This window comes from Felis catus, chromosome B4 (genome assembly GCF_018350175.1).
Source record: "Felis catus isolate Fca126 chromosome B4, F.catus_Fca126_mat1.0, whole genome shotgun sequence".
NCBI classification, from domain to species: Eukaryota; Metazoa; Chordata; class Mammalia; order Carnivora; family Felidae; genus Felis; species Felis catus.
In genome coordinates, this window is record NC_058374.1 from 44,673,281 (window position 1) to 44,745,369 (window position 72,089).

General features: G+C 37.2%; 3 protein-coding genes across 5 annotated transcripts; 1 reads left to right on the forward strand and 2 right to left on the reverse strand.

The window, feature by feature from the left end:
* Positions 1–6,573: 6,573 nt before the first annotated feature.
* Positions 6,574–12,941, forward strand: KLRD1 (killer cell lectin like receptor D1). 2 transcript variants are annotated; one of them, XM_006933512.4, is made up of 6 exons: positions 6,574–6,820; positions 8,113–8,205; positions 8,629–8,691; positions 10,213–10,364; positions 11,191–11,294; positions 12,097–12,941. In XM_006933512.4, exons 1-6 carry the CDS (start codon positions 6,814–6,816, stop codon positions 12,236–12,238), a joined length of 561 nt encoding a protein of 186 aa, XP_006933574.1. In that variant the 5' UTR covers positions 6,574–6,813; the 3' UTR covers positions 12,239–12,941. The 2 variants fall into 2 exon arrangements, with proteins under 2 accessions (XP_006933574.1, XP_044917293.1); XM_045061358.1 differs by lacking the exon at positions 6,574–6,820 and adding an exon at positions 6,858–7,588.
* Positions 12,942–25,992: 13,051 nt separating this feature from the next.
* LOC101086984 (NKG2-D type II integral membrane protein) lies at positions 25,993–39,638 on the reverse strand. Of its 2 annotated transcripts, XM_003988411.4 has the most exons (8): positions 39,513–39,638; positions 38,188–38,292; positions 35,884–35,988; positions 34,590–34,682; positions 33,280–33,315; positions 32,755–32,906; positions 32,369–32,472; positions 25,993–27,887 (listed from the first exon to the last, which is right to left on the reverse strand). In XM_003988411.4, the coding sequence occupies exons 2-8, from the start codon at positions 38,225–38,227 to the stop codon at positions 27,770–27,772; spliced, it is 648 nt and encodes a 215-aa protein (XP_003988460.3). In that variant the 5' UTR covers positions 38,228–38,292; positions 39,513–39,638; the 3' UTR covers positions 25,993–27,769. The 2 variants fall into 2 exon arrangements, with proteins under 2 accessions (XP_003988460.3, XP_044917294.1); XM_045061359.1 differs by lacking the exon at positions 34,590–34,682.
* Positions 39,639–61,297: 21,659 nt separating this feature from the next.
* LOC123386856 (NKG2-A/NKG2-B type II integral membrane protein-like) lies at positions 61,298–71,160 on the reverse strand. Its single transcript, XM_045062657.1, has 7 exons — positions 70,808–71,160; positions 70,325–70,420; positions 69,790–69,843; positions 69,139–69,290; positions 63,688–63,757; positions 61,515–61,571; positions 61,298–61,434 (listed from the first exon to the last, which is right to left on the reverse strand). Exons 1-7 carry the CDS (start codon positions 70,992–70,994, stop codon positions 61,298–61,300), a joined length of 753 nt encoding a protein of 250 aa, XP_044918592.1. The 5' UTR covers positions 70,995–71,160.
* Between the last annotated feature and the right edge of the window lie 929 nt (positions 71,161–72,089).

Sequence of the window (72,089 nt, forward strand, 5' to 3'; positions counted from 1 at the left end):
AGAGAGAGAGAGAAAGTGAGCAGGGGAGGGGCGGACAGAGAAGGAGAGAAAGAATCTTAAGCAGACCCCATGCTGGGTGAAGTGGGGGGGGGGGATGGGCGTCTTCATCTCGCAAACTGTGGGACATTCTTGTGTCACATCTTTGGTCAATATGCATAATTTAATTTGTAGCTATCCACTCAATTGCAACTGCAAAATGGTAACTTACTTATCAAAACAACATTGTAGTATCTAAAACCCGTAAGTATTTTTTACAAAAGTTAAAAGGGGAGGTCTGCAGACTGACAGATTTGTCCCCATCTGAGTAATCCCCTGCCTGGTACTCATACGTCTTACTGTTCTTAGGGGATTCTTTTACTTCCCCTGTCTTTTCTTTTATAACCAAGTTTCATCAACAGATACCGACCATAGGGCTTAACGACGCAGATATTTTTGTCTAAAGGTCAAGAAGGAGGCTCCGTGCCTGTAAAAATACTTCAGTTTTAGACTTTAGAAGTAACCAACTTGTCACCTTTGGTGTGTTACTTCAGACAACCTCAAGACGCACCCAACAGGCTCACCACAGAGAAACTATTTCCATCCACATGAGGGTTGACAAGCCACAGCTGCAGCCGACAAGCTCCGTGCAACTTTCACGTGAGGTCTTACACTCAAGTCTCCGGTGATGGGACTTATTAATAAGAGAGATGTACTTTAAAGGTGGGAATTAAGAAATTTGGCAACAAATTGTATATATTTTTTCATTCTGGTTTCACAAATCCCTCCCTGCCCTTAATAATCACAGCATGCTGATGTTTGATCCAAAATATATGTTACCAGATAGGACATTATTCTGAATGTTGCTTCTCCCATGTAGACATCTTACTTTATAAAACAGCTATTAGGCAGTGCCTAATGCAGAGAAAGATCTAAACACCATATCCAAAACTTTCACTACATCCAAAATTTCACTATATCCAAAACAGTGTTCTGTTTCTTTCATTTGAATCTGAGTAAACTCATCCTCAACCAGATGCAGAGTTGGTTGCTGCTTTGGTTTTGTTGCTTGTTTATTTTTTTAAATGTTTATTTATTTATTTCTGAGACCGGGGAGGGGCAGAGGGAGAGGAGAAAGAGAATCCCAAACAGGCTCCACGCGGTCAGCGCAGAGCCATGCAGAACTGGACACAGGGCTCGATCCCGTGAACCAAGAGACCATGACCTGAGCTGAAATCAAGGGTCAGACACTTAACTGACTGAGCCACCCAGGCATCCCTATTTCTTTTACTCCATGGGAAGAAAGGGGAAACATTCTTGTGTAACATCTTTGGTCAATATCTGTAATTGGACTTGTAACTGTCAGTTAAATTGCAACTGTAAAATCATAACTCACCTGTCAAAACAATAATACAGTATCTAAAATCCATAATATAATCGCACAGATACTGGGTAACAAATCGGAGATCAAATGAAAACAATGTATTAAATAATAACTGGAAAATAATCATTTCTACTAATGGCAAATACTTCCTCGCTTAATGGAGCTACAAGACGATCATCTCTATTACTTGGAGAAGGCCAGAGCAAGACCCTATAAAGAATAATCTTGGTCAACTCTTAGGAAATTTCTATTAGTAGAACTGAATGACCAGTAAGAATCTGGCTAGTCAAATTTAAAAACGTCAGAATCTTTAACTCTAGGACAAGAATATTCAAAGGTGGGAGAAATTTAAATGATTTCCTATTTCTAGGTATACTTGTGTGATCTTTACATTGAAGAAAAGACTGGATAAAACAGAATTTCTGATGTATTAATAAATTTCTCCATCAATAAAATAGTAGAAGGCCACAATATTTCACCAGGATTAAATATACTGGTCCTGGTAAATGTGTCCTCATACACTTAATAAGACATTCAATTAAACACTAGAATAGGCATGTGATATGTGCTCAATAAATGTTAAAATTTCCCCCTACTAAATCAACTCATTAAAACGAAAATTGGTTGGGGCGCCTGGGTGGCTCAGTCGGTTGAGCGTCCGACTTCAGCTCAGGTCATGATCTCGCTTTTCATGAGTTCGAGCCCCACGTCAGGGTCTGTGCTGACAGCTCAGAGCCTGGAGCCTTCTTTGGATCCTGTGTCTCCCTCTGTCTCTGTCCTTTCCCCACTCATACTGTCTCTCTCTGCTTCTCAAAAAAAAAAAAAAAAAAAAAAGAGGGGTGCCTGGGTGGCGCAGTCGGTTAAGCCTCCGACTTCAGCCAGGTCACGATCTCGCGGTCCGAGAGTTCGCGCCCCGCATCAGGCTCTGGGCTGATGGCTCGGAGCCTGGAGCCTGTTTCCGATTCTGTGTCTCCCTCTCTCTCTGCCCCTCCCCCGTTCATGCTCTGTCTCTCTCTGTCCCCAAAATAAATAGAAACGTTGAAAAAAAATTTAAAAAAATAAAAAAAAGAATAAATGCTAAAAAAAATCTTTAATAAAAAAATGAAAATTGGTAAACGAAGGAAAAGTTCTAGTCATTTACCTTGCCTTTTCTTTAACAACCAAACTTCACAGTAACAAAATAAATGGTGGTAATTATTTACTAAAATATGAAAACAGAGATTATATGATGGTGGTTGCACACATTTATACACAAGACAAAATTGCATGCAGCTATACCCATACACACACACTGACGCAAATAAATGCATATAAAACTGGTGAAAACTGAAGAGTTTATGGATTGCATGAATGTCAATGCCTTGGCTTTGATATTGTACTCTAATTATGTGAGATATTGTCATGGGGGAAACTGAGTCAAAGGTCCAAGGGAACTGGCTGTACTGTATTAATTTGGCAAGTTTTTGTCAATTGACATTCATTGCAAAATAAAAAGTGAAAAAAAGAGGTTAAGAGAAGATAGTATATTTATTGTTTTGATATTAGCACTAGCTACCTTCATTTCCCTTTCTTTCTTAGGTCTCAGCTACGTTGTCCTCTCACTAAAGTTAAATTCTGTTATGTTCTTGAACAAAACATTCATTACACATCAGGAATAGTAAATTCAGAGATGGTGGATGTGCTGTTTTCGATCAAAGCTCATCGAAGTCATTACTCATCTGGTATAACACAGATTCTTGATGAATCTGGACTTGACTTGCTTACAATTAGTACACGAGAAGTTCGCTCATCTTTTCACTGGGCTTCAGAGTGAACTTTCACGTGTTGATCAGTGGTGGACTCATTCACAAAGACCCATTCCAAGGGGCAAAAGAAGGAAATGAAACAAAAAACCAACAAAACATATTGACAGGGGGCAACAATTTCCCAAATTTCATCTTTCGAAATTTACCTTCTCAAATTTCCTTTAAATGAATCACCACTATTCATTTTGTTTTGAGTAAAGTTGACCCCACTCCGGTATTCAAACTGGACCCCAACTGGTTTAAATCAACCGATGTGTCTTATCCACTAGCTGGGGTAGTTTGCACCTGGCCCAGTCAGTGTCAACAAGATGGAAAGGAGTCCTTGGATGACTCTCTCAAGAACGTGAGGAAAATAAGCTAGACACAAAAGAGTTTATTTTTTTTATTTTATTTTTATTTTTTTTTAATTTTTTAATGTTTATTCATCTTTGAGAGACAGAGCATGAGCAGGGGAGGGGCAGAGAGAGGGAGACACAGAATCCGAAACAGGCTCCAGGCTCCGAGCTGTCACCACAGAACCCGACGCAGGGCTCGAATTCACGGACCGCGAGATCATGACCTGAGCCGAAGTCGGATGCTCAACCGACTGAGCCACCCAGGCGCCCCAAAAGAGTTTAGATTGTAGTGTTCAGTTATGTACATTTCAAAACCAGAAAAAAAAATGATCAGTTAGTTCACCTTAGAGGTCAAAATAGTCTTGGAGGTCAAGCTGGTGGTAATATCTGGAAGGAGAAAGAGAGTAGCAACAAGTCTAAGTGAGGAAAGACCGTGAGGGTGGAGGAAATGTTTTATTTCTTGATGGGGGTTGTAGTTGCAGGTGCAGCCACTGATATTTAATTAGGAATTTTGCTTTTATTTCTTTACAACAGGGATGTTAAATTTTATTTTGAAAAGATGGGAAGAAAATACGTGTGTTGGACTTTTTCTGTCTTATTTGGGTTTCGGTTGGAGGCATGTCTGTTATCTATTTCTCACTTTGCAGTAGCCACAGTGCTGTATTTCCAAGTCCAATTTATCCTACAAGATCATGGTCAAATTTCAATTTTAATAAGAGTGTTTTCTTTCTGAAGTTGTCTCCTTTCTCTGTTCTGTTCCAGAGTGGACTGGGAATACATTTAAAGGGCTACCTCCTTCAGAATGAAGCACAAATCAGAGGGAACTGGGGTCTCCTCTGATTGTCATAATCTTAGTGTATTTCAGTTAGAGAGTGAGACGAATCAGTATTTTCTCAAATGAAGTATCACATTTTCCTTTGGGAGATATTGAAGAATACTTCAAAATAAGCTGAACACTTTCAATTTGATTGTTAGACATTGAGTGAACTTTCAAGTTCTTTTTTATTTTCTTTTTTATTTGAGAGAGAGAGAGAATGTGCGAGGGAGGGAGAGTGGCAGAGGGGGAGAGACAGAGACTCTCTATAAAACTTTTTTTTTTAATGTTTATTTATTTATTTTGAGAGAGAGAGAGAGAGAGAGAACGAGCAGGGGAGGGGCAGAGAGAGAGGGAGAGAGAATCCCAAGCAGGCTCTGTGCTGTCAGTGCAGAGCCCAACTCAGGGCTTGAACTCAAGAATGGTGAGATCATGACGTGAGCCAAAGTCAAGAGTGGGATGCTTAACCGACTGAGTCACCCGGGCATCCCATAGAGAGAGATAATCTTAAGGAGGCTCCCCGCTGACATGCAGCGCTCATCCCACAACTCAGGGATCACTCACTGAGCCTAAATCAGGAGTCACATTCTCAACCAACTGAGCCACCCAGGAGCCCCACTGAACGGACTTTTGGATAAATTATCTGCTTATTTATTGTACCTTAAAATACTCATTATAAAACTGACATAAGGTGTCTTAACAGATTTCATGAATAGCCTAAAATTCAGGTTTCTGGAGACAGGTTATGAAACTCTCAGGAAAATTTACAACGAATAAAAATAGATCTTTATTAAATAATAAAATACACACACCTGTGTTTCTGTGAAAATGGCTTTAATCATGAACAAAAATATGGATCCAATGTTCTTACCATTTAAATAAAGTTATTAGGTTCATGTTTTGGATTTTAGGTGATTGGAGATAAAATAGGCAATCATAACTTTATTACGTGGCTTTAAAATAGAAGAGAATTTCATCCCCATCCATTGTTTTATTCAACAATCAGTTAAACTCTTGTTTGAATCAGAACAATTTTAACTCATTTCTACCATTTGTTTAAAATAATGTAGTTTTTTTGGGGCGCCTGGGTGGCGCAGTCGGTTAAGCGTCCGACTTCAGCCAGGTCACGATCTCGCGGTCCGTGAGTTCGAGCCCCACGTCAGGCTCTGGGCTGATGGCTCGGAGCCTGGAGCCTGTTTCGGATTCTGTGTCTCCCTCTCTCTCTGCCCCTCCCCCGTTCATGCTCTGTCTCTCTCTGTCCCAAAAATAAATAAACGTTGAAAAAAAAATTTTTTTAATAAAATAATGTAGTTTTTTTCACATGTGGAACCACATTAGAGGCATGAATGCAAAAATAGTCCATCCTTTTAAGAAAGAAGTTCTTCTTATGGCTGCATTTGAAACTCGTGCTGACCATACAGACTGTAGGACGTGCCCAAGTGCTTCACCCACAAAGTTCTGTTGAATTCAGATGTCCCAGGGCAGGATGTCTAACGACTTAGGAAGGAAGCGTTGCTTAATACCTTTGTGTGCTGATGTCTCCTAAGATGAGTACAGTTTGGCGTTGATTCATAATCCATAAGAGGATGGGCAAAGAGAGCGAGAGAGTTAGAGGGAGAGGGAGAGAAAGGAGTCATGTGATTACTCATTTATTACAACAGAAAATGATCTGGGAGCAGGAGGTTAAATAGCTGAGTCTGGTGGCATTCATTTACTTTACTCAGCACGCGGTGTGCCCAGAGCTGGATAGGCAGAAATAAATAGGTGACAGTTTGTGTATTTGGGGCCGCAGGGACCGGGATTTACTTTACACGTTTGACTGTGTTTCTAACTAGCGCATTATGGACTCCCTACCGTCTTAGGTCAGACATTCACTTAGCACCTGTTTTCGGGAGGATGGCTCTGTTTTCTCTCATAATCTGTTACATGTCTGGTGGTTCTGCCGCTTTTCTGAAGTCTTTTTTTGAGTTTAACTTGAGGTAACACCAAGGCAATTTGCATTTCATAGCATTTTACTAAAGGTAAAGCCTCAGGGTATGACATTTGAGACAAGAAAACAAAGGAAACAGTATAACAGTTCATCTCGACCCAGATTACCAGTATGCTCAAAGGATGAAAACCCCAGATTTCCCATTTTCCAAATGATTTTTAAAGACGTCTTTGATGTTCATATGTTTTAAAAAAAATCCCTCTCATTTTCTTTTATAATAGTCAAAGCGTTTGCATTACACACGTATGGTGAGAATTTCCTGTGTTGTGTTTCCGGAAACATTTTAGAAGTGACTTTACTGCTTCTTGTTCATACTATGCATTCACCAATAGAAGATTCAAGAACTGCCCGAATATATCATTTTTCTTTTCTTTTTTTCTGTTAAGTTTCTTCGTACATGACTTTTGAATTCTTTAGCTTCCAGCTCGGCTCCGTGAACCAACACAACACCATTCTTCTTGAGTAAGCACAAATTGTGCTTTGCCAGCGTCGACACTGGAACATTCCTTATGGCAGGTATGTGAGGCCCAAGTCATCGCATTTTTAAAAATGAAATTAGCCAGGAAGGGTGTCTCATGGACATGGCTAATAACAGGGCGGTGCTTTTAGGGAAAAAAGTGGATGTTTTTAGGCTTTCCAGGTATCAGCACTTTCCAGTTCTAATTCTTCACCTGTAACTTAGAAATGATTTTTTTTCCCAGCAGGTTTCAAGAGTGGCTTCTGACAGGGATAGCTCTAAACTCTAATGCGAACTGATAAATTATGAGCAACATAACGCTGGTGCAGAAGTAACTAGAAAATGCCACATATTAAGGACAATGCTTACAAGTGTTCCTTTAACACTTGTTAAAGTGTTGAGGTTGTGACACCGCAAATCACCTAGGTTAATAGTTTGGCACATTGGACTGTTTGTTAGTGACAATACTCTTCGAGAGGATGCTAATGTTAATGCCAAGTCTCCCAATTTTAAATTGTTTTAGCCTACAATGCCCAGAAGCAAGTAAGTTTTGGTAGGAGAAAGTGTAATGTTGTTGCAAAAAAATGGTTGTTTATATATCATAATTTAATGTATGGTGAAGTGAATCCAGGTCACTGAAGTATTACCCATGCATTGGTTGGGGAACCCCCTTCCCCAGCCTAGGTCCAGAAGGCTCCTGTGTTCCCTTACCTATAAAATCTCTACAAAGCTGCAAGCAGACAGACATTTCTTCGGCAGAGAACACATTGAGATGAATAGAAGGGCACGTTTCCAAGTCCTTTTGTGGGGGTGATCAAGCATGCTGGGTAAAAGACTCTGGGCCTAGCCAAGCTTTCATTGGCTTTCTGACTTAGATACATACCCGCTTTTATACCTCGAGACAAATAACATTATTAATGGATCTTAAGTTTTCTCACCTACTTAATGGGACTCCTATTATCTTGTGGGTTTTGTCGAGAAAAGCAACACAAGCATCTGTTACGTAAGCCCATAGAACACAACGTGATGCTACTTGATTTCTTCTTACCCCAAATGCCTAAGCTTCTTTGCTGAATTAGGAAATAAATTGTAAATCCACTTTCGTGAGACAGGACTGGTAAAGGAGAAGAGTTAACAGATAATCTCGCTAAAGAATAACTTACACCACGTAAAGCTGTTGCTATTGGCTGGAGTTCTGAATGCGATATTCTCATTCTCCTGTTTCATTGGCAAGATGATTGGGCTACCAAATGAAAGAACTTCTTGGAGTCTCTCTCCCTGTGTTGCTTTTAAGAACTTCACCTCCCGGGTTTGTTTTTTGAGTCATCATTGGACCTCTCCTTTACCACAGCTTCTCAGATCAATCCATGGAATTTGATTTCCGGCATCTTAGGAGTAATCTGCCTTTCCTTGATGGCTACTACGGGGATTTTGCTGAAACACTGTAAGTTTTCTTTTTTTTTTATTAATTTTTTAAATGTTTATTATTTTTGAGAGAGAGAGAGGGAGCGAGCGTGAGTGGGAGGGGCAGAGCGAGAGACGGGGAGACACAGAATCCGAAGCAGGCTCCAGGCATTGAGCTGTCAGCACAGAGCCTGACGCGGGGCTGGAACTCACCAGCCATGAGATCATGACCTGAGCCGACGTCGGATGCTTAACTGACTGAGCCACCCAGGCGCCCTGAAAAATTGTAAGTTTTTCCAGACAAGTTTTTATAAAGACCACAACTGTGATGAAACATTTAACTAAAAGGCTTCATTTTTTAAATTTTATTAATAATTTTATTTATTCATTGTATCAATGTGTAATATGTCATTATTTCATAAACTTGCATCTAAAGAAGTAAATGTCTAATCGTTTCTTACAGTGCTTACTAAACAAAGTATTCAGCCAACAATGTCTCCAGGACTAACCACAGAAATCCAGAAAGGTAGGTTTCATACTTTGGAAAACCTTAGTGTTGGTAGAGGATAGAATAAGCAGTTTCTTGTTTTTCTCACACAGAACATGATGTACACTTAGTAATACGAGTTCGCCTGATAATTGTAGGATAGTCACATTTCATTATTCTCTAATGTAAAAACTGTTAAATTACATTGAACGTGCATACTTTACCTATTTAAGCAATAAGGAACATATTAGCCTAAATGACATTTTTTTTTCTCATTTAAGTGCCCGTGTTACATTAGTGCTGTAACAAATCAAAAATAGATTACAGTAAATACTACAGTTAATCCTAATCGCCTGCCGGTTTGCTCATAACCCATACTTTTACATCTCTTTGACTTTGCTTCTTACCTGACTTACAATAGAGTGCACATGTTTCTGCAATTTTAGTCCCTACTTATCCAGGGAAAGCCAGCTCAAAGTCCAATTTTTTAGGTATTTTTTCCAAACGCTCTCCAAACTGTCTCACCATCTTCTGTGATCATGTAACACTTAATTTACCTTTTTTTTCTTCCCTTAGCATTTTTGCATCCCTAATGAGATTCTGACATATCACATTGTGTAAGGTGAAAGTATAGGAGAAATTGATCGGATACACACATATGTTGCAATATGTTACTACCATAACATTAAGTAGTACCTCTATCATGTCACATAATTACCATTTCTTTTTTTGTGGCGAAAACATTCACGATGTACTTTTTTTTTTTTTTAGCAACTTACAAGTATATAATACAGTATTTCTAACTATGACCTTAACTCTGTGCATTAGATCCCCCGGACTTATTCACCTTCTAACTGGAAGTTTGTCCCCTTTGACCAACATCTCTCCATTTACCCCACTCTCCAGCTCCTGGGAACCAGTACGTTTCTCCCCTGCCTACACTTCGGCACCACTCATTTGAAAAAGATTTGAGTGCCTACCCTGTGTCTTGACTTTCAGCACTGAGGATAGCAAATGTTCAAGACGCTATCACTGTCCAACTGTAGGAGTAGACTTCAAGCTAATTGTTTCATTTATCTTTATTTTGAAAATAAGATATCCCAAACACTGGAATTTTCTCCCAATGTGCCATATTCTTTTCTGACTCAGGAAATAGTTTCCCTTAAATACCTCTTTCATCTAGTTCACACAGCGGAGCTCAATTATGAGTCACATCCTCGAAAGCTCTTCTAGTCACCCTGCAATTTACACTCTGCTACCCAATATTCTAACATACTTACTTATTCTCTTGCATACTTACCTAAGTTATCATGAAATATAATTGACAAATGATTGGAAATGACAGAGTTCCGACTCTATCTCTAGAATATAATCGCTTTTAGGAAAAAAGGTTAAGTCTGACTTGTTTGCATTAATGTCCCCTGAACTAAGGTACGCATAGTAGATTCTCGAAGAAGATTTGTGGGAAATGGTGCATAAGTAACAAGTGATTTTTGGGTGGGTAAATAGCATTGAAAAAATTGAATGTCATCATGTATGTTTTGGTTTTTTTTCTCCTAGAAGCTGACTGTTGTTTTTGCCAAGAAAAGTGGATTGGGAACCAATGCAACTGCTACTTCTTTTCTACTGAATTAAAAACTTGGGAAGAGAGTCGTGATTTCTGTGCTTCTCAGAATTCCAGTCTACTTCAGATTCAAAACACAGATGAATTGGCATGTATTTAATTCTGGTTTCCTACATTTTTTTTTGATGTATGAAAATATGCTAAGTAAGCGGTATACTTAGATTTATCTTTAAGTGGGTAGTAAATGGATGGTTATATTTGAACTAATGACTTAAATAATTCGCGACACCTTGAAACAATCATTATAAAACCTACATAAAATTGATTTATATCATAGGAATAAATATCAAGTTAGAGTACAGATAAAGTACAAGCAACTTTTTGGAGAGAATTCAAAGAACAAATAAAGGCCATTATTTTTATGCAAAGACTAATAAAACAAGTTTGTAAGTTTTAGTTTGTAAATTGAATTTATAATTTCTTTTGTAATATATGTCTTTTGTCATCATTCCGAGATATAATGTGCAATAAGTACGGAAAGTATGATCAAAAAATTACTCAATTTAAGAAAAGGTGAAACACTTCTCAAGCTGCATGAAGAATCTGTTCCGAATATAAGTTGAGTCAAGTATATCTATGAAATTTACTTCTCAAGATACTGTTGATGTGGGATTGAATTTGATTGTAATCTTCTCTGAAGGAGGTGTTCCAGGAGAACTCCAACTTTTTTTCTAACGTTTTTTATTCCTTTGAGAAGGAATATTTTATGGTATTTGTTTATCGATCACAAATGAGTGGGCCTGATAAGGAAGAAAATATGAGGCAGGTGCCTATACTTTTTAAACTGGACATTAAGAATGATCTCAGTTTGTGTGATTCGAAGTCTCAATCTGATGCTGCCACTTTGTTAAAAGTACATTATTCCCAGAGTAGATTCAGATTAGATTAATGTGTTTGTCTCTGTTTCCAATCAGCATTTTATGAGGTCCAGTACAAGCTTTTACTGGATTGGGCTCCGTTACAGTGAAAAACATCGTGCCTGGTTGTGGGAAAACAACTCCAACGTCTCCCAAGATCTGTAAGTTTCTGGCAGTCAAGGTCTTTTTAGTTCTTTGTGCGTTTATCTGTAGATCTCACCAGAGAATGTGACATTCGGGAACACTGTAGCAAGGATAACTTAAGGCATGCAAGTACAGAAAAGAGAGGAGATATAACAGAACGTGAATTTTAGCTCCATCTAGAACATTCAAATTTATGCTCAAATGTCATGAGGTTAGTGTATTTGTGACCATGAAACAGCTTTCAGCATTTTTCTTTTTTTCTGCCTTGTGTAAGCATTCGGATGTGTATGTGCATCTACAGGTGTTCACATTCACAGAGCTGTCCAGGGAAAATAGTATATCTATTATTTTCTATTCTCTTATTAAGCCCGATATTCTCAGCATCCTCCCATATTTCAAATATTCTGAGCTTATTTTCTGTATATTTGTAAGCTTTGGATCTCATTTTCATTCATAAGCATGGGTTTTGCAGCATCAGACAGTGACAAATTTTATGCTTGGATTTGTTTTCCTGGACTACATTAGCCGGTACATCTCTAAACAAAATAGAAGCAAAGTATATCGTATATCAAAACCATTAATAACAACAGCAGAAAGAGAAAATCTTTGGCCTCAATGCTGTTGATTATAGGGACAACAACAGTTTTTGTAATATTGCGCTCTGGAACCGTGAAAACGGGGCTTCTGAGTAAAAAAAATGGGCTCATTATGTTAATATCGCATTCAAGTGCTTTTAAAAGTTCTGTCATTTAATTAAAAACACTACTCCTGAATATTATTCCCTTATCTAATATGTTAACATTTTATTTTTTGTTACAGATTGCCGTTAATTCAAAATTTAAATACAAAGAAATGCGTACTGTATAGCTCAGATCGAAGAGCTTTGGATGAACCCTGTGGAAGTACATATCGTTTTATATGTAAGCAACAGCTGAGGCGCCCGGGTGGCTCAGTCGGTTGAGCCTCCGACTTCGGCTCAGGTCATGACCTCGCCGTTTGTGAGTTTGAGCCCCATGTCAGGCTCTGTGCTGACAGCCCAGAGCCTGGAGCCTGCTTCAAATTCTGTGTCTCCCTCCCTCTCTGGCCCTCCCCTACTCATGCTCTCTCTCTCTGTCAAAAATAAATAAACATTAAAAAAATTTTACATGTAAGCAACAGCCTATTTAGGTGTTTCTTGGAGTGGAAGGGGTGGGTAATGAAGGTTCAGCAGTACTAAGTATATGACTTTACCTCTTGTATTGTTGCTAATTATCTGCCTTAGGGATCTGTAAAATGTTTCAAATTATGTCTTAGGACACAATTTTCCTATATTTGAAATCCTGTGTTTTAACACTGATGAAATTCCCTACGACCTGGCAATTGCACTACTCGGTTCTTGTCCAAGGGATACAGGTTTCGAAGGAACTGTTTCGAAGGGACACATGCACCCCAATATTTAGAGCAGGGCTGTAGACAATAGCCCAAGTACGGAAAGAGCCCAAATGTCCATTGACAGGTGAATGGATAAAGAAGACGCGGTATATATGCCCAGTGGAGTGTTACTCAGCAGTCAAAAAGAATGAAATCTTGCCATTTGCGACAATGTGGATGGAACTAGAAGGTATTTTGCTAAGCGAAATTAGTCAGTCAGAGAAAGACAAATATCATATGGCTTCATTCATATGAGGAATTTAAGATACAAAATGGATGAACATAAGGGAAGGGAAGCAAAAATCATACAAAACAAGGAGGGGGACAAAACATAAGAGACTCTTAAATACAGAGGACAAACAGGCTTGCTGGAGAGATTGGGTGGGGGGGGATGGGCTAAATGGGCAAGGGGCGTTACGGAAAACACTTGCTGGGATGAGCACTGGGTGTTGTATACAGGGGATGAATCACTGGAATCTACTCCTGAAATCATTATTGCACTATATGCTAACTAACTTGGATGTAAATTTAAAAATAAATAAATAAATAAATTAATTAATAAATAAATAAATGGATGAAATTTGTGCACCTATACCTGAAATTATAAAGCATCAAGGTCTAGAAAAGAATATTTTGATTTAATGCATATGTTCAATATTACATGTAATATATTTTTATGTGTATATTCTGGTAAATTTTCTCTGTAGAAATTCAAATAAAATAATTCATGTCAAATGATACGTATCATTTGAAATGACTTTCAGTTCTTTGTAAGGCACACTGAATTGGAAAGTCCTATCTTCACCTTACTTTTCTGGAACTTAGTTCTTTCTGGATATCTATATATCTATTTGTTTTAATTTAGAGCTTAGAGTGTCATATGACATCTTTCTCATGTGTATCGTCCGACTTTAGAAGGGAACATATTTGGGGCGCCTGGGTGGCGCAGTCGGTTAAGCGTCCGACTTCAGCCAGGTCACGATCTCGCGGTCTGTGAGTTCGAGCCCCGCGTCGGGCTCTGGGCTGATGGCTCAGAGCCTGGAGCCTGTTTCCGATTCTGTGTCTCCCTCTCTCTCTGCCCCTCCCCCATTCATGCTCTGTCTCTCTCTGTCCCAAAAATAAATAAACGTTGGAAAAAAAATGTTTAAAAAAAAGAAGGGAACATATTTGTGTTTCTTCTCTTGATGGTCTTGAGCTCTGCAGAACAATTTTGAATCTTTGTCCAAATAAGATTTCCCTATTTGGGAATCTATGGCTTTTAGATTTTGCAAGGGTAAATAGAATCTAAGCCCTGATCACATAAATTTGCAATACTTATTTTTTCACTCTACAATCTCTCTTGCCTTATGCTTATCCATCAGTAAAAAGTCACTCAGGTGTACACTGAAGATATTAATCTTTAATAAATCCCAAACCTTTTCCTTCAAAGTTATGTCAAATATTGAACAATTCCCTTTCTCTGTGGGGGAGGAACAAACCACTTAACTGTGGGGATTCTGAGTGTGTCAAAGAAGGGGTGAGAACATAATAAGGCCACGTATCTATGACCTGGATGGGGTTTTCCTAATCTCACACATATAAAAAGCCAATTCTCTTTTGTAAAACTATTGTATGTACATCTTAAAAATTTTATATTGACGTGTTTCTTTGCTTTCTATTTCTATATTTCAATTGAATTATAATAATTAAGAACCTCAAGTTGATTTTTAATAAAGAGTCAGGAAGAGAAAGGGGCCTTGTGTGTTTTAGTTCTTAAAATATAAATATAATAAGACAACCAGGTGAACTTTTCACATTCTCATATGAAGATTAGGAGAAGTATGACTAAGTTTTATCATGAAAAAGACAAGATGATATAAATCAAACGTGTCACTTGGACTAGGAGAACACACATTGCCCTCTCTGGGTATCTAAAATGTTTGGGCTTTGTTGTCCATGTGAATTCAAAAAATTCAGTTACATTAACAATAGCATAGATAAGCTAATAATGAAAATCACTAGTTTTCTGTCCCAATATCCCACCTTCCACTCCTCCTCCCATAAGGCAATTTTCCTCTGGGTTTTTTTTTTGCTTTTCTACTTAGAGTGGTTTTCTCTGTAGTGAAGCAAGGATAGTCTACTTTTTATAATTTTGTCCAGGATGAATCTGTGAGGTGCCTAGAGCTCAATTTGCCTTTTTACTGAGAACTCACATATATTCATTATGATCTCAAGCGCAATGAGGAAACAGAAGGTGCTAAATACGATGAAACACTTGAAATAGCATATGTTTGTATGTCATAGTATCTATGGGTCAGGAGCTGGGCCTGGCTTAGTCCTTAGTTCAGTGCTTCACAAGGCTGGAATCAAGGTCTTGGCCAGGCTGCATTCTTATCTGAAACTCAGAGTCCTTTTCCAACTTTATTCAAGCTGGTGGCAGAATTCAGTTCTTTTCGGTTGTAGGACTTAGGACTTAGACCCTCACCCCCCAGTGGCTGCCCCCTTCATAGACAGTCACTCCGGGAATGCTTACTTCTTCAGGCCAGAAGGTGCCCACTCCTCTCTCTTTCTCACCTCTGGAGTCTTTTTTTTTTTTAAGTATTCAACTAATTAAGTCGGGTGTACCTACAATATTCTCTTTTGACTAACTAAAAATTGACTAATTTGTAACCTTAATCACACCTGAAAAATAGCCAAATCTTTCCATTTAGTGTAATCTAATCACAGAGCAACCCCCAATCACCTTCATAAATCCCACTGAAACTCGAGGGCAGGGGACTGTATAGACATACACCAGGTCATGGGAATTTGAGAGTCATCTGTCTACCATACGAACATCCCCTAAAATATACATTGTAAGTGCTGCTACATAGTTTATTGCATGTAAACATTACTTTTTGATTCCTGGTGAGATAACCAAGAATCAAATTCATAAAAGTGAGGACAAATAATACTTTTTAAAAATTTTTTTCCAATATATTAATTCTTAATTCCTCCATTAGTGACATTTAAGTTACCTATTAAAGATGGAGTTTTTGTATAGCTGGCTTGAGACAGCTCTTTGCTTATCTTCAGAGATACTTAAGAGTTGGTGGTTTTTCGTTTGTTGTGTTTTGTTTGAAATGGGCTCCACGTGGGGTCTGTACTCAGAACCCTGAGATCAAGACCTGAGCTGAGATCAAAGGTTGGATGTTTGACCCACTGAGATGCCCAGGTGCCCCTAAAAGTTGGTTTTTGACTCTTGGCCATGATTAGGGCAGTGAGTTAGCTACCTAACTAAATAACAAGTTAGTTAACAGAAAAACTAACAGAAAAAAACTTACGGTAAGTTTTTTTAAAGTTCAAACTTCCTGTGTAGCACCTAGAACCAATTTGTTTATTTATAACTTATACTTGAGATAATTGGTTAGATATCCTGTCTCCGCTATGTAACCAGACTCTGCAGTAAACTTCTGCCTGAGCTCTCCTAAAACCAAGTTTTGTCGCATAAATACCAGCAGAAATATCAGCAGTTTCATTTGGGTATGAATCATACCTTTGTGGAAGTAAGAACACTGGGGAGTTTGGTCCTGCATGTTTTTTTCGTCCCAAATTCTTACTTGAATTCTCTCCTGTTGTATTATATCATTTGCCTTTTTTAAAAGCCTTCTATGGGTATGCTAATTGAAGCCTTATGATTTCTTTCAGTTACCTAAATCTTTGGAATATCTAAATACCTGTTTTCATTTCCACAATTTTAGGCCTTTTGAATTTTTTCTCTTTATATCTTAGTGCAGGGGTTAGAAAGCTTTCTCTGAAGAACTGGGTCGTAAATATTTTCAACTTTGTGAACCAGTCTCTGTGGAGCTATTCAAGTCTGCCATTGTGGTACAAAAGAAGGCATTGATAATACATAAATGAATGGTTTGGCTGTGTTACAAAAGAACTTCATTTCCAAAAACAGATGGTGGGATAAATTTGGTTTAACAGGCCATAGATTGCAAACCCTTGCCAAAGTGTCCAAAAGGAGAATATGTAGGCACCAATCCTACTTTCCTTCTTGCCTTATCACATCTTATTAGTCGTAAATGTACTTATAAAATTTTCCATATAGAACCAGTTGTGTCTTGGGGTGCTTGGGTGGCTCAGTTGGCTAAGCATCCCACTCGTGATTTCGGCTCAGGTCATGATCTCACGGTTTGTGAGTTCAAGCCTCACATGGGGCTCTGTGCTGACAGTGCAGAGCCTGCTTGGGGTTCTCTCTCTCTCTCTTTTTCTCCCTCTCTTTCTTCCCTGCCCACACTTGTGCGCTCTCTCTCTCTCAGAGTAAAATGAATACACTTAAAGAAAACAGTTGTGTCTGATATTATGCGTTCATTTTATAAGGTGAAAATCCATAAAGTATGTGTGTTAGCCAAACTACAAGGTATCTGCCAGTGATACTCAACTCAGCTTCTGGTGTACCTACTTTTACATAATTGCCTTCCACACTGTACCAGGGTTGATCTGGGTCACCCGTGGAATACAGCAGAAATGAAAATATGCCACTTCTAAGGCTAGATCATATAAGATAGTATGGCTTCTTCTCTTCTCTCTCCCCTATCACTTGATCTGGGGGAAGCCAGCTACTGTATGATGAGAAACTCTGCTGATAGGACCATGTGACAAGGAACTGAAGCCTCTTATGGACAGCCAGCAAGCAAGTGAAGTCCAACTGCAAGTAATGAGACCTCTTCTTCTTTAACAGCCTCTGACTCTCCAGCCCTAGACAAGCCTTCAGAGGACACAGGCCCAGCCAGCCTCTTGATGGAAACCTCACGAGACACCATGAGCCAGATTCGTTCTTCTGGGTTGTTCAAAGATTCCTAACCCTCAGAAATTGTGTGATATAATACCTGTTTATTTCTTTTTTATTTTTTTATTTTTGGGACAGAGAGAGACAGAGCATGAACGGGGGAGGGGCAGAGAGAGAGGGAGACACAGAATCTGAAACAGGCTCCAGGCTCCGAGCCATCAGCCCAGAGCCCGACGCGGGGCTCGAACTCACGGACCTCGAGATCGTGACCTGGCTGAAGTCGGACGCTTAACCGACTGCGCCACCCAGGCGCCCCAATACCTGTTTATTTCTAAGCTACAAAGTGTTGGGATAATGCATTACCTGGCAATAGATGATTCAGATTTTGGCACTCAGAAGAGAGGAACTACCATAAAGAAAAAAAATAAGCTGAGTGCTTGAACCATGGCAGTGGATAGAAGCCGGAAGGTCTAGAAAGACTGAAGGCTGAGATGATGATGACTGCCAGGCTACCCTACCGTCACTGTTCTCACTGAGGCTGGATTATGCTGGGTGTCATCAGCACTCTGAAATAGGCTAGACAGAATCCGGTCATTTGGGTGGCCCCGGGAAAAGTTAGGGCATTTAGACACTCAGTCTACCCCCTCCCTCCCACAGGGAAAGCTGAGAACTGGGAGTTTCCTCCTGATTGAATAGACTTGAACCAGGGGTAAACATTATGACAAGAGGGCGTCTCAGTTTTTCCCGCTGGCTTCCAAGTGGGTAGTTTTGCATTCACCCAGGCTGCATAAAACCTCTCAGTTTTTGCCTGTGAATTGTTATTGAATTGGTGTGTTTGTGGTTGGAAGTAGGGTCTGGGATTTCCTATTTTGCCATCTTACTGATGTCATGTGGTTAATTTTTTCCCCTAGAAGTATAAATAAAAATAAGCATATTACAGATTTATAATTTACATGCATATATATATATATATATGGCCTTAAGTGATATAAAATAGAGATTAATTCACTCTACCACTAACTTATATCTAAATCAGATTTGAATTACACTCAAATGCAGTTTAACTGGATTTAAATGGACACAAATATCACCCTGTGTGAGTGTAAGATTCATCTCATGACTGGGAGAGGGATTGCCATTGTAAAAACAGTGCCATAAAACAGCATCTTATCGCACTAGCTAGGGCTTTTAATATTCTCTAATTACCTGCTGAGGTTTTCTGAACAATATTCTTCGAGATGCTTCTAGCTCCTACAAAACCTATGTTGCAGGGGCGCCCGGTGGCTCACTCGGTTGATCGGCCGACCTCCGCTCAGGTCATGATCTCACAGCTCGTGAGGTCGCGCTCACGGCTCGTGAGTTCGAGCCCCACGTCGGGCTCTGTGCTGACAGACAGCTCAGAGCCTGGAGCCTGCTTCGGATTCTTTGTCTCTCTTTCTTTCTCTCTCTCTCTCTGCCCCTCCCCTGCTCATACTCTGTCTCTCAAAAGTCAACATTAAATAAATAAGTAAATAAAACTTACGTTGTAAAATCCAGCGTGCTTGCTACTCTTTCTCTGTACATTTTTACCTGACCTTGCATTAAAGTTGTTAGAGTTACATTTTTCAGCCATTATGGGCTAAAAGAGCCTTTAAAACAGCAAATTGGGGCGCCTGGGTGGCTCGGTCGGTTCAGCAGCCGCCTCTCAACTCTGGCCCAGGCCATGATCCCTGGGTGGTGGGATTGAGCCCCACGTAGGGCTCTGCATTGCCTTCGGAGACTGCTTGGGATTTTTCTCTCTCTCTCCCTCTCTGCCCCTTCCCCACCCTCACACATGCACTCTCTCTCTAAAAAAACAGAAACAAAACAGACAAAAACATTAAATAAATGACACAGAGGGACCGCGAGAGAGCCAATGCGTACATGGAGAACTTAGCGACTTCAGGTTAACATTTTAGAATTGCTTATTCACTGAAAACGTAAGAGTCTCCGTGCAGGCTGTTACTGGATGAGAATATGAGGTGCATTTTAGAGGAAGGATCTAAAAGAAAGGGTGCTTTCATAAACACACTGGCTAAGCCTCCATTTTCATACTGCAAGGACACTGCCTGATTTCAAACACCCCCATCCCTCCCGCAGATACATAAAATCAGTAAGAAAAGCCAATGCAACCACGCAAGACCCATGCCCTTTCAGCATCGGATGGTTCAGAGCACCACCACTTTCAAATCAGCTGTACGTAGAGAAAAGAAATTTAACAGGGCTCTTTCTCCGGCCTACTGCTTAATGCAAATGGTGCAGCGCCCGGGGGATTCGTCCTTAAAATATTCTATGAAAAAGACAACAGAAGACGTCGATGAAGCACAGACATCATCAATCCAGGAAGATTAAACTGCACTCATAAATTCCGGGGCACTTCACGTAGTTTGGGACTTGGTGGTTCATAGGGGGTTTGGAACGTAAGACTTGTGAGAAACTTGGAAAAACACTTTTTTTTTCCTGTTGAGAGAAAGAGAATAAAGAAGAGGTGATGCCTCTTAGAGATATGACTGAAAGTAAAAAAGAAGAAGAAGAAGAAGAATTCTGAGGATTTAAGGATCCCGAAGAAAGGAGAAAGAAAAAAGACCTGCCTTTGCCTGCTCCTCCCCACCGCACCTTGCACGTCGACATCCAAAAAGGAAACTGCACAGAAAAGCACACAGCGGACAGAAGAGGGAGCTCTCTAACTAGGAACCGTGATCATTAAATGAATAAAAATGGAAAAAAAAAAAAAAAAAAAAACCAAAAAAAAAAAAACAAACCCAAAAACAGACTACATCTACATGAAACCTCTTTAACAATTCAAGGATGTGATTAAAGGATCGTTTTTTTTTTTTTTTACCTACAAAGTCAATCTCTGAAAAAAGAAAACAACCACAAAACTGATAAAAATGGTAGTGCCACCCTGCACATTAACTACAATATCCTCACGCGGTCATAAAAGAGAACAGAAATACAAAAAAAAAAAAAAAAAAAAAAAAGGGTGAAATGAAGCAGAAGTCGATGAAACTCAGAAAAGCAGTAGGTTGCCCAAAGTAAAGTGATGAACAGAGATTTACAAGGCAAACGGAAGCAATAAGAACGCAGGTGCTGTGAACCTTGCTCAGAGGTCTGAACAGAGGCAAAGAATCACGTCTAAAGAGGATTCCGTGAGGCCAAAAAAAACCACTTTCTAGTCTTAAAGGATACCTGCTACTCTGAAGATTGAACAGTTATGAGTCTATTCAGTAACAGTGACTATATCATATAAAAATGACAATAGATGCAAGAAGAAATAGTAGCACATTGATAGAAGGTGATTTTAACAGGCCGCCCTTAATATAAGGCAGCAAGTTTGAACTCAAAAATAAGTTAAGCTACAGATGGTGTAAATGATCCAGTGTGCTACTCTTTCTCTGCACGTTTTCACCTCACCCTGCATTAGGATGGTTAGACTTGCGCTTTTTCAGCTATTATGGGCTACGGTTGTTTGTTAAAACAGCAAATTGGGGCGCCTCGGTGACTCAGTCGGTTAAGCGCCAGACTCTAAATCAGTATGGTAGGTATTTTAGATATGCATTGAGTATTATATAGTGATAGTACAAAATATGCCTTCTTTTTAACCGCATTTGAAACCTCCACAAATATTGGATATCTAACATTTGGAAAAAGTAGAAATGTATGGATACTACTTTCTTATCTGAAGTACATACATATATTTATGCCTGTGTATGTATATATGTACATGTACATATGTATATGTACATGTGTTTGTGAGGATTCTAAAGGTTTTACTTTGCAGAAAAAGTCCTAAGGTATTTTATTGGAATTATCTGCACTCCTTATTAACATTGTTCTGGTGGTATAGCCAATGTACCTAAGCTAAAAACTATAGATAGAAAGATATATAATATGACACACACACACACACACACACACATATTTAGGTGCTCTAAATAATATATGTTTAATAATATATAATATATATTCTTTAATATATATTAATTAATTTAATATATATTAATTAATATATTGTATATATTATAGATATTTAATAATAAATATTATTTAAATATTTTAAATATTATTTATTTAATAATAAATATCTATAATATATATATTTAATAATAAATGTATATAATATAAATATATATATTTAGATTGCTCTAAATATATATATAATATAATTTTATTATTAAATATATATTTATATTATAGATATTTATTATTAAATATATATAATATATAGAATACATTAATTGATACATTAAATTAATTAATATATATTAAAGAATACATATTATATATAAATATATACTTATATCTGTATTATATATAAATATATACTTATATTTATATTATATATAAATATATACTTATATTTATATGTATTTAGAGCAATCTAAATATATATATTCATATTATATATATTTAGAGCAATCTAAATATATATATATATATAAACTCTCTGTATTTGCACATGTATGATAATATACCTAAGTAATATGAGAAAATTGATGATAAACCTAACTCCTCTAATAATAAGAAATAAAAATAAGTTAACAGGTTGTGGAGTTAATATGCAAAAATAAACAACATTCTTTTACACAAATAAAACCAGTAAGAAGACATGATGAATGAAAAACCCTATTTACACTAATGACAAATAAGATGAAATATTTGGGAATAATTTAACAAGGACTATTCAAAAATCTATACAAAAAATGTAAAACATTCCTGGGAGACAAAAAATATACTTTAAAAAGGTAAGGGCACCTATTTTGGGTTAAGATCTTTTCTTTTTTTTTTAATTTTTTAATGTTTATTTATTTTTGAGAGAGAGAGGCGGAGAGAGAGAGAGCATGACCAGGGGAGGGGCAGAGAGAGAGGGAGACACAGAATCCAAAGCAGGATCCAGGGTCTGTGTTGAAGCGGGGCTGGAACTCACAAGCCATGAGATCATGACCTGAGCTGAAGTGGGATGCTCCACTGACTCACCAGGCACCCCTAGGATCTTTTCTTAAATTGATTTATAAATTTGAAGTGATCCAAATAAGGATCCAATGACTGGTGGATCTGGGCAAGTTGACACTGAAGTTCATATGGAAAAATAAACAGGAAGTGCAAGTAGCTATAAGGAAATGCTAGACCTACTAATTATTGAAACATGCCTCAAAAGTCTCCAGTTAAAATAGTGTGGTTGGAAATGACACACAAAGAGATCAAAAGAATAGAACCCAGAAATAGTCACAACTACACATAGAAATTTAGATTATGAGAAAGGTAGTGTTCTGAAATAGGATAGATGTTGGTGAAAAACCAACATTAGATCAAGAAAGTTCTAGTATAGAAAAAGCATGCTCTTAACATGGGCATCACTTGTCACGACCGTGAACTTCTGGTTATGTGAGTCCACATTCTAACAACATTGAGTTATTTAGGGGGAAAAGCGAATATCAAGTATTTTTCATAGGAACAATTGAATATAAATGGCTTATATATCATAAATCAGTTTTATGTGAAAGAAACCCAGGCCTCTTCCAGCCCCTTGCTCCTCCATTAATTCAGTATTGGCATATTTATTGGCTGTGGAGACTCTCGTGAGATCTTCTGTTTTCCCACACACATCCACAAAGTTATATATGCAGCTAGAACTCACTCAGAGTACAGCCTTCACTAGCATTAAGAGAAGTGTATATTTCCAAAAAAGTAGTTTATTAGTGACAATGGTAAAGTAGTTCAGATTTAAAGGCTCTAGGGGCTTAGACAAAGCCGAATTTGAATTCTTACTTGAATTCCTATTATATTTGAGGCCTCAAGCAAATGATTTTATTTTCAAAGCCTTAATTTTCTCATCGACACAATGGGACTATCCACTTGGTGAATTTGCTGAGAAATAATGAAAACATTTTGCATTCTTTAGAATGCATTCAAATAACTACAACAAACAATGAATGGCAACAAAAACTTAAAAGAAACCGAAACAAATTAAATCTATGTCAAATTAGTAATACTATTGTACAGAAAAAAGAAATATAAGTGACTAAAATACAGTGGTTTCTTACTGTTTTTTTTTTATGTAAAACCAGTGTATTCTATAGAAAAAAAACATTTGCAAGCAGTCAAAAACAGTATGTGGCAGTCTTTTCAGTTATCATATTGGTAAAGACATTTTGAAATTATTTTATGCATGATGTAGAAAAAAATAAATAAGCAGTTGCATTGGTATCACAAGAATTCAGTGTACAAAAAAGATCCAACTAGAAAAATAAAAGTATTTAGGATTAAAAGCCCATCATTTTAAACTTGAATTGAAATACAGAAGTATGGCCTTTAAAATGACACATGTATTTCTTAGCGAGATACACCAAAAGTTATAGAAACAATGGCCTTCCAGTCTAATAAACACCACCAGTCTCTACATTACCATTTCAAATATTAACGGTTATTAATGGCAACCAGGATTCCTTGGAGAAGTAAGTAACTTCAGATAGAGCAGGAAACATCACACACACACACACACACACACACACACACACACACACATACACACACACACACACCATTAGGATAATTTGTTGTGCCAGATCACAAAAGAAGCTACAAAACAAAACTTAGATGGAAACAGTGTGTAAAGGACTCAGGAATCAACTCAAAAGTGTTTCCACTGGCAATTTTAAATTTTGAAATGATAATGACAGGTTTAAACAGAAATATGGTAATGATTGCTATAGATGGAAAAAAAAATCAAATGTCAAAGATTGCTTGAATTTATAATTTTATGTGAAAAATTATGGTCACAATGAAAGATTATCAGAGACAAAACTGATTAGCCTGAAAATTCAGAAAATTTAGTAAAAATCAAATATTTATTCTGCCTTCTGTTTGTGAATTTCATTTCAAAGAATTTAAAGAGTTCACAAATGAAGTTTTTGGGGGACAATCCCACCCAGTAAATGCAGAAAGAATGATAGGACTAGAAAACTTTCATTTTCCAAACCTTAATAATATAATGGAGCTAGGCAGGAAGCATCGATTGATTTTAAAACCATTAGGCGAAACTTTGATGAGGAAACTTCTATTACAAGGACCAGGCTGATGGCATCTGAATCCATGAAATAATCTGTTATGTAACACATGGGGCAACTCAGGATTATTTACCACCCTGGGAGATAAAATATTGGCAACAAAACCGCATCGTGAAGGTTTCTTTGACCGAAAACAAACAGAGAGAACATGAATATAATCAATCCTCTATATGGACTATCAGTTAACAGGAAATTTAGGGAGTAGAGGAACAGTTAACAATACTCAGAGGAAGGAATCACGGTAATATAGAATGTAAGGCTTTAAGAAAAACAAATGACTATTTTCTTTGACAAATCATGGCATGAATAAAACAGAGAGGAAGTGTGAAAAAAAGTATAAAAAATAAAGATGATCAGTTTCACAACTGAATATAATTTAGAAATTCATATAAAAGGCATACATTTTAAAATCTCCATATATACAGAAATTAAAGATAAACTATTCATTGCTAGGATATTTTAGCTAAAAATATCAGCTATTTAGAAATAAAAGATAGTGAAATTATTGTGTACCAAAAGGTCTGGGAAGTCAGTAAATCAAGAGACCATTTAAAATGATAGGAGCAGGGGTGCCTGGGTGGCTCAGTCGGTTAAGCATCCGACTTCGGCTCAGGTCATGATCTCACGGTCCCTGAGTTCGAGCCCCGCGTCGGGCTCTGTGCTGACAGCTCAGAGCCTGGACCCCGTTTCAGATTCTGTGTCTCCCTCTCTCTCTGCCCCTCCCCTGTTCATGCTCTGTTTCTCTCTGTCTCAAAAATAAATAAACGTTAAAAAAAAGATTTAAAATGATAGGAGCAGATTAAGTACAATAAAGTAAATCACTTGTCCTTACAATTCAAATCAAGTAAAAGGAAGGAGGTAATAAATACAAGAATGAGTTAGATTATGATGGTTATGATAAGTAAACAGTACAGAGAATTCACAAAGCAACAGGTTGGTTCTTTTGAAAGGCTGACAAAACAAACAAACACTTGGCAAAATTTGTAAAAGAGAAAACGTTAGAAGGCACAGATAAATATTTTTAGCCATTATAAGGGGACACATATAGAGATACAGAAATGAAATAGGTTAGGAAGCTAAAAGAAAATTGATAATTTTAGTGCAAACAAATTTGAAAGTGTTGACGTTTTGTTAAGAGAAATGTTTAGGGTAAGGCAGCTTATTCCAAGCTTGAATATTTTTAAAACCATGAAAATATTATTCTTTTTTAAATTTTTAATGTTTATTTATTTGAGAGAAAGAGAGAGAGAGGAGGAGGAGGAGGGGCAGAGAGAGGGAGACAGAGGATCCAAAGCAGGTTCTACCCTCACAGCAGGGATGCAGGGCTCCAGCTCATGAAATGAACCATGAGATCAGGACCTGAGCCGAAATTGGTAGTTGGCTGCTTAACCATCTGAGCCACCCAGGCGCCCCGAAAATATTTTTTTAAACTCTTTCCATAAAGAGAAGCACAGGACTTCAGGAAGATTTCTTTGAAAATTTCATGGTTATATTTTTCAATTTTATATAAGCCGTTTTGGAAAATAGAAAAAGCATTTCTAAATACATTTCATAGGCTAGCTTAACATTGGCAAGCATAAAATTGCTATTAAAAACAGAGATAGTTTAATACTACATTGAATAAGCTTGATTTCACATTTCTGCGTCTTTATAACTATATAAAATATTATGGATTTTAAAAATACAATTGATACATAAAGCAAATCTACAATACAAATGATTAGCACAATAAGGTTAGTTAACAAATCCAGCAGGTCACATAATTATCATTTTATTGTTGTGGTGAGAACATTTCACTCTCTGTGATTTAAATATTTAATAATAAAATCTTAAAACAAACTTGACTAAATGCTAAGCGTTGTTAATTATGATTGATGCGTATTACTTTACACAAACATTTAAAAACTAAATTAAAAAATTTAATTAAATTAAAAAAAATTAAATTGATTTTTTTCATGACGTTTTATTGTAATTTTCCGTGAAAACGCTGTTCAATCCATGGCTTCATGCCTGTCACAAAACACACAAATGGCAAGTGCACTTGGAATGAAAACCAAAATTATAATGGGTGCACAAAGGTCCACACCTCTGGATTTAGCCTCTGCTTCTCTCTCCTCCCCTTCTTAAGCTCCTTGTCTTCTTCATCATTCTGCTCTTATCAAAATGGATTTTTTTTTTGGTAACTTTTTTCGGTATGTGTATAGTAGACACACGATGTTACGTTCGCTTCAGGTATGGAAGCAGCCTAAATGTCCACCAATAGACAGATAGATAAGAAGACATGGTAGATATATATGGACATATACGATGGAATATCACACAGCCCTAAAAAAGGATGAGATTGTGCCATTTGTTGACAACATGGAAGGACCTGGAGAATATTCTGGTAAGTGAAATAAGTCAGGCTGAGAAAGACAAATACTATTGGATTTCACTCATATGTGGAATCTAAAACAGACGAATGAATGAACAAATAAAACGCAGAACCAGACCTATCAATACAAAGTGGCTTCCTTTAGAGTCACAGACTCTTCCAAATGCTGCTCACTTGCACGTTATTATTCCATTTGCCAAGAGTTCTGTCATCCTACTGGTTTGCCGAGAAACATCTTGGTCGCTCCACGGGTTTCACATTCAAACGCCATTTTTGCCTGGAAGCCTAGAAAGTCCGCTTCAAACCCAATTCTTCATTTTCTGTATTTTGCAGCAGTCAGCGCAGTACTAGGGGGAGTAATTCAATTTCTACCAAAATGTGCTGTATTAAAATGGCAGTGGCATTTTGAAATTTTGAGGGTGTATCTGTTGACCTTTCAACCCTTATTTTGAAAATGTTTCAATATAGTAAATTTCACGAACCCTCATATACCCTTCACCCAGTTTAGATTTATTTGATTTTCAAAATTTCTAAAAGCCTTCTTAGTGTAAATTTTTGTGTACATTTAATAAACTCATAGTTTGAAATTTAGTTCAACCCTGGGTTTCATCAACAGTTTATTAAATGCAAAAATGAATCTGTTCGTTACCCAAAATTTTGCAAAAATTAAACAAAACATTCTTATGGAAGATAAGTTTTTTAACTTATTGGCCTTTATTCCCCTGCAAGGTTATTTTTGTGTCGGGTCATAGATGGAAAAATAATACAATAATTATTGGTGGAATTTTCTGCCGGAAGTTTTTTCCACAGCACATTTGGCAAAAGGCTTCGGTGTGTTTGAATCTTTTATATTTTATACATCATCAGCGTTTACACAATCCTCTGCATGCAGATGTATGTGTTTGGAGTTAAACAGTTTTCTGTATAGGCTTTAAAATTTGACCCGTAAACTGCACAGGTTCCATTCTGCATGTCAACCATGGTTAGTCTAGATTAGAGAGAAAGACAAATTATCTTCATCACTTACTTTATGAGTACATAAATATAAAAAATGCAATACAGTTTATTTAAAAATAAGTATTAAAGTAATATCATTTCAGGATGTTTTAGGACCATGTTTGGTATCTCTTAGTTAAAAGATATGCATGGGGTGCCTGGGTGGCGCAGTCGGTTAAGCGTCCGACTTCAGCCAGGTCACGATCTCGCTGTCCGTGAAGTTCGAGCCCCACGTCAGGCTCTCGGCTGATGGCTCGGAGCCTGGAGCCTGTTTCCGATACTGTGTCTCCCTCTCTCTCTGCCCCTCCCCCGTTCATGCTCTGTCTCTCTCTGTCCCAAAAGTAAATAAACGTTGAAAAAAGAAATTAAAAAAAAAAATAAAAGATATGCAGAATATAGCCAACTCGGTTATAAAAGTAGAAGTTTCATTCTAGTATAGGTCACTATTTTGTCTACATTGGAAATTTGTCATTTTAGGAAGTCTAGGCTGTCTTGGTATATGTACCTGAGCGAAATGAAAGGTTTTTGAAAAAGTTTTGTGTTTATATTTCTTTTAAAAAGTTTTGTTTTTATTTTGAAAGAGAGACAGTGGGGAGGGGCAGAAAGCAGGGAAGACAGAGAATCCCAAGCAGGCTCCGTGCTGTCAGCACAAAGCCTAACGCAGGACTGGATCGCGCAAAAACATAAGATCGTGACTTGAGCTGAGATCAAGAGTCTAGCACTTAACGGAATGAGCCACCCAGGAGCCCTGAAATGAAATTTTTTAAATGTTTTTTTAAACAAGTAAATGAGAAATGCAGTTAGAATTCAATGAGGTCAGCAGATGTCATGTTTTATGCAAAAATAAACAATCTTCTTTAGATATGTGCAACTTTACCTGGTAAGGAAATAAAAATAAATTGTAAAATTCTTACATATTTTATGTGTGTATATATACATACATATACAATATTATATCATATATAATATACATATGTATTATATATACATATATGTGTATATGTTTAGGTGTATATAAATATATATATATGTGTTTATAACATAAACTTAAACATATATATGTGCACGTGTGTGTGTGTAGGCATTCCATCTAGAGATAGTTCTATCTGTGTGTCTATTTTGCCTTGGAATCTGGTGATTGTTTTCTGCTAGGAACAGGTGAGAAATAGAAGGCTGAGCAAAGAGTGATGATGAATTGATGTGAATGAGAACAATAAAAAAAAAAGAAAGACTGTGGTCTGATAGTACGTATTTAAAAGGACAAGAGGAGATGGGGAGCCTGGGCGTCTCAGCCAGTTAAGTGACTGACTTTGTCTCAGGTCATGATCTCAAGGTTCATAGGTTCGAGGCCCACATCGGGCTCTGTGCTGACAGCTCAGAGCCTGGAGCCTGCTTCAGACTCTATGACTCCCTTTCTCTCTACCCCTCCCCAGGCTCACATTCTGTCCCTCTCTTTCAAAAACAAACATTAAAAATTTTTGAAAAAAATAAAAAAAGGACAAGAGAAGAAACTCAGCCTATACAGAAACCACTACCTACTATAAGAGAAAAAACAATTAAGAAATTTTTAGTAACTGCTCTTAGTTGGTCTCAATCTATGCACATTAGAGTTTCACTTTTAACGTTTTTTTTTTGTTTTGTTTTTTTTTTTTTTTGGGACAGAGAGAGACAGAGCATGAACGGGGGAGGGGCAGAGAGAGAGGAAGACACAGAATCGGAAGCAGGCTCCAGGCTCTGAGCCATCAGCCCAGAGCCCCACGCGGGGCTCGAGCTCCCGGACTGCGAGATCGTGACCTGGCTGAAGTCGGACGCTTAACCGACTGCGCCACCCAGGCGCCCCTAGAGTTTCACTTTTAAATCGGACTTTGTTTTTCTATTCCTTTCAGCTTCTGTGTCTGTTTTCCCATACCATTCACATCGCATGTCCACCACAGCATAACTCTGGATTTTACTTGTTTAAAACCATATCTCTGACTGAAGTGTGAAAGTCTTGATGGAGTTCTGTACTATTCATCCCTGTAGTTATCTCTGTATGGTTTCTGGAAATTGAGTAATGCTCAACAAATACTTATCACATGCACAAAACGAAACTTAATATGCTAGTTGTTTTGCTTTGGCTTCCAAAACAGACATTTGCACTTGCAGAGTGATAAATGTTGAGATAAGGTGATACAAAATTTTATTAGTATTTCCAGAGAATAAACTTTTTTTTTTGCTAAAAATGAAATCCAGCCATACAGAAATGAGATCACCCCAGATCAATTCTAAGGTAAACTGGGACATCCACATTCTAAATATATAATGAATAGTCCCTGACAATGAATATAAGGGGGCATTTGAAAGAAAAAGATGACAGTAAGAGGTCATTCATTGATCACTGCCAACTAAGCGTTAAAGAAGCAAAGTAAACTTCAAAATCAGTGAAAAGAGATTCTTTAAAGTCATTTAATGATAATTCTGGCTGTAGTGTAAGAAAGGGATTTATTTGACTCTCTACCACAATTACTCGTTTTATAGCTTAAGTGAATTACTATACATTCTAAGATTCTGTTCCTTACCCACAAAATTAGGTTAAAAATGACCTCTGTTAGATGCTTTTTAAGAGTCTTCAATGAGAAGATACATATAAAGTGCTTAAAACACTCTGCCAGAAAGAACCAAATTCACCTGACATTAGCAAGGATGTTGTTGTGATGTTTTTGTTACTTACTCCAGAATTAGAGGTTCAAATAAGTAAAGTATACTTGAAGTAACGAATTAAAAACTTTTAGAGTCCAAAGAACTTCTGTTTCCTCTGTGATATCACGAGACTTAAGGGCAGCAGACCTGACAAACCACTTCGGTTTTATTTCTGAGATTTGTGCTAACATGGTGAAATTACTAAGCCAGGTATCCTAAGTGATAGAAGTGACCTTTTAAGCGAGCTACCCTTGCATTCATCCAAAAGAGTAAGCCTGTATTCATAAACTCTGTGAGCACTAGGATGTTGTCACGTGGTCCTACTATGCCCAGTTGAGCTGTATAATCAAGTGGTTAAAAGAGCAGGCTATAGAAATGGAATACATAGGACACTGGAGAGTCCACAAAGAGCCAGACGGCTGGAGTTCTCAGGACATAGGACTTGAGATGAGAGAGGTGAACAAATAAAGAGATCTGAGGATATGCAGAAGATCTCACTTGCGTATTTAAGAGTATTGATTAATGCATGTGTGTAAGAAAACTTTCCTAGTGCTTGCACAGGGTCTAAAATCGTGCCCGTCTTCACCAGCCATATTGCAAAACTTCAAATTTCAAAAGGCTTTGGGTAGATTACTTAAAAGTGTCTTTGCTTGGTAGTGGGGCATAATTCATTATAGATTGAGCATTCTAGTAATGCTTAAAAGCAAGGCCAAACCAGATCAAGCTGTTTCCAAATAACTTATTTGTGTCCTGGGGAAAAAAAAAGATCTCATGAATAATTTTAGAGACAAAAAATATGTAGCACTAAACAAGGGTGAAATTCACAGTGTATGAAATTTAATAGAAAAGTAACTGTAAGCAAAGACACAAAATAATGTGACCATAAGGAGAAAAATCCATCCATTAAAATTGACCCAGAACAAACACAAATGTTAGAATGAACAGACAAGGATATTGTGATAGGCTTTTGGTTTTTTGGTTTTTGGTTTTTTTAATGTTTATTCATTTTTGAAAGATGGAGAGAGACGGAGCACGAGCAGGGGAGGGGCAGAGAAAGAGGGAGGCACGGAATCTGAAGCAAGTTCCAGGCTCTGAGCTGACAGCAGAGAGCCCAATGCGAGGCTTGAACTACAAACAGTGAGATCACAACCTGAGCTGACGTCAGACGCTCAATCGACTGAGCCACCCGGGCGCCCCAGATATCATGACAGTTCTGATGACTGAATTCCATATATTCAAAAAAGTTAAAGAAATACATGGAAGATTCATGAAATAGCAGCCAAATCAAACTTCCGAAATGAAAAGGTCAGTGTCTGAGATGAACTATACACTTGAAAGGGTAGTGAAAATTAGATATTGCAGGAAAAAAGATTAAAAAAATTGAATTCGGGACAATGGAGAATACCCACAATGAAACACAAAGAAAACAAGTGAAAAGAACACCAGTTCATCACAATTCTAACTTGCTTAATGGATCTGTAATTGTCCTGCGTCTGGGGAAGAGAAAAGAGAAATGAAGAAGGGGAAACACTTGAAGGAATAATGGTAGTTAAATTTTCTAATTGTGCTTGAACATTGCACTGCACTTGGCACATTGCAATTAATGTTACTCATTGTTGTGGTATTGGCTGCTCGGCTCCACAATATCCTAAATTTAGGCCCTCAGAGCTTTCTGCTGAATCTATTAGAATATGGGAGCATCCTGGGATTGTGTGAGGTAACGTGATCGTTGAAAGACCACAGGACTAGTTTAGGGACAAACCCCCGAAGAGACACCAATTGGTATAAACTTACTGGTCGGGTAAGAGAATGCTGCCATCTTCCCATTGCCATGATCCATTTGGTGGAGTTTGTATTAGTCCCATCCAATGATAAGACTTCACCAATTTTAGGAAATCCTGGTTGAAACCACAAATAGAACCAGTGCTAAGACTTTTAGTTAATTCAAGGTCATAATCATGTAATCATTTTTTCCCTCACACTCGGGGAAATGGATTCTGTCCTCTAGCCTAATTCTGACTTAAACAACACCATACCTCATACCTACAAAATGCTTTCTTATTTTTAATGCAGAAAGACTTAGGGTAGACATATCTGGGTTAGTGCCCCTCTTATGTTTCAGGTAATAGTCCAGTGATTAGGAGTAAATAGAGGAAGGGAAATTAAAATAAATACTCAACCTGGTGTTCTCTGCTGTATATCTTCAAGAGACTGGAATTTTGAGATACACAAGAGGCTTGGCTTTGGTACCAGCTTTTGCTTTCATTAAAAAATTGGTAGCAGGTATTTCTATAACATATCCAGTTTTTAGGACATGGGCCACAATAACTTTCTAGAAAGGGAGAATATATTATTAATTCTGTCTGAGCATTATAGCAGATTCTGTCTAGACAAATTAAATACCTTTTATTCCAACTCTAACATTTCAGATGAGCCAATTTGATCATCTCCAATGACATGGCCCCACACATTTGTATATATACACAGATGCCAAAGATTAAGTATTTTCTGCTTTTTAGGAGCACTCCTTCATTGTTAAAAGATGAACAAATAAAATAAAAATGTTGGAACGCTACGGATTACGGACAAGAATTCATCATTTTCTTATACACTCTCTTGTTAACACTGTGGGATACATGCCTATACCCAATTATACAGAGATACATGTAATTTGTGCTTCAAAATATTAGAAGACTTTCACTTACCTTGTAAAGGAAGTGGATCTTCTTGGTGGAATAATGCTATTAAAATAATCATTGAGAGGATTAAAAGGTACGAACTTCCAGTTGTAAAATAAGTATGTTATAAAGATGACAAGTACAGGACAGGGAGGATAGTCAATAATATTGTAATGACCTTGTATAGTGACAGATGGTGATTATGCTCTCCGCAGTGGGCATTGAGTAATGTATACAAGTGTCGAATCACTACCTTGTACATCTAAAACCTTGTATGTAAGACATATTTCAATAACAAAAAACGATAATTAGTAAAAGGGTTTGTGTTGTTAGTAACTTAGGGTTCTAGCAAAAGTAGTTGACAAATTTCTAGACGGATAGCAAAAATATAAGGACATGTCCAGTATTATTAGTTTTTGTTGCTGTGCATCTGAATGCTAATCAAAGTAATGCATTGCAACCATTAGGTCGAGAACGCTCTATGTAGGCCAATGGGTACATGAAAAGATGCTCAACCTCAGTCCTCATTAGGGAAATACAAATCAAAACCACACTGAGATACCACCTCATGCTGGTCAGAGTGGCTAAAATGAACAAATCAGGAGACTATAGATGCTGGTGAGGACGTGGAGAAACGGGAACCCTCTTGCACGGTTGGTGGGAATGCAAACTGGTGCAGCCACTCTGGAAAACAGTGTGGAGGTTCCTCAAAAAATTAAAAATAGATCTACCCTATGACCCAGCAATAGCACTGCTAGGAGTTTACCCAAGGGAGACAGGAGTACTGATACATAGGGGCACTTGTACCCCAATGTTTATAGCAGCACTTTCAACAATAGCCAAATTATGGAAAGAGCCTAAGTGTTCATCAACTGATGAATGGATAAAGAAATTGTGGTTTATATATACAATGGAATACTACTTGGCAATGAGAAAGAATGAAATCTGGCCTTTAGTAGCAACGTGGATGGAACTGGAGAGTGTTAGGCTAAGTGAAATAAGCCATACAGAGAAAGACAGATACCATATGTTTTCACTCTTATGTGGATCCTGAGAAACTTAACAGGAGACCATGGGGGAGGGGAAGGAAAAAGAGAGAGAGAGAGAGAGAGAGAGAGAGAGAGAGAGAGAGAGAGGCAAACCATAAGAGACTCTTAAAAACTGAGAATAAACTGAGGGTTGATGGGGGATGGGAGGGAAGGGAAAGCGGGTGATGGGCATTGAGGAGGGCACCTGTTGGGATAAGCACTGGGTGTTGTATGGAAACCAATTTGACAATAAATTTTCATATTAAAAAAAAAAAAGAATGCTCCATCTACTTCTCTACTGTCACTTACAATGTATGATTATGGCACCGCATATCATTACCATAACAATGAAGTGGATCCCCAGAGCTATAGCAATGGAATGGACTAGGAAAAATGGAGATGCTGTAAGAAACAAAAGAAAACAAACAAGCAAACAAACAAACAAAAAAAGAGTGAGAAAGATGAGAAAATAAGGATTAAACATTTTTGGTATGCTCATGTTTAATATAAACATTAGATTTTTTTTAATAGGAGGGGTGGTATCAGTACTTTTACCCTAATTATTTTTCCCAGAACACGTAACATAGGTACTTTGCAAATGATTAAAAAAAGAGAGACTATAGAAATGCGTACATATTCCCTCCTGCTTCTCCACAAAAGTCCCCCAGTTTCCTCCTTAGTATAAATCATGGTTATAATTTTTAAACTTTTTCATGTAGATACAATAACAAATACAGACAGTTCCCTTCAATCCCTTTTTAAAAACACACCTTTAAGAAACTGCGCAAAATATCCCGTGAGTTTTTTTCACTTAAGGAAATATCTTGGAGATTATTCCACGTCATGTCTTGTACAGTTGTCAAATTTTTATACATAGCTTCTTGCATTGTCTTTCATTGGTATATGGACAAAAATCTCCTGACAGTTTTTAATTTTTTTCCCGATGTGTATTTAAATTGTTTCTTAGTTTTGCTATTAGATATCACAAGATGAATACATTTTTACATAATTGCACATCTTTTTGAGTTCCTCTCTGGGAGAAGTCCCCCATATGATTTCACTCATATGTGGAATTTAAGAAACAAAATAAATGAACATAGAGGGGAAAAAAGAAACACACCAAGAATCAGACTCTTAACCACAGAGAATAAACTGATAGTTACCAGAGGGGAGACGGGTGAGGACGGGTGAGGACGTGCTAAATAGGTAATGGGGATTAAGGAACACACTTGTGATGAGCACTGAATATTGCATGGAAGCGATGAATCCCTAAATTCCAAACCGGAAACTAATATTGCACTCTATGTTAATTAACTGGAATTTAGATGAAAACTTGAAAAGAAACTCAAGAAACTACAGTCTCAATTGTCATTATTATGTTAATGATAATCTCATCATTTGCAGAGCGTGAAAAAAATTCCAAACTGAACAGTTTCTGCTTAACTGTATTATATATTCCAATAGTATAGTAGAGTGAATTTCATTTCTGCTTTCCTCCTGAAGGTAAACTAAACTGAATGTTTGCCACTGATCTAATCATACGGATTCCGCAATGCCCCTCAACGTACCGAGAGCAGACAAATAGATGCGACGTGGAACTTACGGTTTTCTCTGTATTTGCTTGTGTTTAATACACGCCTTCTCTTTGGTCGTGTGGAAATACCATGATATACCAGCTCAGAGTTGGAATTACGGACTGCGTCCATGGCTAGACGAAAACAATTCAGGCCAATAGGAGTCATAGCCTTTCTGCCACTTGGGCCACACGTTTTCACAACTTCACTTGCCATTCTATTCATGTCCCTTTTCAATAACATCAAGTTGCTTTTGTTTTATACTACTTCGTGATTATGATTTTTGTACTTTTAAGATGATTAAAATTAGATTTATTCTATGGCAAAATCTCTCTAGCAAGATCTTCCGTTCTATTAAAATAAGTCAATTCTTAATGTGCAATGAAATCAAACATTATAATAATGACAGTGTAGGAGTGCCTGGGTGTGAGTTAAGTGTCCGACTCTTGGTTTTGGCTCGGATAATGATCTCACATTTCGTGAGGGGCACAGAGCCGGCTTGGGATTGTCTCTCGCTTTCTTCTCACCCTTCCCCACTCACTTACACGTGCACTCTCTCTCTCTCTCAAAATAAATACATAAATTAAAAAAATTAAAATAAAATAAAGACAGTGTATAATAAGAAAGACAGGGACCTAAAGAGTTAGATATGTGTTTAACTCATGGAGCCACATTTGCTAAGTTAACAACTAGAAAGAAAGAAAGAAAGAAAGAAAGAAAGAAAGAAAGAAAGAAAGAGAAAGAAAGAGGGAGGAAGGAAGGAAGGAAGGAAGGAAGGAAGGAAGGAAGGAAGGAGAAATGATAAGAAAAAAGAGAAAAGGAAAGAACAAAGGACATCAATACAATTAGTTATGGGTATTTTAAAAAGTGAAATTAAATAATATGGATTCAGTATCAATAATGTTCATCATGTAGTAAACACTTACTAAATGCCTAGTTTTTGTTTAAAGTGAGGGATATACAATGAATAAAATAATAAGGCATAACATTTTAAGGTAAAGACACATAAAAGAATCTTGTCCCTGAATAAAACAAGTAAAAAAATCATTTTGCTCTCTTTCTGAGATAGCAATCATTACCTTTTACAAATGGAATGTTAATACTAATTATCTTTTATACTTAAAATTATACTGAAGCATTTTTTGTACATACCATATGTAATTTAATTATCAAACATGTGAAGAGGGTAGGTATTATTTTGTGGATGAAGAAATGGAATGTTACAGGTGGCCAAAATCATATTGCTTATTTAATATAATGCTAGAAATAGAAATCTACTAAGGTGAATATAGCGTGTTTTCTATCTCTACTCGATAGAAAAAGGAAACTTAAGTGCGTAGAAGCTGTGGATTGCCCTCAGATCTCAAAGCTAGAGACTGGTGAAAGTCTGTGGAACATTCTTCCAGCTCTCAATCATTATGCTGTCACTATTTCAGGCTGCCTCAGATTGTGAAAGATTTTACTTTAGGTAGTTAATAAAAAAAAAAAAAGGAGGAAAAAATCTTTCAAGTTTTTGAAAACTTTATTTAAAATATAACATGAACATAATATGAAATGGACATAAGTGAATCAGAGTAATTTGCTTTCTTTTTAGTGTTCATTTATTTATTTTGAGAGACAGAACATGAGGAGGGGAGAGGTAGAGAGAGACAGGCAGAGACAGAATCCCAACCAGGCTCTGCACGGTCAACATAGAGACTGATGTGGGGTCGAATTCAAGAACTGTGAAATCATGACCTGAACCAAAACCAAGAGTCAGCCGCTTAACTGAATGAGCCACCCAGGCACCCCTGGAGTAATTTGCTTTCTTATGCCTTGTATGCTTGTATCAAATTCTAGGTATCTTAGCAATTACAGAGGGGCACCTGGGTGGCTCAGTCAGTCAAGCGACCCACTCCGGCTCAGGGCGGGGTCTTGCGGTTCATGAGTTTGAGCCCCGCGTCGGGCTCTGTGCTGACAGCTCAGAGCCTGGAGCCTGCTTCAGATTCTGTGTCTCCTCTCTCTGCGCCTCCATTGTTCGTGCTCTCTCTATTTCTTTCAAAAATAAACATTAAAAAAATTGTTAAAAAATTATATACAAGTCAGGGTGCCTGGGTGATTAACTCGGTTAAATCTCTGGCTCTTGACTTCAGCTCATGTCATGATCTCATGGTTTGTGGGTTTCAGGCCCATGTCAGGCTCTGCGCTGACAGTACAGAGTCTGCTTGGGATCCTCTCTCTCCTCTCTCTCTCTGTCCCTGGTATACTCTCTCACTCTCTCTCATAATAAATAAATAAACTTAAAAAAAAATTATACACAAACCAAACTGCACATTTAAGTGGTAAGTACATACCCATGCTGTGACAAGCCCACCGATCTCGGACCAGATTCATTGTATAATTATGACTGTTTCTTTACGCCAGTGGTGATCAAAAAAACTTCGTTTTACAAAGGAATCCTGAATAAAATAAAATTGGGCATTTTTTCTTGTTTTCTTTCCTTAGGGTGAGATGACATATCTTCATTAGGAAAATGAGAACATGACAGTATTTTTACCGTTCATATATATAAAGGGAAAAAGTGAAAATAAGAGTTTATACAAAGCCAGGTAAATAAACCAAGTAAAATTAATTTTTTAAACTTCTCTTGGTTACAAAATAATAAATAATTATTTCAAAAAAATAACAGGCGTTTTAATTCACCTACATTAAGATACGTAATCAGAAATATTTTTTATCACTGATATCGAATGACAACACACATAATTTTCTTTTTTTTTTAAATTTTTTTAAAGTTTATTTATTTTTGACAGAGACAGAGTGCGAGCATGAGCTGAGGAGGTGCAGAGAGAGAGAGGGAGACACAGAATCCGAAGCAGGCTCCAGGCTCCAAGCTGTCAGCACAGAGCCTGACACGGGGCTTGAACTCACGAACTTGTGAGATCATGACCTGGGCTGAAGTCGGACGCTTAACCAACTGAGCCACCCAGGTGCCCCAACACACATAATTTTCTATCTATAGTTATTTTATGTTGTTAATTCAACATGAATTCAACTTCTGTCCATATCATCACCACCACCATCATCATCACCTATAAGTTGTCATCACCATCATTAGCAAAAATAATCTCATATTTATATAGTAACATCTTACAATGTCTAGAAGAACTCTTAGGAAAAAAATGGCTATTTAATAACTATATATCATGCTTAGGTTAAAAAAAAAGCCATTTCATATTTGATCACGGTAGTTGGAAGTAACAACATGTTTTTCATTTTGCAAATAAAGCTGTGTATCACAGAAGGTTAAGTGCCCGGCACCAGCCCAGAAAACTCAGGTGTGAGAATTCAAGTTCAAATTCCATTCTTTAATCCCAAAAGCAGATTCATTCTTGGAGTTTTGTTTGGTGATACCACTCCATCTTTATAGCAACACCATAACTTACTCTTCAGTAAGTTTATCCTATCTACTCATCACTGAATACAGGAAAAAAGAGTATATACCTCAGAAGTAAGAAGCATTCTTTACCCTCCACAATTCTATTCAAACAGTTAAAAAGCAGTTAGAATTCCCTTATGGTGTAAATCATTTTGGAAACTTTCTTGAGTTTGAAATCTCAAGAATTTCTCATTTCTGGACTAATAGTTGTCAGAAACAAAAACACACACAGAAACACACCTGATCCAAGAAGGAAGATCTTGATTCTTGTGGATAAAAGCCTCCTAGACAACTGAAAAATTGAGACATGTCCTGGGTTACCACTTTAGAATGAAAACTAGAGATGTCACCTTTGATCCCTGAGGGAGATATGACAGATGTTATTTTAATCTCACCTTGTGAAAAAATACAAAACAACCACAGTATTTCCGCCTTATCACAGCACAGAAAATTCTGCTAGCAGATGAAATAAATGTGAGGTGTGAACACGATTTTATGACTTAAAATGATTAATCCAGTGACCAGAAGTTTCCCAGAGTTAAGAGAGTTATGATGGGATTACATAATCTCTTTCTGAATTAAAAGTGAAAAATTGTTCTAAAATATGGCCGTAAGTACTGTGTGAAAACAAATAAGAAAATTAAATTAACTTCTTAATCATCCTGTGTACATGCTGTTATAAATTTGAATGGAACCAAGTATGAGATATATTTCATGTAAATTGGAACTATAGAATGAAATTTTTCATATATATATGTATAAGTATATGCACACACATAAATGCATACATGTGAATAGACATATATGTGTACATACATAACCTTTTAATTATAAAAATATAAAGTGTTTACAAAATAAAAATTCTATGATCAACCATCATATGTCTAGCTCAAACAATTATCCATTTGTAGCCAATATGACTTCATTTATGATATACGTGGTGTCTCAGATCCATCTCTGTTCCTATTAAATAAGTCCTTTTCTCTATTTTCCTTAAACGTCACTCATTATATTACTGTCTATTATTCAGAACGATAGTACCAAATCGTATGCCAGAATAGCAACACAATCAACTAATGTCTTAGTATTCTGGTTTTTAGCTACTCATAATTTTTGTTACATTAAGAAATGATAAAAGGAACTGTCACAGCCAAAAGGAGCTTAAAGAGACGTAATGACTAAATGTAATATGGTATCCTGGCTGGGCTAATGAAACAGAAAAGAAGATATTAGGTAAAAACTAAGGAAACCTGAAAAAAGTGTGTTCTTTATTTAAAATATGTCGATATCAGTTCATTCATTGTGACAAATGGGTCATAATGTCAGCTGTTAATACAGGAAACTGGAGATGGGGTATATGGAAACTCTCTGTACTATATTTGCAATTTTTCTATAAATTTAAGACTATTATAAAATAAAGGGTTTATTTAAAAGCAAGTACTGGGGCTTCTTTATAATGTTATAATAATAGTTATTATTTCATTAGTATAATACACATGGGACGCTTTAAATAAACAAAAAGACACTGGAGAGAAATATCTGAAAAAGCAGTCACTCTCATTAACTCTTCACTGAACATGAGCTCATGAAAACAAACTTCAATCAGTGCATCTAAGTCCATTCAATCAGAGATCATGATTAGGCAATAATCTTTAGCTAATAAAACAATTGGACATTGTAACAAGCTATGTACAATATGTATCACATACAATTAACATACACAAGCACTGATTCCACAAAATTTGATAAAGCTAGAAAAAATATTGAAATCAGTAGGTTATTTGAAATCTTCCCATATGGTCAACACAAATGCCAAATAGTTTTATAGGAGAGAAATCATAAACTTTCAAGAAAAAGGCATTATAACTTACACAAACTCTTCTAGATGGTGTGGAAAAAAGGAATAGTTGTTATTTCTTTCACTACAAGTGGAATTACCTTGATGCCTAAATTAGGTGAGAATATGATAAGAAAGGAAAAAGAAAAGTCAATCTCATTTATGAAAATTGCTGCAAAATCCTAAAACAGCACTAAACCAAAACAAACAGTGTATAATACTCATATAGTTGATCAAATTGAGTTTATTTCAGGAGTGTAATAGTTTTCCTTTGAAAGAAAAATCATTAAATGTAATTTGCTATAAACAATAGATTAAAGAAATGGAATACGATTACATCAAGGTGGAAAGCACATTTGCTGTAATTCAACACCTTTTCATGATAAAAACAATCATTAGCAGACATATGAGAGGATTTATAACAATATCGTTCTTAACTTTGAGATATTAATAGTCTTTTGGAAAATCATAAAACAAAGCAGTCTCTAACATCCCTTCTTTTCAATGTTATTGTGGAGATTTTTCAGCACATTTACGACCACCATAGGAAATTAAACAGATAAGGCCTTAAATTTATTTATTTATTTTTTCTGATGATATATTTATTGTCAGGGAGGAAGATCTTCCTCTGCTATGGTCCTTCTAGTTGAACTTAGAATCAAATTGACATGAGACAGACTAACAGGAGAAAATCAAATTTAATAGGCGTCGGTATGGGAAATCCACACAGATATGAAATTCCAAAGGCAGTCAGGCAACATAAAGCTCATAGGAAGTTAAGGAGAAGGGGAGGGCCTGAGGATACAAAAGGAAGAAAGCTCCTTAGCAAGAAGGTAAAAGGAGATGTTTGGAATAACAACAACAAAGGCTGCCCTGTTATGCAGTTAAGTTCCTTAAGTAAAGGGGAGTCTCTGTTAATAGCTTGCTCCTTTCCAAAGTAAATGGATGCTAAGCACATACTCCTCATCTGTCACCTTGGAACATTTATTGAGGATTTGCTGAACAACAGTGATCATGTGGTGACATGTAAAATTCAAAAGGATGTGACATAATCTTCAGAAAACATACTTTCTAATAAATGAAATTAAACTCACAAAAATGTATACAGAAATGCTCATCTGACTACAAAAATATACGTATGGGCTTCATATGGACATTATTTATCTGGCCTCTTAAAACTATTGGCGAAAGAAAGTACCAGTGCTTTGCAAACAGCCTGGGTTCAAGTCATTTAAGAGCACCCATCACCACTTCAACAAACTACTGGGAAATTGCTTTTGTTAAATGAGAATAACCAACCTCCAAGCCCCAGTCCACTGGTCTTGACGTATGTGGCCGAGCGTGTATTAAGCTCTTCCTGTGTATCCTAAGCGGAGGAGGTGTTGAGCCACAGTGCAACTTTGTGGTGAGAAACTGTCCTCTCGGCAGGATGCTTACCTCAAGATGTGACACTGAACCTGGATGTGGTCAGAGGTATTTACTGGGCAGTTGCCCAGAAATGAAAGTATAAGGTATGTGGTCAGGACCAGATGGAACTTTTGTAGTCTTGACTTTCCTGTAAATATTTTTGAACTGATCAGAGACAGGTCCAAAAGACAAATTCTAAAGTCAACAAAAACAAGAAAGTAAATCAAACAAGACAGAGAAAGAGAGCTGAGTCTGGATGCTAATGGACATATCGAAGTAAAAATATCTGAAATATAGAGAACACGCTGATGGTTACCAGAGGGAAGGTGGCTGGAGGGATGGGTGAAATAGGTGAAGAGGGTTAAGAATACGCTCATCATGACGAGCACTGAGTAATATATAGAATTGTTGAATCACTCACTATATTGTACACTTGATACTAACATAACACTGTGTGTTAACAATACTGAAAGATTTTTTTTTAATTAAAAAATGTTTATTTTTGAGAGTGAGAGAGAGAGAGCATGTGAGAGGGGAGGGACAGAGAGAGGGGGAGACCCAGAATCTGAAGCAGGCTCCAGGCTCTGAGCTGTCAGCACAGAGCCCGATGCAGGGCTGGAACGCACAAACTGTCAGATCATGACCTGAGCGGAAGTTGGATGCTTAACCAACTGAACCACCATGTGCCCCTGCCTTATGGGATTTCTATTCTTCCTGCAGGTGGTCATAACATAGTACACGAGTCTCTTCGGCACACTTAGCATACACTCTGGTATCTTCTATGCCCCCAAGTCACATTCCTGAGTGCCTTTCTCTTAGAGTCATACCAACAGGACCAAATCTATTGATTTTTATTTTGTTAAGTTTCAAGAAAAGCCCACATAGCCTAGATCATCTTGAAGTAAAATTAAATAATTTCATGAAAGTCTATAAATTCTTATCCTGACATTAGTCCTAAGCATCCAAATACCCTGTGACCTCTTACCTTTAAGCTAATCTTCTCTCTCTTAGTCCTGATTTTTGCTATACTTGCCCTAAAAATGACTTAATTTGTACTTCAACTTTTACTTTAATTTTGCCTTATAATTTAATTTGATATTTAATTTTCTGTGAATGCCATTGCATTTGCTTTTACTATTATAAGTAATTTCACAAAATATTTTCCTGTATTCGTTTTATGTTGTTTTTAAGGTCTGGTAAACAACTAGCTATTTCACAAAAATTTTTTCCTATGATTTAAAGGGACAGTAAGTTATGAAGTAGCCATATATGCTAACTGTGTTCAACTTGAACACAGTTCACAATTGAACACAAGTTCAATATTTTTTTAAGTTTATTTTTTTATTTTGAGAGAGAGAATGGAAGCAGGGGAGAGAGAGAGAGAGAGAGAGAGAGAGAGAGAGAGAGAGAGAGAGATTGAATCCCAAGCAGGGATTCCCAAGAATCCCAAACAACTGACCATGTGGAGCCCAATGTGGGGCTCAAACTCATGAACCACGAGACCATGACCTGAGCCAAAACCACAGGAGTCAGACTCTTTACCGACTGAGCCACGCAGGTGCCCCCACAGAAGTAATATTTTTAAGTGAAAAAGTGTATTTGTTCATTTATTATTTTTCTATTCAAGTATTTTATAGTCAAATAGTGCCTGTATTATAATGTTCTCGTGGCATAACTATGCCTTTGCTTCGAAAAAGCATATGGAGATCTTGTGTGAAAAGGTATGTGGAGTTATTTCTAGAGAATGTATTGTAAGTCCTGGAGGGTGAATGGGACAATAGCAGAAACGTCAGCAATGTTCTGGTTTCCAGGCTGTCAAACGCGATAGCATTATGAGACACAGAGCCCCATGACCCCCAGAGGACAGTGAAGATACAAAACCTGCTGTAACTCCCTGACACTCCTTGAAAGTAACAGGTACTTCCTGAATGCCTTCACATAGCCACCAGGTGTATGTCTGGTTAATGTCTGAAGACCCTTTGTGTTCTTTTTCCATGCTTTGATATTCTTTGATACATATAGCTAATAAAATAGGAAATAAAGGCTATGTGCATTCTACTGTTGCTGTTGCTCTCTCACAGAGGCAGCCCTGCACGTCCGCTCAGTCTGGTGTCTGAAAACTTCTTCTTTAGTGGGCGGCAACAAAGATGCATGTGTATATATACACACGTATATATAATATTACATATATATACATATATACACATATATACTATATATAATGTTACATATATACATATATACATACACACACATATAATATATATAATATTGCATATATATACATATATACACACATATATACTATATATAATATTACATTAAAATAAATATATATATAAAATATATTAAAAAGGCATATATACATACATATGCATTTTGGGGGGATTCTATACTAAAGTAGCAATTACTACATGGAAAATTATTGAGAAAGCCAATTAGGGAAGATTAGTTGCCTTGGCCAGGAATCAAAAGGAAATAAAAAGCAAATGAAACACTCAAAACCAGTGTATCAGTCAAGAGAGGTGAGGTTATCATGCAGTAACAAATAATTTCAGAATATTGGATCTTATCACATCAATAACAAAAAAAGGTAAATGCAGCAAGAGAACTTTATTTCTTACTTATACCATATAGGTGTCACCCAGATCACTTTCACCTCTGGACACGTTTTTTTTAAGTAGCCTCAATCTGGAGCATTGATGGTTCTTGTGTCAGAGAGAAAGGAGCTACAGAAAGCCATGAACTTTCCTCTTAGCATTTCTTCTCAGAAGTGCCCAACTTGAGCCCAACAGCATGAAGATATACAATCCTCTCACCAGGAACATTAATATTCCATAGCAACTCAACTGAATTTATTGGTTACAAATTCAGCTAGCCTCATTAAATTGAGTAGGCGAGTGGAACAAAGAAAACATTAGAAGCATATAACAATGAACAAAAAAATTTATTTACATAAATATTTCAGAAATAAATACTGTCTATACAAAGATATAATATATATATATATACACACACACACATATATGTATATATTACATACACAGTTGATCCTTGAACAACACAGTTGGAACTACAAGGGTCCACTCATATGTGGATATTTGACAATACAATACTGCGAATGTATTTTCTCTTCCTTATGGTTTTCTTAATAATATTTTCTTTTTTCTAGCTTAATTTATAATAAGAATACAACATATAAGATGTATAACATACAAAATGTGTGTTAATTGACCATTTATGTTATTGGTAAGGCTTCCAGTCAACAGTAGGCTATGAGTAGTTAATGTGGGGGGAAATCAAGATTCTATGAAGATTTTTGACGGCAGTGGGGGTCAACACCTTTAATGCCTACATGGTTCAAGGGCCAACTAGATGATAGATAGATAGATAGATAGATGATAAATAGATAGATAGGTAGATGGATAGATAGACGGATAGATCGATCTCAGAAATAAATGCTAGCAAGGCCAAGACAATTTAAAATCTGTGAAAAGTCAGCATCAGGAAGACAAGGAGGTCGTGTCGTGCCTCTAGACTACACCATATGCATCAGTATTGGTTTCATGTGAGAAACGTGGTGAAAATGACCATTCCAGGTACAAAAATTGTGAACGTGTTATGAAAATCTTCCTTGGGACATCGATTTCTTAGATCTGAATATTTCCAAAACCCAAACAGCCAAAACAGCCAATGTCAGGACTAAAACTACAAATCCGGAGAGAATGTAGAAGTTATGTCATTAGAAGCGATCCACACTCAATGTATTATTAGAGGTCCAGACTTACAGAGATCAATGCGAAACAGATACCTCATGGGGTTTGAGTGTGGAAGTAAAAGTACTTCAAGTAAGACCTGGTAAGTTAAGTTGGAAGCCTTTTACAACGTTTCTAAACTTTGCAGAAAAAGCAACATATCTAAGAGGAGAGAATATTAGAGGCTTATTATTATCCCTGCTACGTACGCATTTAACTGTATAAAAAAGATTTCTTAAAAAAAGTTAAGATTACCTAGCAAAATGAAAAATTAGCATTTAAAAATAGCAGTTACCCCTAAAAAAGGTTAAGTCAGGATATCTTCCTGCTGTTGAGGTATCATTAGGTTCGCCATTATCTTTGGAGCCAATGATCCCTGGCCTCTAAGAAAATCATTTTGCATATGATAAACTCTAAGGGTGAGGAATTTTGTTTTATTATGAAGATGATGATGATTCCAGTGATGATGATGGTGATTATGTGGATGAAAGATTAGTGTTTTGATGATTTTATGCACTCATGCACTTTTGAAGGTTTAAAAATAACAAACATAAGATTTTTGTTTGTTTTGATTGAGTACAGCTGATACACAATGTTACATTAGTTTCAGGTGTAAAACAGTGATCTGACAAGTTTATACGTTACACTATGCTCACCACAACTGTAGTTACCATCTGTCGTGTTTCTAAATCCAATTTTTTGTGGTTGGAAAATATTACATCTATTTCAGGGAAAGGCAACTTGAGCCGAATCTCCCTAAGAATACTAACTTAACCCAGGCAACATACTTTATGGTGAGAAGAAACAAAGTAAGAATTTGGTGTAGATGAATTATTTTCTTAATTATTTTTAGCCTTTTATACTACTTAAGTGTTAATTTTGAAGTTAAATTATTCTAGATTCATAATTTGTTTTGTCTTTGTGCCTTCTGTGCCTGTCTTCTTTGGAATTATTTGAATACTTTTTTTAGAATTCCGTTTCAATTAATATATTGGCTTCCTGGGAGCCTGGGTGGCTCAGTTGGCTAAGCCTCCGACTTGGGTCCAGGTCATGATCTCGTGGTTTGTGAGTTCAAGCCCTGCATCAGGCTCTCTGTTGTCAGCTCAGAGCCTGCTTCAGATCCTCTGTCTCCCTCTCTCTCTGCCCTTCTGTCTTTCTCACTCTCTCTTTCAAAATAAATAAATTAACACTAAAAAAATATATGTATTGGCTTCCAGACTACATCTGTTTACATTATATTCTAAACAGATTGTTTAGAATGGTTGTTCTAAAGATTACAGTACACACTCCTAACTTTTCACAGTCTTTTTAGAAATATTTTTCCACAACTTAAGAAATCCTGTAACAAACAGGTTTATTGATCACCTCCCCAACCCATTATGGTATAAGTTGTTGTATGTATTACATCCTACATATATAGTAAACACTGAAGGCAATGTTATAAAATTTGCTTTGAATAGTCATGCGTACTGCAAGAATTAACAGAAGATTGTCTTTAATACTTACCCAGATATTTATAATTTCTCATGCTCTTCTTACCTTTCTAAATACCCAATTTTCTATCTGGTACCAAAGAATTTCCTTCCTTTGCCACTCATAATGCAGGCCTGTTGGTGATGAATGTTCCCAGTCGTGTTGGAAAATGTCTTAATTTACCTTCATTCTGGAAGGCTATCAATGATATAGGATTCTGGATTGGCAGATTACTTTTTCTTCAGGTGAATATTCCATTATTTCTTATTTTCATTACTCATAATGAATTCCTGGCATATATGTATCATTATTCTCTGGTTGCTTTCAAGATTTTGTTTTCCTCCCTTTCAGAAGAATGAGTACAATGTACCCACTTGTGATTTAGATAATCTCATTTGGGCTTTGCTGCGCTTCCTGAATTTAACTTTGTTTCTCAACAAATTTGGAATTAGTTTCAGCTATTATTTCTTCAAATATTTTTCTGCCACGTTTTCCTCTCCTTGTAAGATCCTAATTACAGGTGTCATAGCTTTTGATATTATCACATTGAACTCTCTTGTAAAATTATTTTTGCTCCCCTAAAGATTGCATGATTACTCTTATCTAATTCGGAATAATTGGGCAGGAGAGGGGCAAAGCTAGATATTTACATGTTGCCTTAGGGGAAACAACAAGGAAACAATGGTTGTAATTAAGGGAAGAGCCTCAGAAAATGCAGGGCAGAGCAACACTTTTTAAATGTCTTATTTTATCCATAACGTTGAGTTACCAGAAAACAAAATTTTCGGATTAGTGAATTTGGCACACGAGATTGAACAGACACAGGTCTGTTCTTTTTGCATTTTCTCTGGAACTGGCTGTCTGCAAAGAATACGCTTTCCGCTCTGCCCCGACAACAGTAACATTTAAAAGGGACCCCCCCTCTTCCTCTGATTTCAGTACTGAAATGAGTACTGTTTCACTCTGGGATCCAGAATAACAAGTCCATTATGTTCAACGCCTAATGTGCATTCTCAGAAAGTCACAGAGAACACTACCGTTTTGATTTTTATATCCCTGGCTTCTGCAGGACTCTTTCTATTCTGAATTCACTCTTGATTAACACCCTCTTAATATCCTTCCATATTTATATATATATCTCCAGTGGTTTTGGTGGATCCCCTAACCTGAGCTCACGCTACCAAATGGTTTCCATGGATTCTTATGGGTACTTGTAAGACTTTAGGCACCTTTTTATGCACGAATTTAGACATGTAAAAAATACTCTGGGAGAAAATTGGGAGGTATTCCACCTCAGAATGTATTAAGCAGCTTCTCTCTAACCTTTCTCTATTCCTAATGGTAAGAGATGCATATGTGTGGATGGGATACTCCAACATTGGAAAGAAGAGGGCACATCGGTCTCCTCTTCCCCTAGGATCCCGTAGGCTTCTTAAATCTACGAATCGAATTAGGCTATCTTGTCCAACCTTGAGAATTCCTTTCAAATTTCTTCAATTCCAGAAAAAGATGGCCTTAAGATACATCCAAAACAACAACTGTGGAAGGAAACAAGGGTTCTTCATCACCGAGAAAAGGAACAGTGAATGTGACTTGATTTCGAAATGGGACTGCCTGCCCAGTAAAAAAAAAAAAAACGACTCTTGTTTAGTGTTCATACGTGGCATGTTGACTTTCTCAAAAACTTTGTGTAACATGCAAATATCTTTGATGTATATGATTGAGTTGGTCAAATGAGGCAATATTTTTGGTGCCGTATTAAACTAACATATTGATGGCAGACATTTGGATGGGTGAAAAGAGGAAGACAGAGTTTGAGACTTTGAGTCCTCTTGGAACCAGAGTTTACTGAATATTTGGGAAACAAAATACGAAAAGAGGACATACAGCAGGAACTCGGTGTGGTTATACTTTATTTAAAGAATCTTTAGGCATTACATTATTTATTCCTCAGATCAGCCCTATTAGGTGGCTATAATTACAGTCCTATCAGATGATGGAACATCCTCCTATCAGATGATGGAACTGAAGACTAAAGACTGAAGACTTAAGTAAAAATGACTGAGGTCTAGTGAATGCTTGAGTGCCAACAGGTGCTTTCAAATACCCTTCAAGTAACTCTCTGAATAAAATACTATTTCTGTCATATGTTACTGGAGAGGAAACTGAGCCAGAGTAGTTATATAACTGAGTCACAGGACTAAGAGTGTGCCTTCTGAAAGCACATTGAAATGACTTGGTTTCATTGCCACCGTTCTTAAACTTTATGCTCTACTGCTTACTCCCCATTTTACATTGATCAAGGACCCTGGTGAAGCATCTATATGATGATGTTTACCACTATACAAATTATGAGAATATTGGGTACAGAGGAAACAAAAATCTAGAAAGGAAGTTGCTTAAAGTACTAAGTGTTTTAACTATTTTCCAATATTTTCTTTACAAACATGCTTACCTATTTCATAAAATATGACAAAAATATTCCTATACCTATAATAGTAGATTAGGTTATATTCCAGTGATCTACATTTCTTCCATCTGACTGTTTTGAAAGGAGATATACTTTGCAGAAACTTAGTGACAGTTTTGGTCATGTGACTTCTTTTCACAACATAATGTGAGTGAGAAAGGGACACCTTACAAGTTTAGGGCCCAAGAATTAAGAAGCACACATCTGCTGGGGTGCCTGGGTGACTCAGTTAAGCATCCAACTTTGGCTCAGGTCATGATCTGGTGATTCGTGAGTTCAAGCCCACGTTGGGCTCTGTGCTGACAGCTCGGAGCCTGGAGCCTGCTTCGGATTCTGTGTCTCCCTCTCTCTCTCTCCTCCTCCCCCACTTGTGTTCTCTCTCTCTCTCTCAAAAATAAACATTAAAAAAAAGAATTACATATCTGCTGACTCCTCTGAGAGCTACTAATCTCTGTTATAAAAGGTCATATACCAGGCATCCACTCCTCTAAGAATAAAATATATAAAAAAGATCTGAGCTGAATCTGTATGGAGCCAAGTTCATGTTTACCCAGCCTACATCAACTGAAACACCCTCAAACTCTAAATGGTTGAATGAAAAATAAGTTTAAATTCTTTGTAAACATCAACGCAACCTTGAGTTTTTTGTAACACGACTTCAGCAATTAGTTACAGCTGTCATTTACATATTGTAAGAAATTAATTTTAAATACTCATATAATTTTTCTACATGAGTACAGGGACTAAATACAGAGAATATAAGGAAGGCTACATTCAGAGAGATGAACGTATATGAAACAGTAAGTTATTTGGCAAACAATAATCAAAGATAAACCCTTTCCCTCTTGTGAGCGAACTAGAAATATCTCTGAATGATTATCAAACTACTCAAGGGTCTCCCCAGTTCTGTCAATAACCAGCTGCTTGACCCACAGAAAACTCTTTATGCTTTTAATTCTTGTTTTCTTTATTATTCAACACTATTTTTCCCATTAAAGTATTTCCTAGGCATTGTAGTAACGAGTGGCAAAAGTTAGGATCTGGAGCATTTAAGAAAACAGGATATGTTCCACACTATGTACAATCCAGGTGAGGAGAACAACACACAAGAAAACGTGTCGAAGGACACTGGTTATTATCCGATGAAGATACCAGTCTTTACCAAAAAATGAAACTAATCACTAAAAACGCTGCGCTACAATGGATTCAGAAGGTACAGCTTGGTTCCATTCTCTGAGGAAGTGGGCAGATGTGAATGGCTCTTAGACAGCAACCCTGTGGTTGTTGCACGATAACCCTGAGTGCCCATTAACAATTTAGTACTCTCAGCTCCAAATCTACCCTCCGTGTTCCGTTCTCAGATAATGGAGTTACATCCTGTAAACTCGCCCTCGTCATCTCACACGATGTTGACTTTTGTTGGTAAAAGACAATGGAGAAACAGTGCAGCAGAAAGGCCTCTTCTTCCTGGTTTCATGGTGTTGTCCCTCCTTTGGCCACCGTGGCTTGGTTGCCAGCCGCATGCTTGCAGGAAGTCCTGTGTATTCAGCCTGGAAGAAGTTTTGGTGGCCTGTCCATCAGTTTCCTGCCCTCAGCTCTGTGCCTCCTAACACTCTGGTGTGGGTTCTTCTTGCCTGCCGGTCACAGCCTGAGATATATCCTCACCAGTGGACCGTGGAGCTGCTCTGTCCCAGGCCAATCCAGTAAGCATGTCTGCCATGAAGCTGTGTGTTAGCAACAATGTCTTTAGTGACATCTAAATCCTGTCTTCGGAGAGTAAGCCTGGCTTCCCAGTGATCGCTCCTTTCGGTACTCTCCTTTAACTCTGACGTATTCTTTTATTTAAAATTCTTTTTACTGTTTATTTATTTTTGAGTGAGACACAGACAGAGAGCCAGCAGGGAGGGATATAGAGAGAGAGAGGGGGACACAGAATCTGAAGCAAGCTCCAGGCTCTGAGTGACCAGCACAGAACCCGACATGGGGCTCGAACCCACGAACTGTGAGATCATGACCTGAGCTGAAGTTGGAGGCTCAACCAATTGAGCCAGACACCCCTCACTGTAAGTTATTCTTATAAATTTTTTTCATCTTAGTAGTCTTTTCTCTTAGTAGGCTTTCCCTTACAAATAGAGAATACTTGTATACATCAAACTTCCTTTGGTTTCTGTCTCTTGATTGAATTCTGACTGATAACCTTGCCACTCTGCATTGTTCAACCCTCCTTTGCAGCCCCTTTAAGGGCTAGGACAAATCAATTAATTTGGAAATATGATTAGAATTGTTTACTTTATTGAGAGCTTTACAGTAACAGTGCTTGATATTATGATTTGGAATTTATAATTTATTTTAATAAAAAGCAAAAGCTTAAGGAATATGTATTATGTACCTTGAGAACGTATTTTTTACATTAATATAACTAAAGATTGAAGAACACCAAGGGTGAATCTTCAGGTACACTTTGGGCTTGGGTGATTATGATGCATCACTGTGGATTCATCCTTGGTAACAAATGGACCGTTCTAGTGAGTGACCTTGATAATGGGAGAGGCCATGCATGTGTACAGGCAGAGACAATGTAGGAAACCTCTGTACCTTCCTCTGAGTTTTGTTGTGAACCTAATATTGGTCAAACAAAGAATATCTTAAAAGTATTCTGAGAAAATAATTGGATGGCATATGAGGAAATGTGAGATATGCTCTATATAGATGGTGAGATAGCGTTATACCAAAATGAGGTAACTAAAATGCCTGGTGCTTACAAACATATGGTCTTGTGATTAAGCAGGATTCAAAATAGCTCTTCTGTAATTTAAAATTGAAATATGGACAATTCTGGTCACTCTCTGAAGATACTGGCAACCTGAAATACAGAGAATTATATTGCATTAATCTTAGCAATATATACAATAATCTTTTGATGGATAAACTATTTTGATTAATAGTTATGCATCGAAATGCAAATATTTCCCCTATCATTTTTCTATGGAAACACTTCAACAATTGTGTCTATAAAATTGTCCACATATTGCTGGTTTTCTTTCTAAGATTAATTCCTCGAAGGCATAAAAAAAAAGTTCTTAGGAAACTTACACTTTGGAAGAGACAGTTGAGCCTCTTGACCACACAGATGAATTTTTATTGCTTCTGTGGCAACCTCTAATCCATGAAGTAGGAATGAATAAATTCAACAAATACTATGAGAAAATAAATTTTATTAGAAAAGCTCTTGTATTCATTTGGATTTTGTAGTACCAAATAAAGTTAATTCTTTCCTACTTTATAAAATCTTTCAAATTATAATATAATGTTACGCACTGGACACATTATAAAAGTCTCTTAGCAGGATTAAGTGAGGAGGACATGCTGACGAAGGTCATAATTTTGGGGTTCTGATTATTGACGAAAGGTTAATGATAATTTGTGACATATTCACATTGGAAAAAATCCTAGAGATTCAAGTAGGAAGCAGCACATTTGTCATTTTCTTGCCTGGGATGCTCCCAGGCCTCCCCACCTGTTGACCCTAGCTCAGCGATCAAGAAGAATCACAGTTTTTACAGTTCGAGAAGCTGCAAAAAAAACAATGGTATTGGTGCCACAGGGGCAGACTTGATTAGCGGTGGGGTTGGGGGCAAACTAGCCTATTGATTTTCAGCTCCAAGTGCTGATTCCACTAGGTAATGTTGAAGAAAACCCATACTCTTACTAGTCAGAGGTTTTGGTCTTTGTGTCAAGCTCTGTGACCCCCCATAAATATGATGGGAAGGTAGTTCTGTAAAAATACAACAGAAGAGTTGACATCAGCTCTCCACACACTCTTGGCTGATGGAAAAGAATATGCACACATGGAGAGGAGGCCAAGATGAACTCAGGAGAAAGTAAGAACAGAAAGAGACTTGAGAACTCATAGTAAAGTTATGAGCTGTCCCCTCCCACATTCACACATGTGCACAAACACACACACATGCACACACATCACATGGCAAAGGGAGGAATCCTCCTGATTTGCAGTATTTGAATGCAGTCTTTTGTTTGTTTTTTATTATTATTTATTATTTTTTAAATATAATTTATTGTCAAGTTGGCTAACATACAGTGTATACAGTGTGTTCTTAGTTTGGGGAGTAGATTCCCATTATTCATCACTTACATACAATACCCGGTGCTCATCCCAACAAGTGCCCTCCTCGATGTCCATCACCCATTTTGCCTGCTACCCCACCCCCGTCCATCAACCTTCAGTTTGTTCTCTGTATTTAAGACTGTCTTATGGTTTGTCTCTCTCTCTGTTTGTAACAATTTTTTTCCCTTTCCCATCCCCCATGGTCTTCTGTTAAGTTTCTCAAATCCCACAGATAAGTGAAAAACATGATATCTTTCTCTGCCTGACTTATTTCACTTAGCATAATACCCTCCAGTTCCATTGACATTGTTACAAATGGCAGGATTTCACTCTTTCATTGCTGACTAGTGTTCCATTGTATATATAAACCACATCTTCTTTATCCACTCATCAGTTGATGGACATTCAGCCTCTTTCCATAATTTGGCTATTGTTGTAGAGCTGCTATAAACATTGGGGAATGCGGTCTTTAAAAAAAATTGGTATTTACACTCAGATATCACCTCACGCCAGTCAGAGTGGCCAAAATGAACAAATCAGGAGACTATAGATGCTGGAGAGGATGTGGAGAAATGGGAACCCTCTTGCACTGTTGGTGGGAATGTAAACTGGTGCAGCCACTCTGGAGAACAGTGTGGAGGTTCCTTAAAAAATTAAAACTAGAGCTACCCTATGAGCCAGCAGTAGTACTGCTAGGAATCTACCCAAGGGATACAGGAGTATTGATGCATAGGGGCACTTGTACCCCAACGTTTATAGCAGCACTCTCAACAATAGCCAAATTATGGAAAGAGCCTAAATGTCCATCAACTGATGAATGGATAAAGAAATTGTGGTTTATATACACAATGGAGTACTACATGGCAATGAGAAAGAATGAAATATGGTCCTTTGTAGCAACATGGATGGAACTGGACAGTGTTATGCTAAGTGAAATAAGCCATACAGAGAAAGAGAGATACCATATGTTTTCACTCTTATGTGGATCCTGAGAAACTTAACAGGAACCCATGGGGAGGGGAAGGGGGAAAAAAAAAGAGGTTAGAGTGGGAGAGAGCCAAAGCATAAGAGACTCTTAAAAACTGAGAACAAACTGAGGGTTGATGGGGGGTGGGAGGGAGGGGAGGGTGGGTGATGGGTATTGAGGAGGGCACCTTTTGGGATGAGCACTGGGTGTTGTATGGAAACCAATTTGACAATAAACTTCATATATCGAAAAAAAATTTAAAAAATAAAAAAATTGGTATTTGACATGTAAGCTACAAAATTATAAGGGCAATCCCTAGGAAGATTGGCTGAAAAATAAAAATCAACAAAAAGAATCTGGAAAACCTGACAAAAATATCAGCAGGCAGACTTTAGAGGAGAAGATTCTGCAGTAACGTTTATGCAAATTATAAAAATAATAAATCTAAAAAAATAGAATGTATGTTTGCTAAAGTATATTTCAAAGAATGTCTACTTGAAAAATCAGAACACATAAAAAGAAGTTGGAAAATGTCGTCCATAGTAAGAGAATTCATAGGCCATTAGAAACCTCTAATGGGATAAGACGTTACATTTATCAGAAGAAAGTATTTTCAAATAATATTCATAAATATATGTAAATTATAATGAAAAGTTACTTCAAATAATTAAATGAACAATGTGATGGCAGCAACAGAGCAAGTCGGTGATACCAACAGTGAAATAAAACTATATGAATACACCACAGAGACATTTTGAGTGTGTAAATTCATACCTGAAGTGAAAAATTCACTAAATTTTCTCTGCAGAAAATTGGAGATGCCGTAGACAAAACTGATGAGATGGTGGTTACAGTGACAGAATTTATTCATCCCAGAGGATGAGAGAGAAAAAAAAGAGAAAATTTAACAGGGTTCAGAGACCTTCAAAACAGGATCAGGAAAACCAGCTTAGGTCTAAGTAGAATCTGATAATAACAACAGAGGCAGAAAAAAAAAAAAAAAGAACAACAACCGTAAATCACAATGAATGAACAACTTATTAGATATAGTTTAATAAATATTTGTGGACACGAGAGGCTTAGCAAACTGCTAATAGCATGAACGCATACAAATCCACGTCTCATGACATAATCAAATGACCGAGGGACACTTGCAAACATAGACCAAGAAATAATCTTGAGGTAACAAGGTGGATTAAAATGTGTTTTAAGTCAGTGTGAAAATCAGGGAACGGGTGACATATTTTCCACCTCAATCAGCCTCGGACCACATCATGTACCACAGAATCCATATCTGCCCTGCACACAATTTCAGACTGAAGTGGGATACCATCAGCAAGAGGAAGGAATAGGAAGCCCTGGGCCCTGAATCTCCCATGGAAACAATAATTTAAAGATATATTCAGACACAAACTCATGTATATTCAGCTCATCTTTTTTTTAAGGGTGCCAAGACCATTCAGAAGGGAAAGAACAGTATCTGTCACAAACGGTGTGGGAACCTGGCTATCCACATGTAAAAGAATGAAGTTGGCTGCTTACATTTCCACCATATACTAAAGTTAACTCAAAAAGGACTAAGGACCTAAACATAAATGTAAAACTATGTAAATGCATGAAGAAAACCTGGGGGGAAAGTAAACAACATTGTGTTTGGCAATGATTTCTCGGGTATGCCACCCAAACCATAGACTACAAAGGAAAAGTCCATTGTAGACAAACAGGTTACATCAAACTAAAACATTTCTATGCGTCAGAGGGCGTGATCAACAGAATGAATAGTGGCAAAAACACTTGCAAATCATACATCAAACAAGGGATTCATTTCCAAAATCTGTAAGGAAACTTACAAGTCAGTAACAACAACAAAAACCAAATCACACAGCTTAAAAATGAGCCAAGAAATTGAATAGATTTATCTCCAAAGAAAATATACAAATGGTCAAAAAGCATATGAAAAGATGCTCAATAGCACTAATAATCCGAGAAATGCAAATCAAAACCACGATGAGATAACACCTCATTCTCATTAGGCTGGATAGAATCAAAAAAGTTTTGGTGAGAAGGTGAAAAAGAGGAGCCTTGCATACTGTTGTTGGGAACATAAATTGGTCAGCTGTTATGAAGGAGAGTATGGAGCCTCTCCAAGAAATTAAAAATACAATTACCAACTGAATCAGTAATCCCACATGTTGCAAAATATCTAAAGGAATTGAAAGCAAGACCTCAAAGAGATGTGTACATCCATCCTCACTGAAGCATTATTCACAAAAGCCAAGTAGTAGAAGCAGTCCAAATGTCTACTGATGGATGGATGGATCAAGAAAACATGCCATACACATAACAATGTATTTATCCAGCCTTAAAAAAGAAGGAAATCTAACCAATTCTATAATATGGATGAAACTCCAGGACATTATGCTAAGTGAAACAAGCCAGTCACACAAACGCAAAAAACAAAACAAAAGTGTATGATTCCAATTACATGAAGCGTCTAAAGTAGTCAGATTAGTAGAAACAGTGAGTAGAATGGCGATTGCTAACGGTTGAAGGGAAAGTGGAGAAGGTAATTATTGTTTAATGAGTCCAATGAGTCCAAGTTTTACAAGGTAGAAGTTCTAGATATAGTTAGCGCCCCTAGCATGGGTGCTTAGAGTTGCTTAAGATGTATGATCTAGTTAAATGCAATGTAAGATGTGAGATAGCGTGTGATTCCCACTGTGTGAAAATACGGAAGAAACAAAACTACAGGGACCATTAATACATCAGTGGTTGACAGGGTTTAGGCGGAAGGAAGTTTGGATAGGTAGAGCACAGAGGACTTTTAAGGCAGTGAAACTATTCTGTATAACTCCATAATGGTTGATACACGTCATTATATATTTCTCCAAACTCATAAAATGCACAACATCAGGAGTACACCTTAAAGTAAACTATGGTCTTTGGGTGACAAAGATGTGTCAAGATAGGTGTATCAATTGAAGCAAACGAACCACCCCACTGAGGGATGCTGAAAGTGAGAAAGTCTCTGCATTACTGGTACACAGGACACATCGATAGTAGAGGAATACAGAAAATCTCTGTACTTTGTCTGAGTTTTGCTGTGAGCCTAAAACTGCTCCAAGAAAACAGTCTATTTTTGTTAACATGGATAATGTGGTCAGTTTTACGTTATGTGCATTTTTTTTGCCACAACTTAAAAAAAATAAAATAAAAAGGCAAACAAAAGAAAGGAGGTGATCTTGACAGAAGCAAGAAAAAAAAACTACTCATTACATTTAGTAAAATAACGATATGATTAATAGATGAGTTCTTACCAAAAACAATAAAGAATAAAAGACAGGGAAGGTCAAATTCAGAGCTGAAAGTACTGAAAAAAAAAAAAGCAAGAAACAAACCAACTCCCTACACACACACACACACAAACCCAAAACAAAACAAAATAAAAACGCTTGTCAAGCAAGAATTATAAATTCGCAAAACAAATTTTCAAAAAAGAAGTTGCATAAAGACCCCACAACGAACACAAAATCTAAGACAATTTCCTCTTAGTACGCCTGCCCTCTAAAAACGTTCTTTAAGCTACAAGTAAATGATGCCAGTTGGTAACGCATATCTACAAGACAGAATATGATCGGCAGAAATGGTAAATATATTCGTATATTTTAAAATCTGTGTGTATGTTTTCCTCTCTGAATTGCTTCAAAAGACGAGATTATTTAAAGCAATCATTATAACACTGTACGGTGGGATCTGTACCACGTACGTTATTTTTTTAGCATTTGTTAATTTCTGTGGCGCAAAGTCACCAAGAGGGCGTCATTTCAAGTCCCCAGTGGGAAATCAGTGTTTGGAATCTGAAGGTAGCTGGCTTCAGTACAACCTTGTAAGAACAGGTTTCCGGCTCTCTCTGAAAGTTGAGCGTCCCTATGAAAATGTTTCTAAGCCGAAATGGTGGACACTAAAGAAGTAAATAACATTAATTCATGTGGAAAAATTGTTGAATATTCCCTGATCCCCAAAACATTCCCACCAAAATAAATAACCCCCAAATAACCTCCCTTACGTTTTTCTGATATAAGACACACCTTGCGAATGGATATGAAAAATAAATTGAACACAGATGCTCAAAAACACAATTGAAAGCTATGCTTGGTACTGAACTCAGATGCTGAGTATAGTTTCTGAGGAATGAAATTGACAGGGCCAATCTTGCTGCTTGGAGGGTGTGAGCTGCCTCTAACAGTAAAACTAGCAGCGAGCACAATTTTTGCTTTTCACCTTTTCTCCTAAATACGTTAATCCCCTTCAGATTCTGTTGTTCAGCAAAAACTGGTACTAACGTAGGTCTTTCACAAAAGCAAACTGACGTAAGGCAAATTTTCCTAAAAGTGTGTTTGTTATTTTATTAAGAGCATGGGGGGAGGGGGCACAGAGAGAGGGAGAGAGAGAATCCCAAGCAGGCTACCCACTGTCAGGGCAGAGCTGGACTCAAGGCCTCATATCTCATGGACCATGTGATCACAACCTGAGCCAAAATCAAGAGTTGGACGCTTAACCAACTGAGCCATGCAGGTGCCGCAGGCATAATGCAAATTTTTGAACAGCTGAGGAATACCTGTAATACTTAGGAGGGGGAAAAGGAGCTATATTCATGTTAATATAACATATTTTAATGGAAATTAGAATTAATTTGAAGTAGATGGCGATCAGCTAATGATATATGCGTAGAGTGCTATCAGCAAGATAGAAGATGAGCAAATCCCAATAAAAGCAATAAGAACAATAATTATACAACTCCAAACTGAGAACTGCTCAGGGAACAATCTAGACCACAGAGAAGCAGCACACACCAGGTGTAATTCAAAAATCCAGGATGGTCCCATAGAACGTAAAGGAAGCATTTTACCTGCATCCCCCAATCCTGCAGCTGAGAGCCACTTGGCACCTGGAGGAATCCCCCCAGGGGGAGTCACCTCATGGAGAGAAGGGGAGCCGGAGAACCCAATAATCTTCAACGATGTGGACACTTGCAGCTTTTGCAACAGAGGTGTCCCACTGATACTGATCCTGATCCCACTAGTTGGAGCAGCCCAGAGTGCTCTCTCTGTATCTCCTCCCAGAGCCTGGGTCTGTTGCTATGGTCAGACTTGCCTTTGGGGACATCATTTGCTGCTTTCAGGGACTGGGTGCCATAGCACCTCCCTTATACAAGACTAGAGCTGGTCTGATTTTTGCCCTCTCCTGGTCCCAGGTTGGGATTCTGTCTCAACATTACCAGGGCAGACTCTGCTGCCCTGAACCCTGCCCACAGCTCCTAAGAATGCTTTAGTTGCCACTCTAGGTGCAAGTTGCTGCTGTCCTGAATTCTATCCATAGTGTTCCATGTCATGACTCTGTATCTTCATGTAAAGCGTCCTCCTGCTGCTCTGAACCCCATCCCCACTCGATGCCAAGATTCTGGACTGCCATTGCTAACACGAGGTTGCTATTGTTTGAAAACTTGACATCACCCACGGCAACTCCAGCCTCTGACCCATCCTTGCTAGGGCTTGTCATCCTAAGTTCCGTGGTCACCGCTACATAGCTTCTGTCAACCAGAGTCCGAGCGATGAGCCCCTGAGACCCAGGTACAGTTTCCGTGGCATATCTGCAAGTGTCTCCACCTTAGACCCCAGTGCCACAGCCACAGTAAGTGAACCTGTGCACTGAGACCTTGTGGCGATGGTAGTTCTATCTGTGCCTGACCTTGGATGACAGTTCCAGTACTGCTCTGAGGGCTCTGAAGCCAGCATGCAGTACCTGATACCAGAAAGATCATCTCGACAAGATCTTCTTCCCAAACATAAGGCAGGAGGGAGTGGGATGATATTTTTAAGGCGGTCAAAGGGGAAAAAAAACAGCCAACCAAGAATGCGTTACGCAGCAAAGCTGTCATTCGAAAACGAAGAAGAGATAAAAGCTTTCCCAGCCTCTCACAGGATGGTGTGTCAGTGGTTCAGCTTGCCCCGGATGGCAGAGGACAGCAGCACCATGACTCTCGTGGTGGTCTCTAGACCACCATATGTCAGAACCAGTTTTAAGTATTTGACCTGCCTAACGGAAATGCTAAAGGGAATTCTTGAAGCTGAAACAGAGAGACGAAAATTAGAAACATTGAAACATATAAACATATAGAATCACTGGTAGAGGCAAAAGGAACAATACCCTTGACATTGGTGTAGACGATGGTTTCTTGGATACCGAAATCACAGGCAACAAAAACTAAAATAAGAAAAGTGGGACTGCATTAAGCCAAAGAGCATCTTTTCAGCAAGGAAAGAACCAAGCAAGTGAAAGAACAATGTAGAGAGCAGAAGAAAATATCTGTAAACAAATATCAGATAAGGGAATAATATCCATTTATTTAAAGAACTCTTACAATGTAATAAAAGCAAAGAACACAATCCAATTCAAAAAATGGGCAAAGGACTTGAGTAGATATTTTTTGAAAGACATACAAATGGCAAGCAGATAGAGGTAAGGTGTGTAAGGTCACTAATCATCAGGGAAATGAAAATCAAAACCACCAGCTGGGGGCGCCTGGGTGGCTCAGTCGGTTAAGCATCCGACTTCAGGTCATGATCCTGCGGTCTGTGAGTTCGAGCCCCGCGTCGGGCTCTGGGCTGATGGCTCAGAGCCTGGAGCCTGCTTCGGATTCTGTGTCTCCCTCTCTCTCTGCCCCTCCCCCGCTCATGCTCTGTCTCTCTCTGTCTCAAAAATAAATAAACGTTAAAAAAATTAAAAAAATTTTAAAACCACCAGCGGATGTCACCTCATGCCTGTTAGAATGGTTTAAGTATCTGCCAACAGATTATAGTTAAAGAAGGTATCACATATATACAATATACAAATTCATACACACTGAATATAAATTATTCAGCTGTGAGAAAGAAAGAAATCTTGCCATTTGTGGCAAATGGATAAAACTTGAAGGCATTATTGTAAGAGATAAAAGTCAGACAAGGAATACAAAAACTGTATGGTCTCACATGTGGAATTGAAAAAATTGAACCTGTAAAATTTAAGGGTAGAATGTTGTTTACAAGGGGAAGGGGTGGGGAATTCTGGAGATATTTAAGAGTACAAGGTACAACTATAGATAAATAAGTTCTGGAGATCTAATGTACAGCATAGTGATTGTAGTCAGCATTACTGTATTATCACCTTCAGAGTTGCTAAGACTAAATCTTAGCTGTTCTGAACACCCACACACACAAAAAAACAAAATGGTAAATATGTGACATGAGAAAGGTGTTATCTAACATTACCTTAGCAATTATACTGCAATACATAAATGTATCAAATGAACACATTGTATGTCTTAAATTTATGCAATGTTATATGTCAATTTTACCTAATAAAAACAAAGGATGCGTTTGTTTCTTACAGGTACTAAAGAAATTAGTTAAGAATATAGTTAAGACATCAATAGTGGAATTAAAATGGACCAATGAAATAACATATGTTTAATACAAAAGATGCCAGGTAAGGTGGAAGAAGAAACTAATACATAGACGTAAAGCAAAGGGCAAAATGGCGGGCCTGAATCCAACTATCCCAATAACGACATTCTGTGAATTAGATAAATATTCCAATCAAAAGACAGAAATTGCCATCCTGGCTAAAAAAGCAAGATCCATCTACATGCTCTCTGTAACAGACACACTTTACATTCAAAGGCACCAATAGGTGAAAGTAAAAGGATAGCAAAAGACAGACCTTACAAACAGGAATCCCATAAGTGAGCAGGGATGGCTATTCTGTTATCAGACAAAGTAGCTGTTAAAACACAAAGTATTAGTAGAAATTAAAAGAAACATTTCAAAATGTTAAGGGTGTCAATATAAGAGAAAAATAAAACAATTATAAACATATATTAGTCACCTGATAACAGAACCCTCAAACACATGTAATGGAAACTAACAGAATTATAAGTATAGTTGAAGATTTAAATCTCTTCCCTCAGTAAGTGATAGAACAGCTAGTCACAAAAGCAGGAGGACTATGGAAGACCGTCAAAACACTAGGAACCGTCTTGACAACTGACATATATAGAAAGTGTTCTAGGTCATAAATAGGGAACCTAATTTTAAGGGCTGGAAAAATCAAGGTATATTCTCTGAAGACAAAGGAATCAATGAGAAGCAACGACAGAAAGAAATTTGGAGAATTTCCAAACATGTGGAAAGCGATTCACTTCTGAAAAATTTATAGTTCATAGATGCAGTCTTTGAAAATATCTTGTACCGGATGATGGAAATTACCTTGTCTGGATGATAACATATAAAAATTTGGGGGGGGGGTTAGAACGAAAGTAGTGTTTAGAGACTTTCTGTACCTTTGTCACCTATATCCAAAAAGAAGTATTCTATAAAATGCATGATCTGAGTAGTTTCCCTCTCAAGAAGCTATAAAGACAAGAGCCAACTAAAGTTATAGAAGGAAGAAATGATAAACATATTTAGCTGAAAGTTGATTCTGAATTTATGTGTATTAGCATAACTAAGGTAGGTCTAAATGAATCAATACCCAAATATCCAAGAGCATCGGCAATAGAATGGATGAATACATTATAGCAAAATCAGACAATGGGATAGCAAGGACTATGAACAATTTGCAACTTCATGAAACTTTTGGATGAATCACACAAGTTTAGTGTAACCTGAAAGATCCAGTACTAAAGTATGCATAGTGTATGGTTCCATTTCTATAAAGTGTTTTTTAAGTGCAGATAAGAACATGAAAGGGACGTTTTGCGCTGTTGGTGAAGTTCATTATCTGATTCCATGCAACGGTGACACTTGAAAATCCAGCCATCTGTTGGCATGTATACCATGTGCATCCATAAAAGAATATTATGAAAAGAGGCAAATATACTTAAAACCAGACACAAAATTGAAAAAAAAAAAATCCTACCAAACACATGTGAAAATCAAAACAAAAAGAAAGAAAAATATCAGAATTGCCTTATATCTTCTAATACAATGTTACCTGTAATTCAGAAAACTTTTCACACTCGGTTACAGAGTATTTAGAAGTTTATGAGTAAAAAAAATGTAATGCCAATTAAAAAACAAAAAGATAACCTTGTAGGGTAGAAAGAAAGGGGTTATAGAAATATGTATTAAGTACATTTTGATGGGAATACTAAAAAAAACCCCTAAATTACATGTCAGTGGCAATCATAAATAGATTCTGACAATATATAAAAATAATGGACAATAACATAAGTAGATTTATTGAAGTAATGCCATGTTGGATTTACGTTTGAAGTTCCATAGATTTTATCTGTCACATTAGCAGGATAAAAAAGATCAAATGATGTGATTTCTCGGATGCAGAAGGCAAATGATAAAACTAATATTCATTCTTCATTTTAAAAATATCATTAGAGGGGCACCTGGGTGGCTCAGCTGGTTAAGTGTCTAACTCTTGATTTTGACTCAGGTCATGATCTCACAGTTCATGAGATTTGAGCCCTGCATTAAGCTCTGCATTTCACAGCAAGGAGGCTGCTTGGAATCTCTCTCTCCCTCTCCCTCTCACACTCTGTCTCTCAAAATAAATAAATATACTTAATATAGATATATAGATATAGGTATATACCTATATAAGTATATACCTATATAAGTATATACCTATATCTATATATATTTCTTTAGAAAGATAGAAAATAATAGGAAACATCCGTGAAAGATCTAGAATAGATATGATAACTCTGAAAAAGTACTAATATAAACTCACTGTTTAAAAAAATGATGGTTTTTAACATATGAAATTGACATAAAATATATATAATGAGATTAATGGAACAGATTAGAGAGTGGAAAATTTATATCCACACATATATGGAGTGCACATTTCAACAGAGATGTAAGGTCATTCAGGGGAGAAAGTATAGTCTTTTCAACAAATGTTTGGGAAGCAATGGGATATTAAAATTATTAATAAATATATACTTTATACTACATATACAAATATAAAAATGGCTCATACATAGATGTGAAAGATAAAATTTCAAGATGATGTAACAGAAAAAAACACATGGCCTAAAGTTGGGCAGAGATTTCTTAGAACACCAGCCACATGAACCATAAAAGAACAAAGTGATAAAGTGTAGTTCATCGGGATAATTTCTCTATTTGAAGAGAAAAGAAAAGTCAGCGTCTTGGGAAGAAATGCTTACAAATCATATATCCAATAAAAGAGTTGCTGCCAGAATACATAAAAAAATTCTCAAAATGTAATAACAAAGAGTAAAAAATATGTGCAAAATATTTCAATAGAAACTTCACCGAAAAACATATATGGAGGGCAAAGAGAATATGAAACAATGCTCAACACTACTAGCCTGGGAACATTCAAATTAAAACCACTACAGACCAGACTTCCTGTTCTGGAAAGATAGAGAGGGTAGAATTTTCTCTATTCCTCTCACCAAATACAGCTACAACCCTGGGCATTAAACGGAAGACAATAGAAGAAGACTCAGAAAGGTGATGAGAAAGCTGACCGAACCAGGCACTGGAGACCTGAGCAATGACATGGCAGCGAGCTCCCTGGAAATTTTCTTTACCTCACATATACCAGACTGGTGCCAGAGAGGCTGGAAAACTACAGACACCAATAGGTACACACAAAAGTCCCCAAGACACAGGGTACCTGGGTGGCTCAGTCGGTTGAGCATCTGACTTCAGCTCCAGTCATGATCTCACAGTTCATAGGTTCAAGCCCCGAGTTGGGCTCTGGGCTGACAGCTCAGAGACTGGAGCCTGCTTCGGATTCTGTGTCTCCCTCTCTCTCTGCCCCTCCCAGAGGGCATGCAGAGTGGCAAAAGTTTTCGACACTAACTGCATATTCCAATCAAAAATAATTGACTAACCCACAAAAATATCACCCAGGCATGCAGGGGAAATCAACACATTGTCTGGTGAAGGAAAACTAAGAACATTTGTCACCAGGGGCACCTGGGTGGCTCAAGTCAGTTAAGTGTACCACTCTTGGTTTCTGCTCAGGTTCTGACCTCACAGTTTTGTGAGTTCAAACCCTGCACCTGGTTCTGTGCTGGTAGTGTGGAGCCTGCTTGGGATTCTCTCTCTTTCTCTCTGTCTGTCTGTCTGTCTGTCTGTCTGTCTGTCTCTCTCCGCCCTCTCCCCCAAATCGTGCTGTCTCTGTCTCTCTCGAAATAAGTAAGCTTAAAAAAAATGTGTCACCACCAGACCCACTCTGAAAATAATTCCCTTTAGCAGTTTTCTGATAACAAAAGGAATCAGGGAATCTCAGGAAGAAAGAACAAAAGAAAATAAAAAGATCACTGGTTCTAATGGACTTCCTTCACCTCTCGTGCTTCCTAAATTGTTTCATATTTGAGGGAAAATTATCAATTGAAGCAAAATTATAAAATCAGTTTGATTCTCAATTTTAGTAGAGAAATATTTAAGACAATTATATTATAAATGGGACAACATTAGGGGCCATAAAGGAAAGTAAGGCTCTACATTTTACTCAAACTGCTGTGGGTTGTGATAGACTGTGTAGACTATGATCTCTGAAAATGTAATCATCTATATAAAGATGTATGATATCTACATTATTTATATAAAGCAGATTAAAGCACATAAGTACATATATAAAGTTATTTATGAAGAAAAGATCCACTTTGCTACAAATTATGCTCCATCAATTAGGTCATGATGTAGAAAAGTATAACCTTTTTCTTTTTTTTTTTTTTTAATTTTTTTTTTCAAAGTTTTTTTTTTTTATTTATTTTTGGGACAGAGAGAGACAGAGCATGAACGGGGGAGGGGCGGAGAGAGAGGGAGACACAGAATCGGAAACAGGCTCCAGGCTCTGAGCCATCAGCCCAGAGCCCGACGCAGGGCTCGAACTCATGGACCGCGAGATCGTGACCTGGCTGAAGTCGGACGCTTAACTGACTGCGCCACCCAGGCGCCCCTAAAATTTTTTTTTTCAACGTTTATTTATTTTTGGGACAGAGAGAGACAGAGCATGAACGGGGGAGGGGCAGAGAGAGAGGGAGACACAGAATCGGAAACAGGCTCCAGGCTCTGAGCCATCAGCCCAGAGCCCGACGCGGGGCTCGAACTCATGGACCGCGAGATCGTGACCTGGCTGAAGTCGGACGCTTAACCGACTGCGCCACCCAGGCACCCCTTGTATAACCTTTTTCTTACAGCATGACAAACACAGCATCACCAAAAAGAAAGTTCCAGTAGGTCATAAACCTTAATTAAGAGTAAAAAAAAATAAAGACATGAAGAGAAAAGTTAAATCTTAGAAAGTAACATAGGACAGGATAGTCCTGAACATTGACTAACTTCTGAAGTAGGTCCAAAATAATCACCACCATTCAAAATGATAAATTGGACTATAGTATCATTAATGAATTTGCGTCATTAAAACCTCCAATGTGAGGGTAAAAATGATAGTCACAGCATCCAAAATCTATTTGCATCTTAAAAACTCAAAAAAGAGCTCATGTCAAAAATTGGACGAGGACTTCTAAGAAGGGAAAAGCGACACTGTCCGGGAGAAATGGGCAAGAGATACACTCAAGCATTCTCACAGGAAATGGTACTGTTATATAATCATCAGAAATTATTACATTAATTTTTCACTAGTGAATGTGAGATTAAGGGGCTAATTTGTACACGGTGTGCTTACACAATGCATTAGAAAAATGTTGGAATAAGGTGATAAATTGAAAGACACATGTAACTGTGTAATTTCATTCTAATGCTTAGAAGAAAATGTATTATAAATACCCATAAGGACAATTATCTTATACTTCTAGATTTGTATTTCCTTATGATAAGTGTAATATTTATAAGCAAATGCAATATATCATATACTATAGAGTTATGCATCATATATAAGTTATTATAAGTACAACACAATATGTGAAAAAAAGCCATGGAAAAACCTTTCCATAAAAAGTTATTCATAATATCCACATACTAAAAGGGAACTAAATTTGTGAAAATAAATTTTAAAATGTCATATTCTGGGGGGCCTGGGTGGCTCAGTCGGTTAAGCGTACGACTTCAGCTGAGGTCACGATCTCGCGGTCCGTGGGTTCGAGCCCCGCGTGGGCTCTGGGTTGATGGCTCAGAGCTTGGAGCCTGCTTCCGATTCTGTGTCCCTCTCTCTCTGCCCCTCCCCCGTTCACGCTCTGTCTCTCTCTGTCTCAAAAATAAATAAACGTTTAAAAAGAAATAAAAAATAAAATGTCATATTCATAGAAGACAGCAGTGAAAATTCACAAACTATAGGCAAATGCAATAATATAAGTGCCTTACAAATGTCATATGAGAGCGAAGGGAGACACACATAAAAATGCATACTGCATGATTCCATTGAGAAAAAGTCCAAAATTAAGCAAAGATACTTCATAATGTAAATGGGTAGGACTAATAAAGGCCCTAAACTTCTACATCATGATCTGACTTGTAATTGCGTGGTTCTAACTAGTTTGTGTTCAATTTGTGCAATCATGTACTTACTCTACTTGATGCGTCAAAATTAAATAGTAAAGTTTATTTCATGCTAAAGGGCATTTATAGAAACATGGTTTTCTATGAAAAGCAAGAACTGGAAATTATTAAATGTGTAGTAACGATATAAAAGTATACATAAAATATCATACCCAAACTATAAACAGACTTCAAAACAATAAACTACAAATATTTACAAAAATATGGATGAGCTCTACAAATATAATATTAACTGATAAGCTTTTAATAAACTCTGGAAGCATTTGAAATCTTACCACATCCTCTTCATTATCTACGGAGAGCAGGTTAGAGTTTTTAGAAGCACAGGACATCAAACTCTCATTCCACGGTTTTTTTTCAGTGCTGATGTAATAGCAATTGTTGCAGTACGTAACCCACTCTTCTGGACAACGACCACAGTGATGTGCTAGAAGAAGATTATGATATATTATCAAAAATTTTGAATATTACAAAATTCTAATTTTTGCATGGGTATATACATATGTATACATAACATATCGATGCATCCTCCCAGGATAGTATAAATAAAATATGCTCACACACACTCACAGAGAATGGTTAGGTTCTCATCCTAATTTATGTGCCCATATAAAGCAAACACACAAAAATATCCATCTCTACAAAATCACTTTTATGGAGAGTAAAATGATTTGTCTCTTATCATGTTATAGCAAGAGGAAGTCTGAGGTGATTGGTAACAATGGGTATGGTGATTTTAAATGAGTATTTCTTCACATTGTTACAGAAGAAGTAATATTCTCTGCCAATCATTATTTCAGAAAGTTTATATGTGAACTTCTAATTGATTTTCACCCAAATAGACTCGATTAACTTCTTTGCCTAGCCTCAGATGGAGACAAAATAGAAACTATACTAATATCAGAATTTTGAAAATGATGTTGTACCTTTCTGGATCCTTGTGTCTAGGGAAGAATTATTCTGCTCAGGTGTGTCAGTACCTAGAACAATTAAAGTAATCCTCATACAAACTTAATGTTAAACTAAACAAATCATAATGACTGAGTCTCTTAGTTTGAAATTTGGTGTATGGTTTAGAATTCGAAAAGTGTAATAAAATTAATTTTACCAGTAAAAAGTGAACAACAGGGGAAGACATTTCAAAAGCCTAAAAGAATCAAACCGTACCACCTCTTCCAGTATTTGGTAACCAATCTCAAGAATTAATTTGTGTTTCTCCATAAGGTCTCTTTCCTATACCTTGTCTTTGGGTTATGAAATCCGAGTTATGAGAATAAATATGTAATACTATCGACAATTGTTGTTATTTCTACGTTTGACAGTTTCAGAATAATCATTACAAGTTAGAGCTTATATGCATTAAAATAAGAGAATAAAATTCCATAATGTTATGAAATATTTTGAGCCACTGAGGACCACTAAAGTGAAATATTCCCTTTCGTCATTTAAACACTTACTGACCGGGATTAACAGCTAGTGTTACCACAGTGGACATCAAGACAAGACAGATGATTCCCAGGATCCCAGCAATGAGCTTCTCTGGACATGATGATAAATAGTAGAAAGAGAAATGAAAACACTGAGAAAGGATGCACAGAAATAATCATTTAGAAAATTTACAAACAGAACCAAGGATGCACACGGAATCCCACATAAAAACTTGGGACTCCAAACCTGTATCTGCTATTGTAATCTTCTCTCAGAATATACCCTTGCATTTACAGTAAATATACTACTCCATGACATGTTGGTAAAGACTACAAATTACAACAATGCCTGAACAAAGTTAGTTCTCAGATTTTAATTACAGTACCGTATTCCAAATTCAAGTTCGGATTCTCACAAATGAAAAATATGCGAGATCATTCCCTACTCACTCCCTACACCCCTGTACCCCAACTGCACATTCTAGAACAGGTATACTGTGTGTATTAAATGTTTTACCTTTGCAGGGAGAGTTCTTGCCATTCCCTTGAAGGGCCTGAGAAGCATTTTGAAGATTTAATTCTGCATAGGCTATCTCCTCCTCAGTTACTGAAATGGAACTTTTCATGCCCTTAGGTTGCACTTGCTGTCTTTTTGAGCCCTTAGCATGATGGAGTTCCGCATAAGTCACGCCTTGGTTGTTCATGTCTGCAGCTGAGTAGTGTCAGCTACAATGTGGATGAAACTGCCCTGAAGGTCTTGATCAAGAGTGTGTGTCATGTGCTGACAACATTGCTACTACAGTGACACTGGGTGGGGTGCAGGGTGAGGGATGCTACTCATTTGCAGTTGAACAATATAAAGTCTGGTACTAACTTCCGTAGAGATAGAAATAAGTGTTTCATGATACAATAAGTGGTTTTTACTATGCTATTCTATGTTTGACACAATAGTATTTGTTGGAAAAATGTAAAGAAATAAATGAGAGAGGAATAAAGGAATTCATGAGTAATACTGTCCTTATGATTCCGCAGAAACATTTCAACACTATTAACTGGGCTAAAATTAAAACCCAGTATTAGGAAAAGAATGCTGCATGATTTTTTGGACAATTTAAAACCGCTATTGGTTAAAAATTGAGTGTTCTGATTGGAGAATACTAGTTTTAGCACAAATAGAAATTCCCTGAAGTAAATTACTTCTATTTGGGGACTTAGATTTATTTTCCACAAGGTCATGTGCTATCAAATGATCTTTTATTTTAAATAAATTTGGAAGTCTGTGACATCGTTAAATTTTAAAAGAAAGATTTTATATGTTGCAAAATACTACATGACCCACTAAATGTATCTGAAACCTGAACAACACTGAAAACAAAAGAGCAAAAAATATATATTTTTTTAATTTTAATTTTTTTAATTTACATCCAAATTAATTAACATATAGTGCAACAATGATTTCAGGAGTAGATTCTTTAATGCCCCTTACCCACATAGTGCATCCCCCCTCACACAACCCTTCCAGTAACCCTCAGTTTGTTCTCCATATTTATGAGTCTCTTCTGTTTTGTCCCCCTCCCTGTTTTTACATTACTTTTGTTTCCTTTCCCTTGTGTTCATCTGTTCTGTGTCTTAACGTCCTCAGATGAATGAAGTCATATGATATTTGTCTTTCTCTGACTAATTTTGCTTAGCATAATACCCTCTGGTTCCAACGAACACAACTTCCTTATCCATTCATCCATTGATGGACATGTGGGCTCTTTCCAGACTTTGGCTATTGTTGATAGTGCTGCTATAAA

What these genes read in the sequence shown, in the direction of transcription:
- KLRD1 (XM_006933512.4), top strand. An exon ending in GGGGATTTTGCTGAAACACT is followed by an intron (nt 8,206 to 8,628) that starts GTAAGTTTTCTT and finishes CGTTTCTTACAG; the next exon opens with TGCTTACTAAACAAAGTATT. An exon ending in TCCAACGTCTCCCAAGATCT is followed by an intron (nt 11,295 to 12,096) that starts GTAAGTTTCTGG and finishes TTTTTGTTACAG; the next exon opens with ATTGCCGTTAATTCAAAATT.
- LOC101086984 (XM_003988411.4), bottom strand. Translation starts at nt 38,227, where the DNA reads ATGAATCTGGTCCGAGATCGGTGGGCTTGTCACAGCATGG. An exon ending in AAGCAAATACAGAGAAAACC is followed by an intron (nt 34,683 to 35,883) that starts GTAAGTTCCACG and finishes TGTTTCTTACAG; the next exon opens with CATCTCCATTTTTCCTAGTC. An exon ending in CGGTGCCATAATCATACATT is followed by an intron (nt 33,316 to 34,589) that starts GTAAGTGACAGT and finishes TTATTTTAATAG; the next exon opens with CATTATTCCACCAAGAAGAT.
- LOC123386856 (XM_045062657.1), bottom strand. Translation starts at nt 70,994, where the DNA reads ATGAACAACCAAGGCGTGACTTATGCGGAACTCCATCATGCTAAGGGC. An exon ending in CAAGAACTCTCCCTGCAAAG is followed by an intron (nt 70,421 to 70,807) that starts GTAAAACATTTA and finishes TCTCTTTCTACT; the next exon opens with ATTTATCATCATGTCCAGAG. An exon ending in TTTGGATATAGGTGACAAAG is followed by an intron (nt 61,572 to 63,687) that starts GTACAGAAAGTC and finishes TTCTTATTTTAG; the next exon opens with TTTTTGTTGCCTGTGATTTC.